The sequence below is a fragment of the Rutidosis leptorrhynchoides genome, chromosome 2, assembly GCF_046630445.1.
Source record: "Rutidosis leptorrhynchoides isolate AG116_Rl617_1_P2 chromosome 2, CSIRO_AGI_Rlap_v1, whole genome shotgun sequence".
NCBI lineage: Eukaryota > Viridiplantae > Streptophyta > Magnoliopsida > Asterales > Asteraceae > Rutidosis > Rutidosis leptorrhynchoides.
In genome coordinates, this window is record NC_092334.1 from 314,902,516 (window position 1) to 314,974,604 (window position 72,089).

Consider the following 72,089-nt stretch of genomic DNA (forward strand, 5'->3'; position numbering starts at 1 on the left):
TCAGACTTTGTTCAATAAATTTTGGAATTTATCAAACAAACCGTTCCATATATTCCTCCTCAGTTAAATATATCGTCGGGTTCTTTATATATATTTTTTTATTTTATTTTCTTCATTCTTCATGAATACCGAAACCTTTTGATCATAATTTTGATTCGATACAAATTGAAAGAAAGTGGAAATGCAGAAATCTTCTAACTAATTAATTGAAGCTTTCTTCAAAATCTCAAATCCCAAATCTTTATATCAAGTTAGAATTTCGGAGTCAAAGGTTTTTGGAATAAAAGTCAACAGGATGTTCTTCAGGTAAATTTGAATTATCTGTTATCAATTAAGTTAAATTGAGGATTTGAGAAGATTTCATAAGTGATTTCTAACTTTTTTCATGTTTTAACAATTGTGTAAAACGTCATCTAATTCGAATTCATTTTTTTTGTTACACAGCGACGGGTTCATTTATCAATATATATATACATTTTTTTTATTTCTCTTTTAAACACTAAAATCACAACTAGATAAATCTTGTTTCGTTTACATGTTAAATTCAAAATTTGTAAATGGTTAATTGATCGAGCTGTAAGTTGGGTCGAGTTCCAAAATTGATGGGGAAGGAGATGATAAACTATCACAGTTTATATCTTTGGGTTTGGGATATTAATCAAGAAAAAGCACGCTTGGAACCATGGTCTTGGGTGTTTGGGTGTAACCGAGAGGTCTCGGGTTCAATCCCCACTCGGAGCATTCTTTTTATTTAAGGCTTTTAAAGGTAGTTCAATTATTAACTTACTTTTATTATTATTACTATTATTATTATTATTATTGTTATTATTATTGTTAATATTATGATTATAATTGTAATTGTTATAATTAGTATTATAAGTGATATCAATGTTATTGTTATTGTAGTTTATCAATTAAGTATTATTATCATTATTATGGTTATTATGATTATTATTATTATTATTATGATTATTATTATTACTAGTATTACGAAAATAATATAAATTAGTATTATTTCCATAAACATTAGTATTAGTAACATTCTATAATTATTAGTATTATTATTACGTAGTATTATTATTACGTAGTATTATTATTATTATCATTTTTTTATAATGTTAACAAATCATTAAAAGTATTGTTATTAATATTATCATGAGTATCGTTATTAGATAATTATTAAAAATTTTATCACAAACATCTTTAATAGTAAAATCAGTATTTTTTTCAGTTATTATTATAAATATCATTACATTTATCACTAAAAGGATTTTTTTAACATTTTTATTTCTATTAGAAATAATAAGAATCATCAATATTATCATTTTATCATTATAAATATCATTTTAGTATTAGTACAATTATTAATTTTAACAAACAAACGATATATATATTTTATACATTAAACATAACAAAATTAACATTTTCACATACAAAATAAATACATGAAACATATATATATATATATATATTTGATATAAAAATGATATAATTAATAAATATAAATATATAAATATATATATTATTCAATTTCGATTATGTGTATTAATAAATAAACAAATGATATAGGTTCGTGAATTCGAGGCCAACCCAGCATTGTTCAGTTGTTCATTACTCCCTTTTTAAATGCTTTTGCAATATATATTTTTGGGACTGAGAATACATGCGCTGTTTTTATAACTGTTTTACGAAATAGACACAAGTAATTGAAACTACATTATATGGTTGAATGATCGAAATCGAATATGCCCCCTTTTAGTCTGGTAATCTAAGAATTAGGGAACAGACACCCTAATTGACGCGAATCCAAAAGATAGATCTATCGGGTCCAACAAACCCCATCCAAAGTACCGGATGTTTTAGTACTTCGAAATTTATATCATGTCTGAAGGAGGATCCCGGAATGATGGGGATATTCTTATATGTATATTGTGAATGTCGGTTACCAGGTGTTCAATCCATATGAATGATATTTTTGTCTCTATGCATGGGACGTATGTTTATGAGAAATGGAAATATGAAATCTTGTGGTCTATTAAAATTATGAATTGATTATTTATGTTAAACTAATGAACTCACCAACCTTTTGGTTGACACTTTAAAGCATGTTTATTCTCAGGTATGAAATAAATCTTCCGCTGTGCATTTACTCACTTTAAAGATATTACTTGGAGTCATTCATGACATATTTCAAAAGACGTTGCATTCGAGTCGTTGAGTTCATCAAGATTATTATTAAGTCATTTATAGTTTAGTTATAGTATGAAATGGTATGCATGTCGTCTGCTTTCAATGTAAATGAAAGTTTGTCTTTTAAAAACGAATGCAATGTTTGTAAAATGTATCATATAGAGGTCAAGAACCTCGCGATGAAATCAACTGTTGTGAATCGTTTATAATCGATGTGGACTTCATCCGGATGGATTAGGACGGGTCTTCACAGTTGGTATCAGAGCGGTGGTCTTAGCGAACCAGGTCTTGCATTAGTGTGACAAACTAATAGTTGTTTAGATGCATTAGTGAGTCTGGACTTCGATCGTGTCTGCATGTCAAAAGTTTTGCTTATCATTTCGTGTCAAAATTACTTGCTTATCATTCTTAGTCTAGACACGTCTTAATGCCTCTATTGCATAGACTGTGTATAGATAAATTCATATCTTAGCGTATCTATTATTGTTACCTTTGCCTGACAGCTTCCGTAGATTCCTCCGTAAATTATGAGATTTTAGTATTATATATGCATATATAAACTATGTATTGCAGGGTACTAATTAAATCCTATAATCTATTTTCTTACCGAAAATCCTTCATCTGATCATACGAGATGAATACCTCAACCAGTTCGAGTCCCTCAGATTCCAATAGCTATTTCGATAGTTATTCCCACAGCTATTCCGATATGGAGTTTCACCTAAGCTCCGAAAGCAGTGTCACTAGAATGAATCAACCAATCATCCATCACCAATTCATCTGATGAAATCGTAGCCTACTTAGTCAATGGAGACGAGAAGAAGGCAATCCTTTCCACCAACCGAATTCACCTCTTGGCGAAGAATCTGAAGCACTTACCGGCGAAGCTATCCGAAACACCATTTCCAGTCTCATTTCCAGAGTATCTCGTCACGACTATATACTATCTCAAATCCTAGGTCTTATTCATTCGCTTGTTCTGATCGGCAATCATTCCGGAGTAATACAAGAAGTCAACGAACTTCGCGCTCAAGTAAACAATTGGTAGAATATGGTGCAAAATTTACCATCTTCATCAACATCACCGGCACCAACAGTACCATCAGTAACAACACCAGTACTATCAACAATCCATGCCTCAACATCTCATTCTGTACCTCGAGTATAATTATCGTTCCACGAATCGTTCTACATCATTTATCTTCGTTCGGCATGGCAATTATATAATCTCTAATGTTTTAGAGATTAGTTATTCTTATTCTAACGGTAAATCAAATGAGTCTAATATTATATTAACTCATTAAATCTGTATTACATCTGAAGAAAATATATGTGTATATATGTTTTCATAAAGATTGTAATTAAAAATTCTTTCGTACAAACTGTTAATGATGAAACTATTTTAACGGGTAGGTAATACCCGAGGAATATTTAGATTTCACATTAATAAGTTACACTGTACATTCCTCGAATCTGATTCAATTGTTATTTACTATCCTACTTACAACCATAGCTATACGTATCCGTTCACCGCAGAATAACCATTTTCATTCAATTTCATATTTGGATTTTGACCTATCAGAATCCAACAAGTGGCATAACGAAGAAAACATTTGACACAATAAAATTTGTTAGAAACAAACAATTTAACTATGAGAAGAATTTTGTTAAGAATCCACGCTAACAAAATCCTAGCTAACTGTTCCTAGCTAACTGTTAATTCCGTATTACATTTTATTTATCGCAATTTAATTATCGCAATTTATTTTATCACAATTTATATTCTCGTAATTTTATTTATCGTCATTTAATTTCTGTTATTTACTTTACGCATTTAATTTATCGTCATTTAATTTCTGTTATTTATTTTACGCACTTTAAATATCGGGACACGTATACAAAGTTTTGACATATCATATCGACGCATCTATATATATTATTTGGAATCACCATAGACACTCTATATGCAGTAATGATCGAGTTCTCTATACAGGGTTGAGGTTGATTCTATAATAATATATATACTTTGAGTTGTGATCGAGTCTGAGACATGTACACGGGTCGCGATACGTATTAATTAATTCGAATATTATATAGTAAACTATATATGAATTATTATTTGTACACTGCTAACTGTGGACTATCAACATTGGACAATTAAAATGAATTAAAATATTGACTATAACATATGAAACTAAACAATTCTTCAAGTTTGCCACTTGATTTCATCTTAAACCTCATTTATATTTTGATGATTACAATCTGCATTTAAACCTTTCATGATTCTTGAAAACACCTCAATCGAGAGGATGAACCAACCACACTTCATCTACGGAAGAAAAGATTGATACATATAGTTATACACTTGAAAACACTCGGAACCTGAGTAAACGTTTAACACGTATCTGTGCTAGCTCTTTTGGCGTTGTTATTACCGAAAATAACTTTGCAATCCCTTTCCAAAATTAGTCAATTTTGTCACAGCTTCAGCAAGTCAACTTCAATTTTCATTCGGATTAACTTTATTATAATCTTGATATATATGTGTGTTCTTTTGTTGTTACCGGTGAACCTTTTATATCCCACCATATTAACAGTAGACGTACCAGCAACCTCGTTGCTCCTTGGCTTAAATCTCTCCGACAAATCACTATATTTATCTATTGAATTCTTATTATATACTCATCTGCATCTTGTAACGAGAACTGCCATATCAATTATCGGGAATCAGCAATCAGTACTTTGAAAACTCACAGCATATCTACATCAACAGTTATATGTATAACATTTATCTCTTAGAATTATGATCTTTCATTCCGAAATTCTGAAAAGCACTCAGTCTACAAATCAATACTCTGAATGTTGAAAAAGCTGAATGAAGCAGTAGAAAACCGTAGACAGCCTTAAACGACCTTAATCATCAGAAGTTTGATGATAAAGAATAGTATGTTGAAAAAGCTCAGAAAAGTTGGAACTGAAAAACGGATTGAGCTAACCACTAAGGAGACCAAGGACAAATACAAGGACCATATCCTATATTCAAAGAATCCAGGTAATTCTGGATCCGTTGAAATCTTTAGAGAATATCTTGCTCAGAAGTCACGTTAAAATCATGCGGAAAATATTTCTTCATCAACCTTCAAACTTTGAAATTCCAAAATATCATCATCAATATCTTCGATATTTCTGAGGATATTTTCAAAAATATTCTCGTCCGAAATTATAAACCTCTTCGTGCTTCCTGTGTATCATTATATTGGAAACATTCAAGAGGAAATTTAGTACCGAAAAGCAGATTATGCGACACTATGAAGAAAGCTGTGGAAAAATCACAAAGAATAAGTTTAACTTCAAAGAATCTAAATGATTCAATGTCTGCTGAAGTCTTTAGAGAATATCTTGCTCATTACTCTAAACCCTTGCAGACAATAGTCTCCATCATTCTCTGATCTTAGATATTCAAAAATATTATCGTATATTTCATTATAAATATCCTCCATATTTCTGAAGATATTTTTATAATTATTCTTATCTGAAATCATTAATCTCTTCGTGCTATCAGTGTTACATCATATAGAAACTGTTAGTTTCTATATTCTGTAAAATTTCGAGCTTAAAATATGAATGTCATTGAAGTAATGTTGGGAACTGATGCATGAGTTAGTATAATATAATGACACTTGATCAACGTGATTATATTACAGTAAGTCATGCTGAGTTTCTAAATGGAACATGATGATTCATGGATTATAACGTCAACATGTGTCATGTTACATAACTCTTTCATTCTGATTAACTTCTGAACATATCAAGAAAATATATTCTTGATGGTTCTATTCTCAGTGATTCTGGTAATTTGACAAATCAAATCGTGCTAATACGTTCTTTCTTGTTTAGAACATTAAGCTCATTTGAAACTCTACACCTATAAATTCTGGACCGTTACTTGCAAAAAGAAAACAAAAGCATGAAGCTCTGAGATAGAAAGGGGTATAAATCGCAGCAAATCAGAGAGAGCATTATTCACAATAACAATGATTATAGAAGACGGAAATAGGTATTCCAAAATATAAGAGAAAATATAAAACCCAATAACAACACGGAGGTTTCAAACCGGGGATATTAATACGAATAAAAATATAAAGACACGGTAGAATTAAGAATAGTATCCCCCCAAGGTAAAATTAGAAGTAAACATATTCGCCAGGTGGAAGTTGGAAAAAGAAGAATGATTGTTACGATAGTAAGGGTGAGAATAAGGATTTGAACTGGATTAAGCATTTGTTCAATCTTTTGAATTTGAGAATTGAGTATAGGAATGGTAAAAGTAATGGAACGGGAAAAGTTAATTTATAGTAAAATGTCTGATAGAGGAAGAAAGAAAGGTCTCCGCATTTAATTAGGGAGATCCTAATTTCCTTATTCGCCGAAGAATAAAATCTTATAGATTTCGAAGATTTTCTTTTAAATCCCTGGAATTCCGGAATTCCACCAAGACAATGTCAAAAGTAAAGAAACACCTTATTTTCTAAATTCAATCATGACTACGTCAAAAGTTAAATCTCTATCTCAATCTTTTGTGATAGCTTCATTCGTACTCTTCAAATAATCAAATTGTTTTATCCATATTACTCAATAATGATAAAACTCTTTGGATCAGCTTATATTGTCAGGAAAACATATTTATTGTTAGCCATGACAACCTCACTCAAATTTCGGGACGAAATTTCTTTAACGAGTAGGTACTGTGATGACCCGGGAATTTCCGACCAAATTTAAACTTAATCTTTATATGATTTCGATACGATAAGAAAAGTCTGTAATATTGAGTCTCAAAAGTTTTGAAATTATATTCATGTAAACAATTACCCTTCGATTGTTCTCGACGATTCACGAACGACTATTTGTAAATAGATACATACATATTTTTATTTGAAATATAATTGGAGATATAATATTAGATATTATATGTTGTTGTTATTAAAATTTAAATATGTAAATATATATGGAATCCATACATAAGAAATATTGTAGTGTAAATACATAAAAATATTTAACAAATATTAAAGATTTAATAAATTATAGATATTATATTATATAATAAATGATAATGTAATAAAATTAATTACAAGATTGAATATGATTGTTATTTTAATATTATCATCATTACTAGTATTTTTAGTGAGTGGCACTATTAATAATATTGTTAAAAAGACTGTTATTATTACTAGTATATAAAAATTATATTGAAAGTGTATATAATAATTAGAAAATTATAAAATATAAACATTAGAAATAAATATGTAAAGTAAGATACAGAATAATTAAGTGTAACTTAAAATTAATCTATATAACTAAATATGACTCTAAGAATAAATAGTATTATAAGTATATTATAATAGATATATATATATATGTATATATATATTGTGTATAAATATTCAAATATATATTCTATAATTAGTAAACATTGCATAGGTAATGAAATGTAGAAATTAGATACTAAAATATAATTTCAAGTTTAATTATAGTTGTTATATTATTATGACAGTCATTATTATTACTAGTATTAACAATATATGTACTGTTAATGTTATTAATGAAAATTGACGCAATTGATTTGATATGTTATTATTATTATTAATATTATTGTTATTATTAATAATATTAGTATAATTAGTATTATTGTTAATAACAATATTACCGCTTTACATTTATGATAATTGTTATCATTATCATTAGTCATGTTATTATTACTATTATATCATTATAAATTTGTATTATTATGTATAATATTAAGAGTACTAATATTATAGTTATATTTATATTTATTAATAATATTAATTATAATCTATAAAAAAAAATATAAATAAATAAATATATAAATATAAAAGATAAATATATATAGAGATAGATAAATGCAAAAATATATACATGATATATACAGATAATTATATTATGAAATCAATAGTATTATTTATTATTATTATTTTTAATATAATTATTAATTATTATATTAATTAAATATTTAAATATAATAAATAAAAGGACATATATTACGCGATTTTTTTTGTCTGATTCATCTTTTATGTTTTCCTATTCTACTCGTGATCTGCTGTCATTTAACATCAGACTTTGTTCAATAAATTTTAGAATTTATCAAACAAACCGTTCCATATATTCCTCCTCAGTTAAATAAATCGTCGGGTTCTTTATATATATATTTTTTATTTTATTTTCTTCATTCTTCATGAATACCGAAACCTTTGATCATAATTTTGATTCGATACAAATTGAAAGAAAGTGGAAATGCAGAAATCTTCTAACTAATTACTTGAAGCTTTCTTCAAAATCTCAAATCCCAAATCTTTATATCGAGTTAGAATTTCGGAGTCAAAGGTTTTTGGAATAAAAGTCAACGGGATGTTCTTCAGGTAAATTCGAATTATCTATTATCAATTAAGTTAAATTGAGGATTTGAGAAGATTTCATAAGTGATTTCTAACTTTTTTCATGTTTTAACAATTGTGTAAAACGTCATCTAATTCGAATTCATTTTTTTTGTTACTCAACGACGGGTTCATTTATCAATATATATATACATTTTTTTTTATTTCTCTTTTAAACACTAAAATCACAACTAGATAAATCTTGTTTCGTTTACATGTTAAATTCAAAATTTGTAAATGGTTAATTGATCGAGCTGTAAGTTGGGTCGAGTTCCAAAATTGATGGGGAAGGAGATGATAAACTATCACAGTTTATATCTTTGGGTTTGGGATATTAATCAAGAAAAAGCACGCTTGGAACCATGGCCTTGGGTGTTTGGGTGTAATCGAGAGGTCTCAGGTTCAATCCTCACTCGGAGCATTCTTTTTGTTTAAGGCTTTTAAAGGTAGATCAATTATTAACTTACTTTTATTATTATTACTATTATTATTATTATTGTTATTATTATTGTTAATATTATGATTATAATTGTAATTGTTATAATTAGTATTATAAGTGATATCAATGTTATTGTTATTGTAGTTTATCAATTAAGTATTATTATCATTATTATGGTTATTGTGATTATTATTATTATTATTATTATTATTATTATTATTATTACTAGTATTACGAAAATAATATAAATTAGTATTATTTCCATAAACATTAGTATTAGTAACATTCTATAATTATTAGTATTATTATTACGTAGTATTATTATTATTATCATTTTTTTTAATTTTAACAAATCATTAAAAGTATTGTTATTAATATTATCATGAGTATCGTTATTAGATAATTATTAAAAATTTTATCACAAACATCTTTAATAGTAAAATCAGTATTTTTTCAGTTATTATTATTAATATCATTACATTTATCACTAAAAGGATTTTTTTAACATTTTTATTTCTATTAGAAATAATAAGAAACATCAATATTATCATTTTATCATTATAAATATCATTTTAGTATTAGTACAATTATTAATTTTAACAAATAAACGATATATATATTTTATACATTAAACATAACAAAATTAACATTTTCACATACAAAATAAATACATGAAACATATATATTTATTTGATATAAAAATGATATAATTAATAAATATTATTCGATTTCGATTATGTGTATTAATAAATAAACAAATGATATAGGTTCGTGAATTCGAGGCCAACCCAGCATTGTTCAGTTGTTCAATATAGTTATATGTATTTTTACTACAAAATACATTAGGTGAGTTTCATTACTCCCTTTTTAAATGCTTTTGCAATATATATTTTTGGGACTGAGAATACATGCGCTGTTTTTATAACTGTTTTACGAAATAGACACAAGTAATTGAAACTACATTATATGGTTGAATGATCGAAATCGAATATGCCCCTTTTAGTCTGGTAATCTAAGAATTAGGAAACAGACACCCTAATTGACGCAAATCCTAAAGATAGATCTATCGGGTCCAAAAAGACCCATCTAAAGTACCAGATGTTTTAGTACTTCGAAATTTATATCATGTCCGAAGGAGGATCCCGGAATGATGGGGATATTCTTATATGTATATTGTGAATGTCGGTTTCCAGGTGTTCAATCCATATGAATGATATTTTTGTCTCTATGCATGGGACGTATGTTTATGAGAAATGGAAATATGAAATCTTGTGGTCTATTAAAATTATGAATTGATTATTTATGTTAAACTAATGAACTCACCAACCTTTTGGTTGACACTTTAAAGCATGTTTATTCTCAGGTATGAAAGAAATCTTCCGCTGTGCATTTACTCACTTTAAAATATTACTTGGAGTCATTCATGACATATTTCAAAAGACGTTGCATTCGAGTCGTTGAGTTCATCAAGATTATTATTAAGTCATTTATAGTTTAGTTATAGTATGAAATGATATGCATGTCGTCAGCTTTCAATGTAAATGAAATTTTGTCTTTTAAAAATGAATGCAATGTTTGTAAAATGTATCATATAGAGGTCAAGAACCTCGCGATGAAATCAACTGTTGTGAATCGTTTATAATCGATGTGGACTTCGTCCGGATGGATTAGGACGGGTCTTCACAATATATATATATATATATATATATATATATATATATATATATATATATATATATATATATATATATATATATATATATATATATATATATATATATATATATATACTGCAAATGTATCCGTTAAACAAAAAAATAGACCGTTGCACAGTAGTCTGTACAATTTACAAATGCTCTTTCCACCAAATATATGCATTATTGAGTTGTACTGTACAATTATTTATTGCACAGTTTGTGGTGGAAGAAGTAATTTGAATATTTTTAAAGATAAATCTAAAACAAAAGTGTCATCTTTAAAATAAAAATATACGGAGTAACAAAAGTGTTTACAGTTAATATATGTATTATTTCTATTTACGTTTTTGAATTAAAATTTACTGTGTATATATAATCAAGCTAAGGTCTTTTAATTAATTAGTCAATTTATTTATTGATATTTAGTTAAATTTTGAAACATATTGAAGTCAGTCCAAATTACTTAAGATTAGTAGTAGAGATTAAATCGTGAAATTTAAATTCAAAAAATTAGCTTTGAATCTATATATGATATATTTCATAAATTGGCAAATATATCATTGAGTTTGATCTAATGGTCCTTATCCAAAGTTACTTTTAATCTAAGGGTTAATTATTTGCCATGTAATCCTTTACTTAACTGCAGAATTCAATGCTGATAATTCTATCCCAAGTAAATGTGAAAAGGGGTTTTTTGATTGTGTACTCGCATACGCTTTAGTGTTCGGTTGTTCAAGGCTCGGGGTTAGTTAGTTTATGCTCTTTGTTTAGTTTTAGCGAACGTTTTCTGCTTCCGAGCCTTGGTTTGCGTTTGGACCGATTGTATTTTTGTTCGTCTTTTTCATCGATTGATGAAAAGACTTGTTATATGTTATCGTTATTTTGCCAAAAAAAAATGTTAAAAGGGGTCATTAACTAACATCATTTAATACATCATTAACTATTGTTTGGGTGAGTTACTTTGCAATCATGTAAATTGAATATACAATGAATACGCATTGAAAGAATCACAAACATTTCTTAATTAGTTCATCTTGTTGTAACCTATTTCTACATTAATGTTGGTTTGGGAGCTCATTAAGAAACATAAAAAATTTACACATTCATTGTTTATCCTGCAAAAGAAACAATCATGTTTTTTGAGCTATGTTTTAACTATTGATCGACAACCATGTTTATTCAAGGAATTGTTAAGGGTGTATTGGATAGAAATGTTGTTGAGAAATCGATAAGAGATGTAAAGAAGTTGAAAAATGCGAGTGGAAAATGTGTAGGCAGAGGTGGATCATCTTATGCAAGGTTCGACCATCTTGTAGATGATATTAGATCGATGTAATGTTAGCTCATTGGATTGTAAACATAACTGGCTTTGTTGATCTAATGATGTTAATTGTTACCTATATTGTTTTGTATCTCATGAAGTTAATATAATAGTTTACGGTTTAAAAAATAAATCCATTTAATATGACCCAACTACAATTCCCAGCTGAAATTCCGATAATAAAAAATGAATCCATTAAATCTGGCCCAACTACAATTCCCAGCTGAAAGTCCCATAATAAAAAATGAATCCATTAAATCTGGCCCAATGAAAGTCCGATCTGTTATACATTTTTAATTTTTGAAACAAAAAAGACATGAAAAAGATTTGAACCCAGGTCAATCAGTTGAAAAAATAACACACAAGCCACTACGCTATCAATGCTTTTGAATATTTAATGGAAGTTAACTTATATAATACTTTAATCATTTGTGTAACAAAAGTGAAATAATACAACTTTAGTAAGGGTCCTAATATGTCCTATATATAGTCATATGATAGTTAGGACCTTAAATACCTAAGCGTCCTATTTTCGTGACCTTATTATCTTGTTGGTTGATCATTATGAGACACCAACAAGATAGTGTCCTATTAAGTACATTTTTATGCAACTACAAATTTAAGATTCCTAATAGCCATATGATAGTTAGGACCTCAAATACCCAAGCGTCCGATTTTTGTTACCTTATTATCTTGTTGGTTGATCATTATCAGACACCAACAAGATAGTGTCCTATTAAGTACATTTTTATGCAACTACAAATTTAAGGGTCCTAATAGTCATATAATAGTTAGGACCTCAAATACTCAAGCGTCCTATTTTTGTGACCTTATTATCTTGTTGGTTGATCATTATGAGACACCAACAAGATAGTGTCCTATTAAGTACATTTTTATGCAACCACAAATTTAAGAGTCCTATATAGTCATATGATAATTAGGACCTCAAATACCCAAGCGTCCTATTTTTGTGACCTTATTATAAAAGTGACCCAACACGTTGCATTATAATAAGACTTCACAAATAAAGTGTCCTATGAACATATCAAGTGTCCTATAAATGCCTATGATAATAGGATCAAAAAATTATGTGTCCTATCATATAGATTTTATGACACCATTGCGACTCACCTTCTAAGTGTCCTATAAAAAAATAGGACCCCAACAAATTGTGTGTCATATTAAACAGCTTTTTAGGACAAAGATTTATAAACGTATCAATAATATGACCCAAAAATTATGTGTCCTATTCTTAGGACCCCACTTTATTAGCTTAGGAAACCACTACTTTTGCATATATCTTATGGGACCCTAAGAATTACCCCGTCCCAATTTTTAGTTGCTTAGGACACTTTTTCGCAGGGGTCGCAGACGAAGGGTCCTAAGAACGCAATTTTCTTGTAGTGGTTCTAGTTGATCACAGAGCCACTTCATATTTTTACATTCGTTCTAGTTCTTTTTCTTAAATTGTTCATAGAGGTAGACAAAATGTATTTTTGAACAATGTTTGTGTTTTCTTCCTCTAATTTCTTGCTAGAGGTTTACATTTTAGGTAAAATGAGTAAGAATGAGTGTTGGTCTCGCTTCGCTGGGATAATGAAAGACATAGGAGGGAATTTTTTTTATATGTCTCGTATAAAGAAATAAATAAATTATGATATTACTTTCAGTACAGTGCCAACGACAATAACTTATCCTTAAATTTACAAAATGACAACCAAACAACTATCAATACTTAGGTAATGGAAACAAAGAAAGATCTACATCGAATTATGATGATACGTCCGATTAAAGGACAAGAATATGGTTCATGATGATCGTACTTTTTAACTTAATTATCAGTATCACTCACGGAAGGGGTAATGTCTCTTAGGTTATTATATCGGGTTGTGATGGATGGTTTATCATATCGGATTGTGATAGACAGTTTATCATATCGGGTTGTGATGGATGATTTATCATATCAGGTGGTGATTCCCTATTTGGTAACTCATATTGCACTTAGGCGGCAATTGTTTTACGTCACTTATCCTGAATAGGAATCGAATGATAGCGATTGAGAGGATTGGAATCAATGGCTTTTGGAATGTTGTATGTAAGTAATTTGGTAATATTCGTATGTTGACATACTATTTGGAAGAGCGAAGTTGTCTGTCCCTTTTTAGTCCTTGAACCTTTCTTTATATAGGCAAATAATATGTAGTTACAAAGGCTAATTGATTTCCTTAGTTACAAACTGTATGTTTGTAACATCCCAAAACTTTGTCCCAGACACGAAGTTAATTAAGGTATATATATTGGTGCGTGTGTGTATATATATATATATATATATATATATATATATATATATATATGTGTGTGTGTGTGTGTGTGTGTGTGTGTGTGTGTATGTATATGTGTGTATCGAGCATGTATATATGTTGCATGTACGTAAATAGAGTACGAGAATGATTGAGGGGTGGTTGTACCTATTCTAAGTGTTCGTATGTTTCGTAAATGATGAGAATCAAGCATGTACGAGTGGAAGGGTGTTCGTACGCGAAAAATGGCCAAAACACGTTATTCGTCGTGGCCTGGAGCTGATTAGTCGCGGTGCGACAATACACTAGTTTCAGAATCAGAAGGCTCGACAAATCGGTCCCAGACCGAGGTAAACCTCGCGGCGCAGAGGGGAAGGGTCGCGGCGCGACCATGCTGCACAACTGGTACCGAATTTCACAATTTTAAGGGTGTTTAGGGGCATTTTGGTCATTTCGCGTGTGTGCCAGATTTGAGATCTTAAATCCCATCCACCCATTTCATTTCTTTCATTTCTTTTTCTTTTTCTTTTTCTTCTTCATTTTCTCTCAAAACTCAAACACCTCAAATCATTCAAAGGGATTTTTGGAAAGGAAGAAGCGAGATTCGATCGAAAGCGTAAGAGGCAACTTTGTTCTCCTCGTTCTTAGCTACAAGGTGATACTAGTGGTAAGCTCTAACTTCGAATTTCGTTTTCGTGTTCATCATCTAAATTTGGGGCTTTTGATTGTATGTTCATAAATGGAACTCCATTAGTTGTTAATTGAAGATTAACACCAAGATTCGGGTTTATTGTTGATGTTGGCGGGTTTTGGGTTTAGTGAGCAAATGTAAGATTGTAAGACTTGCAAATGAGTGTAATCACTAGTATTTAGTGATTATTGAGGTGTTGGAAGCCTTTAGGGTTCATGTGGTTGACTAATTTTGAATAGAGTCAAAATTAGGGTTTGGTGATGATTGTGACCCGATTGTCGATTTAATAAGGTGTATAAACTTAAAATGAAGTAAGTTGAAGTATAAACCCGAGTTAATATGTTTTGGTGTCAAAACTTGTAAATGGTGAGATTTTGACTATTAAGGGTCAAAACGGGTTTTTGGGCAACGAGCGAGTTAAAATGCGTTCGATTACTAAAGTTGGTACTTTTAGGTATTTCGGGAACGCGGGAATTGGTCTTGTTGGTTTCGGAGCTTCGTGTAGCATTAAGGTGCAAAGGGGCATGAATTGCACTTGTTGTTCATTTGGGCGGGTCGAGAGTCCAAATGAGTTTCTATTGTTGTTTATGTGATAAATGGAATAAGTACGTTCCATTGGCGAGCTTCGAGATTGGATTGCACTTCATCGAGGCGTTTAAGGTGAGTGTAAATTTACTATGCACATGTGTATGTGAAAAATGTGTGCGTGTGTGTAGAGGGACCCTTGGTTGGGTTTACTCTATGTTGGTGTGGGTGAATGGACTCCTCTTGTGCTTCGGGTCTATGTAATACGCTTATGCGTTTTGGGTTTTACCCTTGGTGTGGTGATTTGGCTAGCGTTTTGGATTACCCTTTTGGCGATGGGTTGCTAGCATTTGTTATTGAGGAAATGAATCTCGGTTAGCGCGGATTCATGATGACTCGGGTAGTTCGGTCATCTTGGTCGTGAGGTGGTAAATTTTGGGTTGTGCGAATTCACTAAGACTCGGGTAGTTCGGCCAACCTCGGTTGTTTAAGTGGTGAAGGAGGTGAATCTCGGGTAGTGCGAATTCACTAAGGTCTGGATAGTTCGGCCAACCTTCATGTGATTTGGGTTAAGGGGTTAACCTTATTTGTTGTTGTTGATTATATTTATTGTATACGCGTATATACTTATCGTTGTGTTGTAGCATCTTGTGGCGTTAGCTTGGTGATTACGTAGCATGTAGCTACTTTGTGTATGTGCTCTTTTGTAGTTTGTTTACCATGTGGAGCCGGTATATGTTTATCTTGATGCTTGGTGATACGTAGCCATTTTATGCATATGTATGTGTATAGTATCTTTACATTCACTAAGCATTAGCTTACCCTCTCGTTGTTGCTATTTTATTTTTATAGGTTCGCATGATTGGCGGCTCGGGTAAGAATGGGGATTAGAGATCTTGGCTAGGTTGCTCTAGAAGATCTTGTTCTTGGACTCGATTAGGATTGGGTAGCATAGTCCCAATCACCATGCTCGGTTTTGTTGGAAATTAAAATAGTCGGGTCGTGTTTGCCCTTACGGATATTTAAACTATGTATTAAATGTTTTAAAAGTTTATTGAACTTATTATTTGTGTTAAAGATGTTTCGAAAACATAATTGGGACCTAAATATTAATGTATTAAAGAAAAATTTTATGGGCCGGTTTAAATACGGGTTGGGTTGTTTCAAGTGGTATCAGAGCATGGTCTAAGGGATTTAGGCGACTTGAGATAGGCACCTAGAGTAGACTTTTGTGTGTGCTTAATTATTGCGGGACTTGTAGGTGAACGGGTCGGACGGGAACTTGGTTAGTGCCTTGGCGTGTAGGTGAACTAACTAGGATTTTGGCTTGTGTTGTGATGAAATTTTTGGGTGTGTTTTTAAAGCGTAGAATTTTTGGTTGTGTTGGGTTATATCATCAAGCGAGGCGGTCGTTGTACTAACGAGTCGATACGGAATGTGTGCGTAATAAGGACTTGCAAACCTTATTATGGGTGCAAATCGTGTCTAAAAAGTGATGTACGACGAATGTTTAGCAAGATGGGGCGGTGTTGTATGTGTGGTTTATACGTTCGTGGACTAATCGTTTGCATTCTTTAGAATGACGACGCAAAACGAGATTGAGACGAATGATGATGATTTTAACGCTAGAGTTGCGACCGCCATTGCGGAGCAAATGGGAGCGTTTTGAGAAGAAATGGATAGGAAGTATTCCGAAATTCAAAGTAGGGGTGAAATGGAGCGTTGTCATAAGAGCTTCATGAGGACTAAACCCCCTATGTATGACGGGAAACCGGATCCTTTGGTAAGCACAACATGGATCTCGGATGTCGAAGGGTATTTTCGTACTATTGATTGCCCTCCCGAGAAGATGACAAGACTCGCTACTAGCATATTGTGGGGTAGGGCGAAGGATTGGTTGGATTGTAAGATTGATCGTGTCGGTGGTGAACCGTTTATGGCGTTATCGTGGGACGATTTTGAGAAGGAATTCTTCGAGGAATTCCAGACTGGAGCCGATTTGATGGAATTGCGTGATGAGTTGCGAAATTTGCTACAAGGATCTATGGACTTGAATAATCTCAAGACGACCTTTATGGCGAAGGCTCGTTTTTGCCCGGAGTATATGGGGAATGATCGTATGTTGATGGAAGATTTCTACCGAACCCTGAATGATGACTTGAAGAATAAAATTAGTAGGGGTCAAATGAAGTCGTTTGCAGAGTTATTCACGGTGGCTAGGGGTTTTGAATGGTATTCGCGATCAAAGATGTGTGAGCCTTCAAGTAAGAGAAGGGTTGATTTGTACGGCGCCCCAAGTAAGAAAAATAAGGGTGCGAGTACGGGTAATGTGGGTAAAGGTACGATGGATTCTCGTGCGCCTAGATGTTTCAATTGTGGTGTTAGGGGCCACAAGTTATGGGAGTGCACAATGCCGAGAAGTGATAACGGGATGTGCTACTATTGTCATAAGGAGGGACATCGCAAGCCGGATTATCCTGAGTTGGCGGTGGCGAATGCCGCAAGGAGACGTTAAGGTACGTTTCATTTTAATAAATATGTCCTTTGAATATTTATTTATGTGCTGATGCATTCGGGTTTGTTGGATGCATTGTGTTTTGCATGTATTGTTATGGGTGACGTTCCTAATGGAATTACCCTATGGTGGCGTTTGGATTGACGGGTGAAGGGCGTAAGACTTGGTGCAACCAAGCATTCCTCAGTGTTTAGAAAATGTTTCTACCAAGTCATGTGAATGGGCTTTGGTGTTCGGATGTTAGACTGTAATCGCTCTCGTGTTGAAGTTGATAAACCGTGAGGTTCATCGGGTGGATAAAACCCTGGAGATCGAGTGTCATGGATCTCGATGAATGTGGTAATGGAGTATACGGGACGCGAAGATAGGTGCCTCTTCATACCTACTAGCGTGGTGTTCGACTCTGATGGTGTTGCGGTTACATTGTACTTAGGGTACCGGAGAGAAACCCTTTAAATGCATGAGTGACTAGGTGGGAATTCGACAACTATGGCAATCGGAGGATTGCAAGAATACAGTTTGTGTGATTCGTGGTAAACTCTTCGTTCGAAGTGTTTAAGGATTGGTTAAAATCCTTCGTGTGCTCAAGATTGGAGCAAGATGTGGTGATGGGTCGTGTGAACCCAATTGTAGAAAGGTCTACCTTTTGGTAGCATTGTACGGTTGTACAAGGTGCGTGTTGTGTTGGTTTTGTGTCGTTGTTTAAAGAAAGCCAACGGGTGATGGTGTGCGTCAATTTCTAGTGTGCGAAATGGATTCATGAGAATTCGAGTGTTATGATCGATGGAGAGATTGGTCACCTATGTCGGAGAGTGGTAATTATTGCGGATGATGTTACCACGGCGATGCGGTTATGGAACGTAGTTCCAAGTGGGGGAGTTACACTCCCGCACGAGGAGGTTTTAGTGTGAGATTTCGGATAATGCTCATAGTAGATCCGGAAGTAGTGTCGAGACCTAGATTTGGTCGATTTGTGGTAGAGTACAATTTCAGTTAAATTGTACTTAAGGTTTCGGATTTGAATTATCATCGAGGTGCTAATATGGTGAATCTCGTTGGGAGATAAATGGATGTGTTTGACGAGCAAGGTGGGATTCCCGGTTAAGGGATGTGCGTGTTGGATTCTCTTCTAGAGAACTATTGTTTTGTGCCTATGTGCGATATAGGTAGTTCTTGCTCGATAGTGATAGCGATGCTCGCGTGTGGAATGATTCTAAGTATGCGTATATACTTTTGTTTGTGGTGGATAGTTAGTGTATTCCGTTAGGATTCACTATGGTGTAGCAGTGCGCGATGTTACACTACTGTTGATTGAGGCCAAAGAACGTATGTGTTTGGTGGATTATGGCCGTCGACTCGGTCTGCTAACTTCACCTTGGGAGTAGTATTGTACCGGCATGGTATAACCATTCATGTGTTGTGTTGTGGGACGTGAATATCGGGTTGTTCGTATTCACAATATTTCGGGTAGTACGATTGTCCCTGTAGGTTGGACTCATAGTTTGAGGTAGTGAATGTCGGGCAGTTCGGATTCACTAAGGCTCGGGTTGTACGGCCATCCTCGGTTATACTATGCGGTAGAGGTAGTGAATATCGGTTTGCGCGTATTCACAATGACTTGGGTTGTGCGGTCATTTCGTTGTGGTAAATATGGATTGGGTTGGTGAATTTTGGGTTGTTGCGAATTCACTAAGGTTTGGGTTGTTTCGACCATCCTCCCTATGTGTTTAGGCTCGGGTTGTTTCGGCCATGTTGGTGTGAATTGTGATGCAATAGTCGTATTTTGCTCACGTGTTTGCGGTAGTTGCGTATTTGTCGTGTTGCGCACTAAAGGGGTGTTAAGTGGTAAGTGTTATCCGTTAGGATTCGCTTTCATTTCGGTCTTCATCAGTTTGGGTGTTGACTTTATTGTGATATGTGGTTGTTACTAGCGATGTACTTGGTATGGTACGCTAGGAGTTGATATCACGGTAAAAGATTGGTTAAGTTTTCCCGATGTGAGGGATTGAGCAAGTTTTAGTGCTTGGAATTTGTGGACTTTAATAAATCGCGGGTGACGATTTAGTTGTTAAGGGTGACTCTTTGAGAAGAATTGCCAATAGGAGTTGGAAGAATACGTGGCGATTTCGCGTATTCTAAGTGATCGTTATAGACTTCGGATGTTATGTATATTGCACGTCTAGGAATGCGTGCAAGTGTATATTTAGTTAATGGATTAATCTTCGGGTTAATGATTAGCGTGGTAGAAGTCGGATTTGGACGATTGTTTGAGAACCATAGCGTGTAGGTTCGGACTGGTTAATTGATTAGGATCACGAGGACGTGATCGAATTTAAGTAGGGGAGAGTTTTACATCCCAAAACTTTGTCCCAGACACGAAGTTAATAAAGGTATATATATTGATGTGTGTGTATGTATATATATATATATATATATGTATATGTGTGTGTGTGTGTGTGTGTGTGTGTGTTTGTATCGAGCATGTATATATGTTGCATGTACGTAAATAGAGTACGAGAATGATTGAGGGGTTGTTGTACGTATTCTAAGTGTTCGTATGTTTCGTAAATGATGAGAATCAAGCGTGTACGAGTGGAAGGGTGTTCGTACGCGAAAAATGGCCAAAACACGTTATTCGTCGAGGCCTGTAGCTGATTAGTCGCGGAGCGACAATACACTAGTTTCAGAATCAGAAGGCTCGACAAATCGGTCCCAGACCGAGGCAAACCTCGCGGCGCGGAGGGGTAGGGTCGCGGTGCGACCATGATGCACAACTGGTACCGGATTTCGCAATTTTAATGGTGTTTAGGGGCATTTTGGTCATTTTGCGTGTGTGCTAGATTTGGGATCTTAAATCCCATCCACCCATTTCATTTCTTTCATTTCTTTTTCCTTTTCTTCTTCATTTTCTCTCAAAACTCAAACACCTCAAATCATTCAAAGGGATTTTTGGAAAGGAAGAAGCGGGATTCGATCGAAAGCGTAAGAGGCAACTTTCTTCTCCTCGTTCTTAGCTACAAGGTGATATTAGTGGTAAGCTCTATCTTCGAATTTCGTTTTCGCATTCATCATCTAAATTTGGGGCTTTTGATTGTATGTTCATAAATGGAACCTCATTAATTGTTAATTGAAGATTAACACTAAGATTTGCATTTATTGTTGATGTTGGCGGGTTTTGGGTTTGGTGAGCAAGTGTAAGCGTGTAAGACTTGCAAATGAGTGTAATCACTAGTATTTAGTGATTATTGAGGTGCTGGAAGCCTTTAGGGTTCATGTGGTTGACTAATTTTAAATAGAGTCAAAATTAGGGTTTGGTGATGATTGTGACCCGATTGTCGATTTAATAAGGTTTATAAACTTAAAATGAAGTAAGTTGAAGTATAAACCCGAGTTAAATATGTTTTGGTGTCAAAACTTGTAAATGGTTAGATTTTGACTATTAAGGGTCAAAACGGGGTTTTGGGCAACAAGCGAGTTAAAATGCGTTCGATTGCTAAAGTTGGTACTTTTATATATTTTGGGAACGCGGGAATTGGTCTTGTTGTTTCAGACCTTCGTGTAGCGTTAAAGTGCAAAGGGGCGTGAATTGCACTTATTAATCATTTGGGCGGGTCGAGAGTCCAAATGAGTTTGTATTGTTGTTTATGTGAAAATGGAACAGGTACGTTCCATTGGCGAGTTGCGGGATTGGATTGCACTTCATCGAGGCGTTTATGGTGAGTGTAAATTTCCTATGCACATGTGTATGTGTAAAATGGGTGCGTGTGCGTAGAGTGACCCTTGCTTGGGTTTACTCTATGTTGGTGTGGGTGAATGGACTCCTCTTGTGCTTCGGGTCCATGTGATACGCTTATGTGTTTTGGGTTTTACACTTGGTGTGTTGATTTGGCTAGCGTTTTGGATAACCCTTTTGGCAATGGGTGTGACAACCCGTAAATTTTCGGCAAAATTTAAACAAAATTCTTTATATAATTTCATTTAACCTCGAATAATTCCGACGATTTACGAACAATTATTTATAAATAATTACGCATTAATTTGATATATTAATATTATTATTATTAATATCCTTTTTAAACAAGATATCAATAATTAATATCTTTATTATCAGTATTGTTATTATGAATAAAAAAAAATATTGACAAATATTCTTGGAAAAGTAGTAAATCAATTTGTTTATTTTAAGAAAATATATATAAAAAAAATCCTTAAAATAAATGATTTTTTTAATAAAATAAATAAATAAATTACTTTTTAATTAAAAATTATAATGGAAAACTACTTTTATTATTTTATTTTGTGCATTATCACATGACCTAATATTTAATACTTTTGAATTTTAAAATCCCATTAAAAATTAAAATATTTCTTTTTCTTCTAATTATTTTATTCTTTTTACCTAATTTTTTCAAGTATAAATACCCCTCATTTCTCATTCAAACTCACACCAAAATTTCTCTCATTCTCTCTTTGAAGAATTACTACTAGTAAGTATTTTTTTCTTACTTTTTTACTTTTTACTTTTTTACTTTTTACTATTTACTTCGGTTTATTATTTTTTTACTGAAACATGTAAATAATGTTATAAATTATATGCAATTAAAATTAAAATAAATAACATGTTATAATTAGTAATATATGTTACTAAAAATTATAAAAGTATTTTTATGAATTAATATATAGGAGTTATAATTAAAATCGAATTAATGAATATATATGTATATACGCACCTAACGTGAAGGTTATAATTAAAGATAGCGTACAAAAACTACAAACATCACCGCTACTTGTGGCCTAGGGTGATCCTTGTTACCATTATGGGACGCTTGTGGATCTCGAATGCCAAGACTTAGATTCTGGTCAAGAGATCCTGGGCAGCTCGGTAACAATAGATCATTCGAGTGACTTGCATGTTAGCGACGAAGTTTGGGCGAGATTGTACAACATCTTTATTAATAATTATAACTCGAACCTTCTTAAACTAGAAGCTTACTATAAGTGGAAGTTTTTCATAAATAGTAGGTTTCCAAAAATAGAAACTTTTGAGAAATACCGTCACTGTCAATATAGTTGCTATATTAATAAACATACTTTATGTCAAGTTAGACATTAACTAATCAAACGTTATACCTCAAGGTTGATATCCAGATCACTTACTTTCTTTACTTTCCTTCTTGCGTGGAATACTTCAACTGCTATTTAATGTGAGTTTCATATGATCCCTTTTACTCTTTACATTTTTGGGCTGAGAATACATGTGCAACTTTTATAACTGTTTTACACGTATCAACTATTAAACTGTGATATGTTGGGCTATGACCAGCAAGTCCCCAACTGACAAGTATAAACGATAACTTGTTACGGGGAAAACTTGAAATTCTAGTCTAAATATCAGTACCAACTATTAAACTATGCTATACCCGGCTATGTCCGACTAAGTCCCTACAGTGATATTTTTAATTGCTGCGGCATTCTTAATTATTGGGGATAGGCCTATCGGGAGTAACGTCCCCGATACATTTGACTAAGTCTTTGTATTACTCAATAATGAAATTAAACCGACAAGGACAGATCAACTTGTCACGGGGCAAACTTGAAGGTTTAGTCTAAATATCACGCAATGGCAACACTTTTTGATCCTGCGGGAGATCAACTTGACTGGATCAGAGTGATCTACTTATGAAAACAAATCTTGTGGTCTAACACTATTACTGAAATCATTATTTATGACAAACCTATGAACTCACTCAACCTCGTGTTGACCTTTTTAAGCATGTTTATTATCGGGTACTTAAGTATTGCTTCCGCTGTATATCTACTGCTTTGATGATGATTACTTGCTATGCTTGGAGTCTTCATTACATATCATATCAATTAAAGACATATTTATCTTCTGCTGCAAAACTCAACAAAACGTCTCATGTAGAGTCGTTCTCGTTTATACAACTGTGATTTGATATAATTAGTCACAAATACCCAGGCCCTATTTGGGGGTGTGATAGATTGGTATCAGAGAAGGTTGTTATAGAGAACTAGGATTGCATTTTATGTGTGCCTTATACAATTAGGTACCTTAGCAATGTAGGACTACAACTTTCCTTGACCGTAGTACCTTTACTTGTTGCCTTTAACTGTTAAATGCTACACTATACTTTAGAAACTTTACTTATCTTAGAATGCCGAGCCAACCTAAGAACTCTGCTCACTTTCCTAAGTATTATCCAATTACGCCACCGCATTTAAATGCGACACCATGATTTCTGAAATTCTTGACATTCCTATGTCATCTATCATGGTTTTGTGTATTACATATGTATTACATGAAATATTATCCATGATTTTTGAAACTCCTATAATTGTTACTATTCATACTCAAACGTATATAACTCCCTGTTATATCACGTACCTATATGCCTTATACCTTTATGCATCGGTTTGCGAACCGAAAAATGTCATTGGTTATCACAGTATACAAATTGAAAGTCTTTAATCGAAAGATTATTAGATTACATACTTATCATTTTATAATCTCGACACGTCATACTGCCATTATTGGAGTATAGACAAATCATATCTTATCATATCTATCCCAACAGACCTTGTCTACCACTTTTCCTAAATTTCCTCCGTAAATCACGGAAATCTTTTTGCTATAAATACGTATTCAAGGAGACGAATATATCATTCAGTATTCAATACCCATTTCATATCAAACCCTATTCCAAACACATAATATGAATTTCTCGAACTCCTCGAGCTCCAACGGCAGCATAACCGGAACAAATGAACCAATCAGCCATCATCTATTCTGAATGAATTGGGGATGGGTTCGTAGCCGACTCAATCAATGGAGGCAAGAAGAAGGTGATCCCTTCCACCAACCGAATTCACCTCTTGGCGAAGAACCTGAAGCGCTTACCGGCGAACCAGTATGAAACACCATTTTCTCTCTTCTTTCCAGGGTATCCCATCACGAATATATAATATCGAAGATTCTAGATCTTATTCACCCCCTTGTTCTAACCGCCAATCATCCCGGAATAGTAGAAGAAGTCAATGAGCTTCGCGCTCGAGTGGTGGCTCTGGAGAATATGGTGCGAATTCTACAAGCATCAGCAGCACCAGCAGCATAACCAGCATCACCACCAGTACCAACAGTACCATCAACATCACCACCAACATCATCAGCTTCATCAACAACAACATCCGTATCCCACGCCTCAACATCACACTCAGTACCTCAAACATCAACATCATACGCCCATAGATACCAAGGAATATTAGTAATAATGAGTTAAGATGTATTGACTCATTCTTCGTGAAGAATTATATATGTATACCTTATATATATATATATGATTTGGAACAATAATAAATCTTGTCGTACTAAGCAATTATTTGAGAATCTCAACTAGTATGTACTACTTGGTTAATTCATATCACTAATATGCTATGATGTACACCCTTCGTTAATGACTTAACAATTGTTAATCACTGCTTCAACACAATAAACTCCATTTCATAATAAATCAAGTGTAACGATGAATGTATTGATTCATAACTTCATTGGCGAAATATTTTGCGACAATTATGAAATCTCTAAGGTTTTGGAGATTATTTACTCTCGTTCCAAACCGCAAATCAGATGAGTTTAATATATATTAACTCATTAAATCCATGATTATATCTGAAGAATACATATATGAACGTATATCTTCATAAAGATTGTAAATTCTGTTGTACAAACTGTTAATTGTGAAAATATTTTAACGGGTAGGTAATACCCGAGAAATATTTACATCTCACATTAATACACTGTATATTCTTCAATTTTGATTCATAAATCATTAATTATACGCACTACCTTCACAAATGATACACAATCATCTTCATACAAAATCAATTACACATTCTAAAATTAACATATCGGAATTCAAGTAAAGCTTTAGCAGGTGTTATCTTCCTAAAGATTACTACATTCATGAATTATATTCATTCGTATTCTGCAATGAATTATCACATCAAACCATCGAAATTATCATTCATCACTTTTAAAATCAATAACGCCTATTCGTTAACCATTAGATCCGTTGACGATTACAATCAGCGTTTAATCATCTAAAAATAAAATTTCTTGAAACCATCTCGGATTGATAACAAATGATTCATATATGGTAGCATTAAATGCAGAGGATACAGAAGAATTTTCCTCATCATTGGATCTTAGAAATTCTAAGATATCACCGTATCTTTCGTAATAAATATCCTCTATATTTCTGAAGATATCTTTATAACGATTCTTGTCCGCAATTAATTATCTCTTAGCGATAACTTTATCACATCATAAAGGAAACTGTTTTAGTTTCTATATTCAAGTTTAAATTATAAATGTTTTGAAGAAGTGTTGGGAATTGAAGCACGAGTTAGTATAATATAATGACGTCAGGCCAACGTGATTATATTACAGTAAGTCATGCTAAATTTTTAATGGAAGATGATGATTCATAGTCTTTATAATCAACATTTGCCATGTTACACGACTCTTACATTTAAACTCTAAAACATATCAAGAAAATATTTTTCTTAATGATTCGGTCTTTTCCGGATATTCTGGTAATTTGACAAATCAAATCGTGCTATTACCTTTCCTTTCTACTTTGTATATTATGATTATTCGAAACTTCATACCTACAAATTCTGGACCATTACTCGCTTTACTTAGAGTCGAGAGGAGAATAAAAAGGCAAAGAGCTTCGACATATAAGGGAAAATATAAAGCCCGATAACGATACCGAAATTACAAACCGTGTATATCAATGCGTATAGCAATATAAAGACACGGGAGAATTAAAAACACAATAAATCCTAGAGCATAATAGAAGTAAACAGACTCCTCTGGTGGGAGTTGGAAAAGAAGGAAGATTGTGGCGATAACCAATATAAGGTCAAGAACAAGAACTGGATTAAGCATATTATAATATATTTTGGAAGTATGAATTGAGGAAAGAAAGTATAGAAGTGGAGAAGATAATGAAACGGAAGAAGCTAATTTATAGCGAAATTCCAGACACAACAATCGAGGCAATTCACCGCATTTAATTAAAGAAAATCCTAATTTCCTTAATTACCGGAGAATCAAATCTTCTAAAGATTATGAAGATTTCTTTAAATCCCTTAAATTCCGGAAATCAACTTTAACTATATCAAAAGTTAAGGCGAACCTTTAATTTCCTCATTTCAATCTTTTACGATAGCTTCGTTTATACTCTTCCTATAATCAAATCGTTTTATCCATATTACCCAATGTTGATAAAACTCTATTTTCAACTCATATACCTCATTAAGATATCCTTGTTGTAAACAATGACGATCTCTATCAAATATCATGACCATGATTTTCATTAACTCCTCTCTGTTTTATCTACCCTAATATTGTGGCATAAACGCTCAAGGTTTAAATAAGCTCACTACTATTCATAACACATTTCATGCTTATATAGAACCATCATCTCTTTCTGAGAAAACCTGATCAATGACACTCTTGATTAAATCCTTTAGATAACCTCCGCATTAATAATAAAATGCACTTCGTAGAATTTATGAATCGTAAGACTTAAACTCTTAAAACAAAATAATATTCTATCCGTTGAAATTCACGCAAGGCCTCGAGTATACCTGGGAACGTGAAAATCGAATAAAATGAAAATATCCTCACCTGTTTACAAACAACGCCGACTGATGGCAACAACTAAATTTCAGGACGAAATTTCTATTAACAGGGGGATACTGTGACAACCCGTAAATTTCCGGCAAAATTTAAACAAAAATCTTTAAATGATTTCATTTAACCTCGACTAATTCCGACGATTCACGAACAATTATTTATAAATAATTACGCATTAATTTGATATATTAATATTATTATTATTAATATCCTTTTTAAACAAGATATCAATAATTAATATCTTTATTATCAGTATTGTTATTATGAATAAAAAAAATATTGACAAATATTCTTGGAAAGGTAGTAAATCAATTTGTTTATTTTTAAAAAATATATATAAAAAAAATCTTAAAATAAATGATTTTTTTAATAAAATAAATAAATAAATAAATAAATTACTTTTTAATTAAAAATTATAATGGAAAACTACTTTTATTATTTGATTTTGTCCTTTATCCCATGACCTAACATTTAATACTTTTGAATTTTAAAATCCCATTAAAAATTAAAATATTTTTTTCCTTTTAATTATTTTATTCTTTTTACCTAATTTTTTCAAGTATAAATACCCCTCATTTCTCATTCAAACTCACACCAAAATTTCTCCCATTCTCTCTTTGAAGAATTACTACTAGTAAGTATTTTTTTCTTATTTTTTACTTTTTACTTTTTATTTTTTACTATTTACTTCGGTTTATTATTTTTTTACCGAAACATGTAAATACTGTTATAAATTATATGCAATTAAAATTAAAATAAATAACATGTTATAATTAGTAATATATGTTACTAAAAATTATAAAAGTATTTTTATGAATTAATATATAGGAGTTATAATTAAAATCGAATTAATGAATATATATGTATATACGCACCTAACGTGAAGTTTATATTAAAGATAGCGTACAAAGACTACAAATATCACCGCTACTTGTGGCCTAGGGTGATCCTTGTTACCATTATGGGACGCTTGTGGATCTCGAATGCCAAGACTTAGATTCTGGTCAAGAGATCCTGGGCCGCTCGGTAACAATAGATCATTCGAGTGACTTGCATGTTAGCGACGAAGTTTGGGCGAGATTGTACAACATCTTTGTTAAGAATTATAACCCGAACATTCTTAAACTAGAAGCTTACTATAAGTGGAAGTTTTTCATAAATAGTAGGTTTCCAAAAATAGAAACTTTTGAGAAATATCGTCACTGTCAATATAGTTGCTATATTAATAAACATACTTTATGTCAAGTTAGACATTAACTAATCAAACGTTATACCTCAAGGTTGATATCCAGAACACTTACTTTCTTTACTTTCCTTCTTGCGTGGAATACTTCAACTGCTATTTAATGTGAGTTTCATATGATCCCTTTTACTCTTTACATTTTTGGGCTGAGAATACATGCACAACTTTTATAACTGTTTTACACGTATCAACTATTAAACTGTGATATGTTGGGCTATGACCAGCAAGTCCCCAACCAATAAGTATAAACGATAACTTGTTACGGGGCAAACTTGAAAGTCTAGTCTAAATATCAGTACCAACTATTAAACTATGCTATACCCGGCTATGTCCGACTAAGTCCCTACAGTGATATTTTTAATTGCTGCGGCATTCTTAATTATTGGGGATAGGCCTATCGGGAGTAACGTCCCCGATACATTTGACTAAGTCTTTGTATTACTCAATAATGAAATTAAACCGACAAGGACAGAACAACTTGTCACGGGGCAAACTTGAACGTTTAGTCTAAATATCACGCAATGGCATAACTTTTTGATCCTGCGGGAGATCAACTTGACTGGATCTGAGTGATCTACTTATGAAAACAAATCTTGTGGTCTAACACTATTACTGAAATCATTATTTATGACAAACCTATGAACTCACTCAACCTCGTGTTGACCTTTTTAAGAATGTTTATTCTCAGGTACTTAAGTATTGCTTCCGCTGTATATCTACTGCTTTGATGATGATTGCTTGCTATGTATGGAGTCTTCATTACATATCATATCAATTAAAGACATATTTATCTTCCGCTGCAAAACTCAACAAAACGTATCATGTAGAGTCGTTCTCATTTATACAACTGTGATTTGATATAATTAGTCACAAATACCCCAGGCCCTATTTTGGGGTGTGATAATGGGTTGCTAGCATTTGTTGTTGAGGAAATGAATCTCGGTTAGCGCGGATTCATGATGACTCGGGTAGTTCGGTCATCGTGGTGATGAGGTGGTGAATTTCGGGTTGTGCGATTTCACTAAGGCTCGGGTAGTTCGGCCAACCTCGGTTGTTGAAGTGGTGAAGTTGGTGAATCTCAGGTTGTAGTGACCCGAACTTTTCCATGTTTATATATATTAAATGAAATTGTTATTTACATGATTAAGTGTTTGCAACATGTTAAGAAATCAAACTTGTTAAGACTTGATTAATTGAAATAGGTTTCATATAGACAATTGACCACCCAAGTTGACCGTTGTTTCACGAACGTTAAAACTTGTAAAAACTATATGATGTCATATATATATATATATATATATATATATATATATATATATATATATATATATATATATATATATATATATATATATATATATATATATATATATATATATATATATATATATATATATATATATATATATATATATATATATATATATATATATATATATATATATATATATTTAACATGGTATTATGATAAGTAAACATATCATTAAATATATTAACAATGAACTACATATGTAAAAACAAGACTACTAACTTAAGGATTTCGAAACGAGGCATATATGTAACGATTATCGTTGTAACGACATTTAATTGTATATATATCATATTAAGATATATTAATACATCATAATATCATGATAATGTAATAATTTAACATCTCTTTAGATATAATAAACAATGGGTTAACAACATTTAACAAGATCATTAACCTAAAGGTTTCAAAACAACACTTACATGTAACGACTAACGATGACTTAACGACTCAGTTAAAATGTATATATGTAGTGTTTTAATATGTATTCATACACTTTTGAAATACTTCAAGACACTTATCAAAGTACTTCTACTTAACAAAAATGCTTACAATTACATCCTCATTCATTTTCATCAACAATTCTACTCGTATGCACTCGTATTCATACTCGTACAATACCCAGCTTCTAAATGTATTTACTATTGGTATATACACTCCAATAATCAGCTCTTAGAAGCCCTTTTGAGTCACCTAACACATGTGGGAACAATCATTTGGCAACTAGCATGAAATATCTCATAAAATTACAAAAATATTAGTAATCATTCATGCCTTATTTACAAGTAAACAAAATTACACATCCTTTATATCTAATCCATATACCAATGACCAAAATCACTTACAAACACTTTCATTCTTCAATTTTCTTCATCTAATTGATCTCTCTCAAGTTCTATCTTCAAGTTCTAAGTGTTCTTCATAAATTCTATAAGTTCTAGTTTCATAAAATCAAGAATACTTCCAAGTTTGCTAGCTTACTTCCAATCTTGTAAAGTGATCATCCAACCTCAAGAAATCTTTCTTATTTACAGTAAGATATCTTTCTAATACAAGGTAATACTCATATTCAAACTTTGATTCAATTTCTATAACTATAACAATCTTATTTCGAGTGGGAATCTTACTTGAACTTGTTTTCGTGTCATGATTCTGCTTCAAGAACTTTCAAGCCATCCAAGGATCCTTTGAAGCTAGATCTATTTTTCTCATTTCCAGTAGGTTTACCTACTAAAATTAAGGTAGTAATGATGTTCATAACATCATTCGATTCATACATATAAATCTATCTTATTCGAAGATTTAAAATTGTAATCACTAGAACATAGTTTAGTTAATTCTAAACTTGTTCGCAAATAAAGTTAATCCTTCTAACTTGAATTTTAAAATCAACTAAACACATGTTCTATATCTATATGATATGCTAACTTAACGATTTAAAACCTGGAAACACGAAAAATACCGTAAAACCGGATATACGCCGTCGTAGTAATACCGCGGGCTGTTTTGGGTTAGTTAATTAAAAACTATGATAAACTTTGATTTAAAAGTTGTTCTTCCCCAAAATAATTTTTCTTATGAACATGAAACTATATCCAAAAATCATGGTTAAACTCAAAGTGGAAGTATGTTTTCCAAAATGGTCATCTAGACGTAGTTCTTTCGATTGAAATGACTACCTTTACAAAAATGACTTGTAACCTATATTTCCAACTATAAACTTATACTTTTTCTGTTTAGATTCATAAACTTATGTAACGACCCGGAAATTTCCGACCAAATTTAAACCCTAAAATTTATATGTTTCCGACACGATAAGCAAAAATCTGTGATATTGTGTCTAGAAAGTTTGAAATCTATTTTTTTCGGATAATCAGTTACCCTTTGACCATGCCTAACGATTCACGAACAATTGTGTGTATATATTTATATATATATATATATATATATATATATATATATATATATATATATATATATATATATATATATATATATATATAGGTTAAAATAAAAATATTAATGAAATTACAAAGTTTAATAATAGTTATTATATAATTGTTACATTCATTATTTTTTATTATCAATATTACTAATATAACTAAAATTATTATACAAAAATTTATACATTGATATCCTTATCATCATTATCATTATTAATATCATTACTAGATAGCTAATAGAAAATTTTTAATTATTATTATGAAGTTATTAAAATTATTATAAATATCACTAAGAATAATTATAAATACCATTATTATTATAAATAATATAAATTAGTATTATTATCATGAATGATATTATTATTATTATTTTCAAAGATAATATCATTATTATTAATTATTAATTTTATAAACTTGATAAATATAATTATTATTATTTTTTATAAAAATAAAATTAGTATTATTATTTTAATCATTAATTATTAATAAATAAAAAACATACAGGTATATGAATACGGTTCTTTCAACATCAATTTGCTTTAAAAATTTTGTCTATGTCTCAAAAATTGAATACAAAATCAATTTCTGTATAAATCAATATCTAGTATTTTGTTTTTTTTATTTATCCCCTGTATTTGATAAATCCTGTCGGCATACAAACTGCTATAAAATCGATCATAACGAGTGTTATATGGCACGAGATACCCTACTTTAGCAAATAACAAATTCGATTATCTTTTTACAGTTTATAGATTTTGAAACCTGAATGAACACACATACACGACCCTGTTCTTCACCAATTATTTAAAAGCCCGATTTCTAAAATAAATTTTAAAAACCTTAAATGCAATTCAGTCAGAAATCTTTCTCTAAAACTATTTATAAAGTTTCAACATCCAATTTTTGGTATTGTATTCGAATTTTAAAATCAAAGTGCCGGTTATAAAAATTAAAGGATTTGAGAAATTCGATGTTGTTTTGAAGTTTTAGGATCAGTGGTTGTTTCAGAAAGTTTATACGAACGATTTATAATCTAATTCGTGTTATAAATTTTGTCCAAAACAGTTTTGAATTCGATATTGATGAGGGAGTTTTGAGGTGTTCATCGCATCTGTTTTAATTTTTTTTTTGTGTTATCTTGTTGACTGTAAAATGAAAACAACAATGCCAATTGGTTTACGTTTCACATATTTATCGTAAACTACCCTCTGAATTAGTTGTATCAGTTTCTTTGGATACCTGGTCGAATTGATTTTGAGAGGTAGGAGAAGGAAGTAAAACAGACAGTACATAGGTTATAAATAATCAAACGGGTTTTAAAACAGATAAGTGAAATGGAGTGAACGGTTTGGTGTAATGTTGGATTACCGAGAGGTCTCGGGTTCGAGACCCAATTGTTGCATTTTTATTAAAAAAGAGGAGTCTCTAAGGTAGCCTATTCCTTTTATATTATTATTATTATTATTATTATTATTATTATTATTATTATTATTATTATTATTATTATTATTATTATTATTATTATTATTATCATCATAATTTTAATTTTCACTAAAATATGTAAAATTGTTATTATTATCATTATTAAGACTAGTATAAATATTAAGCATTAGTTATATTGTTAACTTGGGTATGAACATAAGAATAGATATTAAAATTTGAACGTAGATAATAATATTGCTACCATTACTAATAACATTAATCGCAATATTATCATCAAAAATTATCATTTTCATTTGTACCATAATTATTTTTACAAAAATTATTATCTTGTGTTCATTAAAACCATTAACATTATTATCATCAGTATTATCTATATTAAGATCACCAAAACTAATTATGTTTATGAAAATAAAAGTTTTAAAGATATTATTAAGGTTGTAATTATATTTTTAATCAAATTAACAAAGTTTATATAAATATTCATATATATAACATGTTAGATATTTTTATTAAAATGCTAATAAGATATATATCAATATATTCATATCAATATTAAACTTTATGAATATATACACCAATTTAAAACATACCTAATAAATAAAATTAAAGTATAATAAATTTATATAAATATTGTTCGATTACAATTATGTATATTAATAAATATACAAATGTTATAGGTTCGTGAATCCGAGGTCAACCTTATACGTGTTCAATGATGTTATATGTATTTTTACTACAAAATACAGTATGGTGAGTATATAGTCCCACTTTTAAACTCTAAATATTTCGGGATGAGAATACATGTATTTTATGTTATACATTATGGACACAAGTAACTGAAAAATATATTCTACGTTGAGTTGTACCACTGGCATACTTCCCTGTAGCTTGGTAACTAATATTTACAGCGGTATTGTAAACGCGAATCCTGTTGATAGATCTATCGGGCCTGACAACCCCAACCGGACTGGACGACCAGTATTCAACGGTTGCACAGTACTTCGTTTCGTGACTACACTTGGTACAGTGTAGTAAGATTTCATATTAAAGGGAATATGCGACGTGATTAATAGTTAAGTATGGTTACCAAGTGCTCAACCACTTAGAATATTTTTATTAAAATGTTTATATATGAAATCTTGTGGTCCATCGTTATATCGCTGCTAGCATCAAACCTATATATCTCACCAACTTTATGTTGACGTTTTAAAGCATGTTATTCTCAGGTATGAATTAAGACTTCCGCTGTGAGTTAGCTCATATTAAGGATACTAGTTGGGACCATTTAAGCCATGATACAAGAACGTTGCATTCGAGTCATTGAAGATCATTAAAGACATTTATTAAGTAAATGACAGTTTAGGTCATTTGGATATCGAGAAATGTTTGACGAGTTTATTAATTTTTTTTATGTAAAGATAGATTGCCTTTTAAGAATAAATGCAACGTTTGTAAAATGTATCATATAGAGGTCAAGTACCTCGCGATGTTATCAACTGTTGTAATTCGTTTGTAATCAATATGGACATCGTCCGGATGATTAGTTTCGGATCCTTTCAACTTAAGTTCAATATGAAACCATAGCAACTTGAAACACTCAAAATGAAGAAGTTATGGGTAAAACAAGATTGGATAATTTTTCTTGTTGTAGCTACGTGAAAATTGGTAACAAATCTATATTAATCATATCCTAGCTAACTCATATTGTATTATACATGTATTCTAATATATTATGTAATCTTGGGATACCATAGACACGAATACAATGTTTTGACATATCATATCGACCCATCTATATATATATATATATATATATATTTCGGAACAACCATAGACACTCTATATGCAGTAATGTTGGAGTTAGCTATACAGGGTTGAGGTTGATTCCAAAATATTATATATACTTTGAGTTGTGATCTAGCCTGAGGCTTGTATACACAAGGTCGTGGATTGATTCAAGATAATATATATTGCTTTATTTTTCTGTGCATCTAACTGAGGAAAACTAGTTGTAGGTTACTAACGAGGACAGCTGACTTAATAAACTTAAAACAGCAAAACGTATTAAAAATTTTGTAAATATATTTTGAACATACTTTGATATATATGTACTTATTTGTTATAGGTTCGTGAATCGACCAGTGGCCAAGTCTTACTTCCCGACGAAGTAAAAATATGTGAAAGTGAGTTATAGTCCCACTTTTAAAATCTAATATTTTGCGATGAGAATAAATGCAGTTTTATAAATGTTTTACAAAATAGACACAAGTAAATGAAACTACATTCTATGGCTAGATTATTAAACTGAATATGCCCCTTTTTAGTCTGGTAATCTAAGAATTAGGGAACAGACACCCTAATTGACGCGAATCCTAAAGATAGATCTATTAGGCCCAACGAGCCCCATCCAAAGTACCGGATACTTTAGTACTTTGAATTCATCATGTCCGAAGGGAGTCCCGGAATGATAGGGGATATTCTATATACATCTTTTTAAGGTCGGTTACCAGGTGTTCACCATGTGAATAATTTTTATCTCTATGTATGGGATGTATATTGAAATATGAAATCTTGTGGTCTATTATTACGATTTGATAAATATAGGTTAAACCTATAACTCACCAACATTTTTGTTGACGTTTAAAGCATGTTTATTCTCAGGTGATTATTAAGAGCTTCCGCTATTGCATGCTATTATATGGACAAGATTTGGTGTCAGCATGCTTGTATAATATTGTTTAAAACTGCATTCGAGATTTATTTTGTTGTAACATATTAATATTTGTAAACCAATATGTATTGGTAGTGTGTAAGTGTGATATTTGTTAGATTATCATTTCTGGATAATCTAAGTGGTGTCTTGTTAACCTTGTCGATAAAATAAAGGTTATGGTTTGTTTTAAAAAACAAATGCAGTCTTTCAAAAACGTCTCATATAGGTGTCAAAACCTCGCAACGAAATCAATTAATATGGAACGTTTATAATCAATATGAACGGGACATTTCAGTTGGTATCCGAGCGTTGGTCTTAAAGAACCAGAATTTTTCATTAGTGTGTTTTACCGAGTTTGTTAGGATGCATTAGTGAATCTGGACTTCGACCGTGTTTTTCTTCAAAAAATAAACGATTGCTTAACTTTTTTGTTGGAAACTATATATTATTAACATGTAAATATTATGTGATATATTAATCTCTTAACGTGTTTGATATTGTGTGATAGATGTCTACCTCTAGTACAAATCCCATCGACTCACCTAATAATAATGAAGAGTCGAATATACTTTGGGAAGATTCACAAATTCCCGAAGAGGAACCGGAAGAGGAGGAACCGGAAGAGGAGGAACCGGAAGAGGAGGAACTGGAAGAAGAGGAACCGGAAGAGGAGGAACCGGAAGAGGAAGAACCAGAAGAAGAAGAGGTTCCGGAGGAAGAAATATTGTTACCTAGAGTAAATCGGTTAAATAAAAGAAAATCCTCAACCAACGGACCAAAGTCAATAATGGTCAATCGTGTTTCCGCCGAGGAAGCAAAATATTGGGAAGATTACCAATTTTCCGATGAATCAGATCCCGATGAGGACTCCGATGATGTTATAGAAATTATCTCGACCTAATTTAATAAAGCAAAAGAAAATAATAAGGGAAAAGGTATAAAAATAGAGAAACCTGATTCCAACCCCGATGAACTTTATATGTATCGGCAACGTCCGTATTTCCTAAAATGTAACAATAACCCAGGAACCTCTAAACCACCAGGTTTTTCTAAACCATTGTGGAAAATGACAGTTCGTATTAGGGGAGCATCATATATCCCTAGGAAATTAGCAAAACAAACCAAGTCCGAAGAAGAAGAAACGAATGAGTCGGATTAAAGAGTTGTAATCATGTTGTGTAATATATGTAATATAGTGTGCTTGTGCTTTTTTGATAAATGTAAAATTACTTGTATTGTTTGTTAATTATCTTTTATGAATCTAACCCTCGTCTATTTTTACAGTATAAAAACACAAAATGGACGTTAAGGGTAAACAACCGAATATTTTAGAAGACCTACCAGAGGATATGATTGATGAAATCTTGTCTAGAGTAGGTCAGAATTCATCAGCACAATTAGTTATGGCGAAATTAACTTGTCAAACATTTGAAAGACTTTCCAGAAATGCCTTAGTTTATAAAAGGCTTTCATTTGATAGGTGAGGTATATCACATTGGGGAGACCGTAAGTTACGCCGTGTTTTCTTTAAAGCGTTAAATACGGGGAACCTAAATGCAATTTTTCGCTACGGGTTAAGAACCTATTTTGACTCAACATATCCCAACATAGGATTTTGTGAATTAGAAAGAGCTTCTAACATACAACATAAAGAAGCATGTTATTCTTACGGGTTAGTGATGTTCGCTTCTCACCAAAGTGAGAAAAAGAACATCGAATTACAACTATTAAATGAAACATTCCCACAAGTGACGGACTCAGTAGTTGGGGTAAGAAACAAGGTTTTTAGATTGCTACGAGGCTGTTGGGCATTACGGAAACCTCGTCCTTTTGACGACATTACAACATGCTGCTTAGCCAATGGTCATAACGGTTACTTTCCACAAGATTAAGGATGGGAAGTCATTTTAGTAAAACCAGAATGCATGACCTGTTTCTGGACTTATGAATTACGTGTCTTTATTGCCTTTGCTGAACAACTTGCGTATTAATTAGAATTACCTTTATAGCTGCCGTGTAGCAAGTTATTATATGCTATATTTCATCCTATATGTATAATAGTGGTATTGTATGTTTGTAAAATATTATATAAAAGTTTGAACTCGAAATATTATTGTAATAATTTTTTCATATAGAATCGTAGTAGTTGAATTGTATAATAGCTACTAAGTATGAACTTGATGGGTAGGTACTACCCGAATTAAAACTATAAACTGCTAATATGAAGAAAAAGCTTTTATAAATAAGTTCATATTATGCTACGAAATACTATTGACTACTCTTAAATTCTATATAATTAACTCAATTCTTTTGGGCTATTTTTGAAGGAAATGGCACCGGCAACTCGTCAGAATTTGAACATGAGCGAGGAAGACTTCCGTGTTTTCCTTGCAGCAAACATAGCCGCAGTACAGGCTGCGATGCAAAATAACAATAACTCTGGATCTAGCAGTGGAACTAATTCCACAAGAAATCGTGTAGGATGCTCCTACAAAGAATTCACTGCCTGCAAACCTTTGGAATTTGATGGAATCGAAGGACCAATTGGATTGAAACGGTGGACCGAGAAGGTCGAATCGGTGTTTTCCAAAAGTAAGTGTACTGAAGAGGACAAAGTTAAGTACGCTACGCATACCTTCACAGGTACTGCATTAACGTGGTGGAACACCTTTCTTGAACAGGTAGGACAAAATACTGCTTACGCACTACCGTGGGCGGCATTCAAATAATTGATGAACGAGCAGTACCGTCCTAGAAACGAAGTCAATAAGCTCAAGGTAGAACTTAGAGAGTTACGAATACAAGGATTCGACATTACCACATATGAACAAAGATTCACAGAGTTGTGCCTATTGTGTCCGGGAGCATTCGAAGATGAAGAAGAGAAGATCGATGCTTTTGTAAAAGGGTTACCAGTAAGGATTCAAGAAGATGTGAGTTCACACGAGCCCACTTCCATACAGAAGGCAAGTCGAATGTCTCATAAACTCATAAATCAGATTGAGGGGAGAATTAAAGAACAGGCGGCCGAAGAAGCCAACACGAAATAACTCAAGAGGAAGTGGGAGGAAAACGGTGACAAGAGTCACCAGTACAACAACAATAACAATTACAACCACAACCGCAACAACAATCGCAACAATAACCGCAATCCTAACAATAACTACAACCAATGTCCCAACAACAACAACAACAACTACAACAACTACAACAACCGTTTCAACAACAATAACAATCCCAACAACAACCTCAATAACAACAAACAACAGAAACAACCATGCTTCAGGTGTGCATAGTACCATCTGAATGTGTTTTGCACAACAGTTTGCACCAAGTGTAAGAGAAGTGGTCATGGCACGGCAAAATGTGAGATTTATGGACCAAAGAACAACAAAAATAAAGAAACAAATAAGGTCGGAACAAATAATGCTGACGTAGTTTGTTATAAATGTGGAAAACCGAGCCACATTATTAGAAATTTCCCAAACCAAGGGAATACTAATAGGCAAGGCCGCGGAAGAGTTTTCAATATTAATGCGGCAGAAGCGCAGGAAGACCCGGAGCTTGTTACGGGTACGTTTCTTATTGGCAATACATCTGCTTATGTTTTATTTGATTCGGGTGCGGATAGAAGCTATATGAGTAGGGATTTTTGTGCTAAATTAAGTTTCCCATTGACGCCTTTGGATAGTAAATTTTTACTCGAATTAGCAAACGGTAAATTAATTTCAGCAGATAATATATGTCGGGATAGAGAAATTAAACTGGGGATGAAACGTTTAAAATTGATTTAATACCAGTCGAGTTAGGGAGTTTTGATGTAATAATTGGCATGGACTGGTTGAAAAAGGTGAGAGCAGAGGTCGTTTGTTACAAAAATGCGATTCGCATTATGCGTGAAAAGGGAAAACCTTTAATGGTGTACGGAGAAAAGAACAATGCGAAATTAAATCTTATTAGTAGTTTGAAGGCGCAAAAACTAATAAGAAAAGGTTGTTACGTTATTCTAGCACACATCAAGGAAGTTAAACCTGAAGAAAAGAACATCAGTGATGTTCCCGTCGCAAAAGAATTTCCCGATGTATTTTCGAAAGAATTACCGGGATTACTGTAGTGACCCGGAAAATTTCGACTAATTTTAAACCAAACTCTCGATACGATTTAATATCTTTGACAAGATAAGCAAAGTCTGTTAATCTGAGTCTCAAAATTTTTGAACTGTTTCATACATTCAATTGACCTTCGACTGTTCTCGACGATTCACAAACTTAATTAGTAAACGTCGGTAAAACTCGGTTGATGTTTTGTAAGTTTTAATATAGATATTGTACATGTTCATGAGGGATTGAAATAAAAGTTGGACTGTAAATTGATTACGAAGATTTTAGATTAGTTAAAAATATTTTTACCTTTTTAAGATTAAATATTAGCACTCCGTACATATAAATTGGAACAGAAAATAAATAATTATCGAACCTTTTTTATCAGTTTTCAAACAGTTAATGAGTGAAATAATTAATTATATTTAATCTAAAAGTTTAGAATTTTTAGGAACACTTTTATACGACAACTGTTTAGCAAGGGGCACGATATAGCCATCCTTGATAAACTGTCGGCAGAGTTAATTATTATGATTCATGTTTGATTAAAGTTTGATTATAAAAATCATATTGTACTGTGTTTGTTTCTTGTACCCTACCTATCTCAATTATGTACATACAAGTAACATTCAACATCACCTTTGTTCATATCTTCTTTCCTATTTCTACAGCTATCCTATCTCTACTTATATGGTGAACCAAAGACCCATTTGATACTACTCTTCAAACATTCCATATTAACCTCCTTCTAACACGATAACCATCACTTATCATAATCATCAAACCACCCTTTAAACCTATTGATTTCTCTTGTTCTTGAACGAGTACAAACCAACCCGATCACCACCTTTAAAACAAAACACCTCAATTCGAGTACTTCTATTTCTGTTCCTACGGTTAACTTACAAACATCATCAAAACATTCACAAACCTTAGATCACGACAACTGCTACAGACATGTTACTATTAAACTAAACCACTCGCTTGCTTTATACTTCTATTTTTCTATTGTGAAAACCGCCATCTTCAACCTCTAACAACCATGGCAAAATCATCACCATCACACCAAACTCCATTGATGAACACCGCCACTATCCCATTTATATATAATTATATTTTTTTTCTTTTCTCGAACCACCCATACAACCACACCATAAGCATCGAACTTAGTACTTCTGTATAACTATTTCTATTCTTTTCTATTTCCTGTTGCAACCATCGAACTACCACTATCACTACGGTCCTACTATCATACCTTCTGTTTATGTTCAAAGTAAAAACCTCAATTGAAACCATGTCAAATAGCTAGTGTTTCCTTTCATTTCTGATTAAAAATCGAACACCCAATCTTTCTGTACAACTGCTACATTGATAATTAAATTCTAAATCGAGTTATTTCTGTTGCTACTCGTATTTTATTTTACTTGTTGCTGTGTGACGTCTAAGAGGAACGATGGTGGTGATGACAATAGTGATTAATGAGGAAGATGATAGATGATGTTTTGATAATGATGATGATTACGATATTATTGGAAGAAGATGATGAACCGAAGACCACATGTATCATTGTGAATTTTCTCGGCGTTTCTGCTAACAATTTTTTTTTCTGTTGATCGAATACCAGATCCACCAAAGAAAAACAGAAACCTTGTTGTTGTTATTCGAAAACTGCAACTATTCTTATTATTGGGAGAAGATGATAAGCGATGGTGACGGTTCAGGGAGTGATAAGGGCTGCGTAATATACATTTTTTTTCTCTAATGCCGTTCGGAAATTCCTGGATCAAACCAAAGTCCACGCAAATATCTTTTGGGATCGGGCTTCATTAAGGTTAAATGATTGCTATTGGGCCACAACATTTCGTTTTTCTTTTTCTCTGGGTCGAAGTTATATTGGGCCGAGGTTTTTATATTTTCCGTTGGACTTATAAGTCAAATTGATGATGAAGAGATCATGATATGGTTTATAGATATTAGTAAGTCTTATAAATCCGAAATGAATGGGCAGAGTAGCTGGTGAGTGGTGTTGGTGATTTTCGAGAGGTCTCGGGTTCGAGCCCTGTCTGGGGCAACTCTTTTTAAAAAAAGCTTTTAAAGGGTATACACTTTTATTTTTATTTCTTGTATTCTTATTATTAGTAATTATTATAATTATTATTATTAGTAATAATATTATCATTATTGTTATTAAAATAGATTATTACTATTATTATTATGAATATAAGTATAAAGATTATAAATAAGGATATTAATATGAAAATGATAAAAATTGCAATTAAGTTACAATTTAAATGAATTATTAATATTATTATTATTATCACTATTATTATTATTATTATTATTGTCATTAAAATTATCATTCTTGTTAAAATTATTTTTTTTAAAAATTATTATTATTAAAAATATCACTTTTATTAGAATCATCATTTTATTAAAATCAACATTTTTTTTTTCATTATCATTTTTATTAAACTTATCATTTTTATTAAAAACTACTTTTATTATTATAAGTATCATTATTTTTATTATCATTATTATTTTCATTAACAATATTTTTATTATCATTATTATTATTAATAACATTATTATTACTATCGTTACTATATTATGATTATAATAACAAACAAATATTTTATATATATAAATAACTACATTTAATACATGTAACATAACTATATTAATATTTTTACTAATTATTTATATAAGGTATATAAAATAGATATATTTAATTAAATTATTAATGAAACCTATAAATTATTAAATATAACAATTATATCACTAATATTAATATAAATTTGTTCGATTATAATTATACGTTTTAATATATATAATTGATATAGGTTCGTGAATCTGAGGCCAACCTTGCACTTGTTCAGTGCTATTGATAATGCTAAAAACGAACATATATTTCATAGCATTATTCCTCAAGAAAGACAAGCTTTTAGTTGCAATTGTTCTATTTACAAGTGATATTCGTTTAAATAATAAAAGGTGAAGACAAAAGACAGATTCGACGAATTGAAGACGCAAACGACCAAAAAGCTCAAAAGTACAAAAGACAATCAAAGAGGTTCCAATTATTGATAAGAAACGTCTCGAAATTACAAGAGTACAAGATTCAAAATGCAAAGTACAAGATATTAAATTGTACGCAAGGACGTTCGAAAATCCGGAACCGGAACATGAGTCAACTCTCAATGCTCGACGCAACGGACTAAAAATTACAAGTCAACTATGTACATAAATATAATATAATATTTAAATAATTCTTATAATTATTTATATATTATATAAATAATAAAAAAACCGTCGGCAAGAAAGACTCCAAAGTTTGTGAGCTGTAATTTCAAACTCCGCGACTCGCGGAGTTTGAAGGCAAAAAATGACGCGAGTCGCGGAGCCCCAAAGTCTGAAACTCCCTATAAAGCCAACCGAATTCTGATCATTTTTCATAACATAATATCCATCTCTCTATCTATATCGTATATATTTATATTTATATTTTAATTTTAATTTTAATTTTAATTATAATTCTAATAATAAGGGTATGTTAGCGAATATTGTAAGGGTGTAAGTCGAAATTCTGTCCGTGTAACGCTACGCTATTTTTAATCATTGTAAGTTATGTTCAACCTTTTTATATTAATGTCTCGTAGCTAAGTTATTATTATGCTTATTTAATCCAAAGTAATCATGATGTTGGGCTAATTACTAAAATTGGGTAATTGGGCTTTGTACTATAATTGGGGTTTGGACAAAAGAACGACACTTGTGGAAATTAGACTATGGGCTATTAATGGGTTTTATATTAACTAAACAATACTTTGTTAATTTAATATACAAACTTATAATTCAACGTATTTATATATAACCACATACGCTTGATTGGGTACGGTGGGCGGGATATCTATAAATACCAATAATTATTCATTTTACCGGACATGGAACTGGATTAATAGTTAATAGACTTGTTGAAACAGGGGTGAATTACATTCAAGGGTAATTGGTGTAATTGTTAACAAAGTAGTAAAACCTTGGTTTACACGCAGTCGATAACCTGGTGTATTCATTAAACAAAGTATTAAAACCTTGTTACAATTCGAATCCCCAATTAGTTGGAATATTTGACTTCGGGAATAAGAATAATTTGACGAAGGCTTTCGCTCTTTATATTTATGACTGATGGACTATTATGGACAAATCCGTATGGACATATTAAATAATCCAGGACAAAGGACAATTAACCCATGGGCATAAAACTAAAATCAACACGTCAAACATCATGATTACGGAAGTTTAAATAAGCATAATTCTTTTATTTCATATTTAATTTCCTTTATTTTATATTTAATTGCACTTCTAATTATCGCATTTTTATTGTTATTTTATTTAATTGCACTTTTAATTATCGTACTTTTTAATTATCGCAAGTTTATTTTATCGCACTTTTATTATTCGCAATTTCATTATCGTTATTTACTTTACGCTTTAATTTAAGTCTTGTATTTATTTTTAATATTTTACATTTGGTTTTAACTGTGACTAAAGTTTTAAAATCGACAAACCGGTCATTAAACGGTAAAAACCCCCCTTTTATAATAATAATATTACTTATATATATATTTGTATTTTTATAAAAGTAAACTAATATAGCGTTAAGCTTTGTTTAAAAAGATTCCCTGTGGAACGAACCGGACTTACTAAAAACTACACTAATGTACGATTAGGTACACTGCCTATAAGTGTTGTAGCAAGGTTTAAGTATATCCATTCTCTAAATAAATAAATATCTTGTGTAAAATTGTATCGTATTTAATAGTATTTCCTGCTAAAATTAATAGCTATTTTATATACTACTCTGCTAAAACATCAAGTATATTTTTGGCGCCGCTGCCGGGGAGTCTCTTAAAAGCCGGAAGCGCAACGCTAATATACAAAAAAAAAAATTATTTTACTTTTATTAAAATTCGTTTTTATAAAAATACGTTTTAAATATTCGAAAATATAAAAAGAAAAAGAAAAATATAAGTATTTTTAAGATTTTGTTAAATATTTAAGTTTTATAAAGTTTCTTTATTTTTATTTTGTAAAAATATAAGTTTTATTTAATTTATTTTATAAATATAAAAACCGAAAAAAAAAAATTAATATATATAAATCTATTTTTAAGATATTTTTAAAGTTATAAAGTAGTTCTATTTTTATTTAAGTTTTTAAATATAAGTTTTTATTATATAAATATTTTATAAACAGAAAATATAAAAACGAAAAATAAAAATAAAAAACAAAACGTCAAGTTTTAAACTGTACCTGAGTTGAATTTTGGATCCCCGCGACTCGCGGAGTTTGATGCTTTGAATACCGCAAGTCGCGGAGCCGTCTGACACGGGCCACACAGAACCCTAATCAGGCATTAATTACGAATAATTATTATAATTATTATTATAAAACCCTAATTAGATTTTAATTAAATATTTATTTTAGTTTTTATTATTATTTTGTTTAAATAGGTTAATTAAAATATAAAATTAATAGTTTTAATAAATAAATAATATAAAAATAATATTTTTATAAAAATTGTAATTTTTATAACTTTTTGTATATTTTTATATTTTGTTCCTTTTTAATTGTTTTAGCATAATATTTGTATTTTTAGCTCATATTTAGTTTTAAACTTAGTTTTTGCCATAGTTATTTTTACTTCTAGATTTTTAGGCTTTGCCGTAGAATTCCTTAAGTGCTTTTTCTTTAGACTAAGATTTAAGTGCTTTAGAATTTTGCGACGCCTTTTTAAGTTTTAGTTTCTTTTTAAGTTATTTCCATTTGGGATATAGTTTTTCCTGTAAGCTTTAATATTTTTAGACAACTTTTACCTATGTATCAATTATCATTCCAATTAGTAATTTCAATTTGCGATTATAATTTTAAGTTAGTTGTAGTAATAAGGTTAGGTTAGTCAAGTGTTTTTAAGTTTTATAAGTTTCTTTTATTTTTCCGTCACCTTTTATTTTTCAACCATTTTTCTTTTTCGACCTTTTTCGACGAACTCTTTTTCTTTCTTATTTCTCGCTATTCTAGTTTTTAGGACATAGATTTTTGTTCTACTTCTTATCTAAATTTCTTAAAATTACGAAAATTTATTTTAAGTGGTTAAATTGATAGACATCAAAATTTTCTGGTTCGTAGTAATAGTTGGATTTGTACGTGGACCGGGTTATTAGAGCCAAACAGTCCTCAATTATATTGAGACCAAACGAATCCTGCCCCTCTGCTGCATCTTTTGGCTATTCAAAACGTGGGCAAAATTAGAAAAGTCTATTGATTGGATAACTTATTATAATTTTTCTTTCCTTTTAAAAACTAATAGGATATTCAGTGAATGCACCGAGCAAGACGTTCACCACCTTTTGTACGTTCACCACCTGTAACTAGATCAAGACATTTAGCAAATATTACTGCCGTTGATTTCTCTTTAGAATCGTCATCCAGTCGACCAAGTACTTCAGTTCAAATTTCCGATAATCCATTTTTTGAACCCGACCTCACAATTGAGAATTCGGAGAATATTCAGGAACGATTCATAGATCCTGAACCACTAAACTTTCCTCCGGAACCACCAATCATTCAAACAGAGATTGTTGAGGAACGAACCATTAAATCAGAATCCTCTAGTGATTCCGATTCAACAAGTTCAATTATGGAGAACCTGGAACCTTTAAGTATGGAAGACCGAATGAGAGCTAAACGCACTGGCCAAGGTCACGCAATTACTCATCCAGACATTAATGCGCCAGATTATGAAATCAAAGGACAAATTCTACACATGGTGACTAATCAATGCCAATTTAGTGGTGCGCCTAAGGAAGATCCAAATGAACATTTACGTACCTTTAATAGGATCTGCACACTATTTAAAATCCGAGAAGTGGAGGATGAACAGATATATCTCATGTTATTTCCCTGGACTTTAAAGGGAGAAGCCAAAGATTGGTTGGAATCGTTACCTGAAGGGGCGATTGATACATGGGACGTTTTAGTTGAAAATTTTCTTAAACAATTCTTTCCGGCATCTAAAGCCGTAAGACTTCAAGGAGAAATTGTTACGTTCACACAGAAGCCGAATGAAACTCTATATGAGGCGTGGACAAGATATGGAAAGTTGTTAAGAGGATGTCCGCAACATGGTTTAGACACCTGTCAAAAAGTACAAATATTCTACCAAGGATGCGACATCACTACAAGAAAAGACATAGATATAGCAGCTGGTGGTTCTATTATGAAAAAAACCGAAATTGATGCTTACAAAATTATTGATAACACTGCTTCCCACTCACATGAGTGGCACCAAGAAAAAGATATCATTAGATCATCTAAAGCAGCTAGAGCCGATTCTAGCCATGACTTAGATTCCATTTCCGCAAAGATAGATGCTGTCGAGAGACGAATGGAAAAGATGACTAAAGATATTCACTCAATACGAATTAGTTGTGAGCAGTGTGGAGGACCACATTTGACAAAAGATTGTCTCAGTATTGAATTAACAATGGAACAAAGAGAGAATATTTCATACATAAACCAAAGGCCTGGAAATAATTATCAGAATAATTATCAACCGCCAAGACCGATTTACAATCAAAACTAGAATTATAACAGAAATATTCCATACAACAACCAACAAGGTCCTAGCAATCAACAAGTATCCAATAATACTTACAATCAGCAAAGACCTAATTTTCAAAACAAACCACCACAACAAAACGATGATAAAAAGCCGAATTTAGAAGATATGATGACGAAGCTAGTTGAAACTCAAACGCAGTTTTTCACATCTCAAAAACAAACCAATGAACAAAATGCTCAAGCATTTAGAAATCAACAAGCTTCTATTCAAAATCTGGAACAAGAAGTAAGTAACCTAGCAAGGTTAATAGGTGAAAGAAAATCGGGAAGTCTACCTAGTGATACAAACGCTAACCCCCGGAATGAAACAGCTAAAGCCATTACCACAAGAAGTGGTATAACACTTAAACCACCTGAAATACCTGTAACTTCTGATGAAGCTATTCCTACTCCACAAGAACCACAACCTGATCAAGATAAGGAAAAAGAACCGGTAGTTGAAAAGGTTAATGAAGATAACACAGTTAAGGCTAAACCTTATGTTAAACCATACCAACCACCACTTCCTTACCCGAGTAAAATGAAGAAAGAGAAACTTGAAGCCGAGCAATCCAAATTCTTGAATATGTTTAAACAGATAAATGTAAATCTTCCTTTCATTAATGTGATTTCAGGAATGCATAGATATGCTAAATTCTTGAAAGATCTAATCTCAAATAGAAAGAAAATGGAAGAACTCTCGGCTGTTACCATGAATGCTAATTGTTCAGCAGTGCTGTTGAATAAGATACCAGAAAAATTATCTGATCCAGGAAGTTTCACAATTCCATGTTTTCTGGGTAGTCTTAGTTCAATAGAAGCATTGGCAGACTTAGGTGCTAGTATAAATCTAATGCCGTATTCACTATACGCTAAACTAGACCTTGGAGAATTGAAACCAACCAGAATAAGCATACAACTAGCCGATAGATCAATAAAATATCCTAGAGGGATAATGGAGAACATGCTAGTTAAAGTTGGTACTTTAGTATTTCCAGTAGATTTTGTTGTTTTGGACATGGAAGAAGATTCTCAAGTTCCTCTCATATTAGGAAGACCATTCTTAAACACGGCTAAAGCAATGATAGACGTGTTTGGTAAGAAACTGACCCTAAGTATAGAGGATGAGAGTGTTACCTTTTCAGTTGATAGAGCAATGCAACAACCACAATCTGCAGATGATACATGTTATTATATTCAAACTATAGATGCACATGCAGAATTATTAGAAGAATTTCTAGAATTACAAGGAACATGAGAATGTTCTTTAGGAGAAGGTAATGAACCAATTGATGAAGCTGAAATGTTAGCTACACTTATAGCTAATGGATATGAACCAACAACAGAAGAAATTCAAATGCTAAAAGAAGAAGACAGATATCGATACAAATCATCGATAGAAGAACCTCCGAAATTAGAGTTAAAGCTACTTCCAAACCATTTGGAATACGCTTATTTACATTGTGAATCTGAATTACCTGTAATAATATCGTCTTCTCTTACTGAAAATGAGAAATCACAACTCATTTCTGTGTTGAAAGCCCATAAACCAGCCATTGCATGGAAGATTCATGATATTAAAGGAATAAGTCCATCGTATTGCACACATAAAATCCTTATGGAAGAAGGTCATAAAACGTATGTGCAACGCCAACTAAGACTAAATCCTAATATGCAAGATGTAGTTAAGAAAGAGATTATTAAACTGCTAGATGCAGGTTTAATTTATCCAATCTCTGATAGTCCATGGGTAAGCCCAGTTCAATGCGTGCCTAAGAAGGGTGGCATGACTGTCATTACAAATGAGAAAAATGAGCTTATTCCTACTAGAACTGTAACAGGATGGCGTGTGTGTATTGATTATAGAAAATTAAATGACGCCACCAGAAAAGATCACTTTCCCTTACCTTTCATTGATCAAATGTTGGAAAGATTAGCCGGAAATAGTTACTATTGTTTTCTAGATGGATTTTCCGGATATTTTCAAATTCCAATAGCACCCGAGGACCAAGAGAAAACCACATTCACGTGCCCTTATGGTACTTTTGCTTACAAACGCATGCCATTTGGACTTTGCAACACCCCTGCAACCTTTCAAAGGTGTATGATGGCGATTTTTCACGACATGATAGAAAAATGCATGGAAGTTTTCATGGATGACTTTTCAGTCTTCGGTGATACATTTGAATCATGTCTAGTTAATCTGGAACGAATGCTTATTAGATGCGAACAATCAAATCTAGTTCTTAATTGGGAGAAATGCCATTTCATGGTTAAAGAATGCATCGTTCTTGGACATAAAATTTCAAAAGAAGGAATTGAAGTGGATAGAGCTAAAGTAGATGTAATTGCTAAACTTCCACATCCCACCAATGTTAGAGGAGTTAGGAGTTTTCTAGGGCATGCCGGTTTTTACCGACGTTTCATAAAAGATTTTTCTAAAATTGCCACTCCTATGAATAAACTCCTAAAAAAGGATGCTCCATTCATCTTTTCAGATGAGTGTATCAAATCTTTTAATATTCTTAAAGAGAAACTCACTAATGCGCCGATCATGATAACACCAAATTGGAATCTACCATTTGAACTAATGTGCGATGCAAGTGATTTTGCAATGGGAGCCGTTTTAGGACAAAGGATTGAAAAACGATTTCAACCTATATATTATGCTAGTAAGACGTTACAAGGTGCACAAACGAACTATACAACTACTGAAAAAGAACTCCTTGCTATTGTCTTTGCTTTTGACAAATTTCGATCATATCTCGTTCTAGCAAAAACGGTGGTCTATACCAACCATTCTGCTCTTAGATACCTATTTTCGAAACAAGATGCTAAACCAAGATTAATCCGTTGGATCTTACTCTTACAAGAGTTTGATATTGAAATCCGAGATAAAAGAGGAGCAGAAAATCTCGCCGCTGATCATCTTTCTCGTCTTGAAAATCCCGAATTAGAAGTTCTAAATGAATCGGCCATACAAGACAACTTTCCTGATGAATATCTATTGAAGATAGATTATAATGAAATACCATGGTTTGCAGACTATGCAAACTACTTAGTTTATGGATTCCTTGAAAAAGGATTATCGTACCAAAAACGAAAGAAATTCTTCAGTGATATAAAACACTATTTTTGGGAAGATCCACACCTGTTAAAAAGTTGTCCAGATGGAATAATACGCCGATGTGTATTTGGAGATGAAGCTAGTAAAATTTTAAACCATTGTCACACAGGACCAACAGGAGGGCATTATGGGCCTCAACTAACAGCAAGAAAAGTTTATGATGCTGGATTCTATTGGCCTACAATTTACAAAGACGCACACCTTCTTTGCAAATCCTGTGATGCATGTCAAAGGGCCGGAAAAATAAGTCAACGTGATGAAATGCCACAAAATGTCATCCAAGTATGTGAAGTATTTGACATTTGGGGTATTGACTTTATGGGTCCATTTCCAAAATCTCATAATAATCTATATATACTCGTAGCCATTGATTATGTATCTAAATGGGCGGAAGCACAAGCTCTCCCAACTAACGATGCACGAGTTGTAGTCAACTTTTTAAAATATCTTTTTGCAAGGTTTGGAACACCGAAAGCTTTAATAAGTGATCGGGGTACTCATTTCTGTAATAATCAACTTGAGAAAGTTCTTAAAAGATATGGAGTAACTCATAAAATCTCCACCGCATATCATCCACAAACAAGTGGACAAGTTGAAAATACCAACCGAGCTTTAAAACATATTCTAGAGAAAACTGTAGGATCAAATCCGAAGGAATGGTCCATTAAATTGGAGGATGCACTCTGGGCTTTTAGAACAGCCTACAAAACTCCAATTGGAACCACACCTTTTAGACTTGTTTATGGAAAAGCATGTCATCTTCCAGTAGAAATTGAACACAAAGCATTTTGGGCTTTGAAGACATGTAATCTTGATTTACATGAAGCTGGACGTCTACGATTAAATCAATTAAATGAATTAGAAGAATTAAGACATGAAGCATACGAAAAATCGTTAATCTATACAGAAAGAACGAAGAAATGGCATGATAAAAGAATCAGAAGTTCAAAAGAATTTAAGGAAGGAGACAGAGTTCTTCTTTTCAATTCACGATTCAAGCTATTTCCTGGAAAATTGAAATCAAGATGGTCTGGACCATTCATAGTCAAAAGAGTTTTTCCATACGGAACGATAGAATTAATAAATTCAAATGGGATTGAATTTAAAGTTAATGGTCACAGAGTTAAACATTACATACATGGTCCGATGGAAGTTGACAATGAAGTTAATCATAATTTCACCACCCAAGAAAACCTTCAAAATGAAAACATAAATATGTTATCAACAACATATGAAAAATCAAAACTGGAATATAGGGAGGATTCAAATTTGAGTGATGAAGAAGAATTCCTATACAAACCTCCCATTCCAAGAAACAAAGAAAAATGTGAACAAGAAATTCAAATAGAAATGAAAGAACCAAGGAAAGAACACCCGAAAAAGGTTTACAAACCAACTCGACTTACTAAAGCAGGAGACCCGGGTGAATTTATCATTTCTTGCTTACTTAATGATGGTGCTGTATATAATGGACTCGCAGATTTAGGAGCAAGTGCAAATATTATGCCTCTTTCCTTATAAAAAAGATTAGGCATGGGTAAATTAAAACCAACCAAAATAGGTGTTCAATCATTTGACCAAACCATTAAACACCCGGTTGGAATAGCAAATAATTTACTTGTTAACGTGGGAAGTTTGACCTTTGTTGCAAACTTCATAATGATTAATATGGAGGAACACCTTGATATTCCTCTAATTCTAGGTCGCCCATTTTTAGCAACCACCGAGGCATTCATTGATGTAAGAGAAGATAGAATAACACTTAGGGATGGTGATACATCGATCACCTTTGTGAACCGAAAGTTTAGATCTCCACAAACCAAAACTGTTAGACCAATAAAAACGCATAAGTGTGGGGAAGATGAAGAAACACTTAATGATGATCCAATCACAAAGAATGCCGTTGATGATACGAAATTAGATGAACCCATTTTTAACAGTTCAACGAAGAAACTTTATAAACGGATTCACGATGCTAAGATTAAAGGAAACTTTAAGTTATATAACCGATTAATATCCAATTTATCGTCAAAAGAAAAGGCAATGTTAGTTGAATTTGTGAAAGTTACGGAGGAAATCAACAAATGGATTGAAGTAAAAGTCAAAGATATACAAGTTGTTGATGATTCAATTGAAAATAATGTTAATCACAATTTCGACACCACAGCTGACTAAGTGTGGGGAGAATCAAGGGGTTTATGTATTTCTATTAGAGTTAGATTGTCTGTTTTCGTGTAGTTCTCGAAAATGGAACCCGAATGGTCTTTCCCTAGCAGACCCTAAAGAACTAGTCTTTTCCCCCCATTCTGAATTTTTATTTTTTTAGGAAATGAAGACTGCCTGTGAACTAAACCATGGTCTAATGCTACACGCTTTGATCACTAAACGTAATAATGACACACTACCGAGTGAAATAGTATCAGTAATCAGAGAAAGAATAGACGGAGTTAGAAAAGAATCCAGATGCGAAGATAATAAGTTACAATTTGGTAAAGGAAAATCAAAATCCGCAGCGAAAAGAAGAGCACGACACCTAGAAAGATGTCACAAATGCGAAAAATGGTCACATGGAGGTAAATATTCAAATAATCAAACCTATTCAAATACCGAATTTGTTACTTTATGCAGAGACGGACCGTTCATATGTTTAGAAGAAAAGACACTGAATGCTCGAGGTTACGCCTATGTAGCTATGGAAAACCAATTAAACCGACTATCTTATGAATGGGATAGATCATATAACTAAGAAATCTATTTCACAGGTAAGTTTGTACAGTTTTTATTTTATTTTTTTTTATTTTTAACCTTTTGATAATAAACGCTAATTTGTTCGCTATAAAGTATTAAATTGGTATTGAATAAAATTAGGTTTGGCGACCGAAATTATTGATATCATTCAAAAATTTATTACATCACTGAGAAATTTAACGTTTATTCTTAAGGTATAAATATCTTTAATCAATCAACCCAAAATATTTCAAAAATTTGTCATGAGTTAAATTAGGTCTTGGAACCGAAATTACTTTACCGAAAAGAGGGGCGCATATTTTTGATAATATTTGATTGATTAAAGTGGGATAAAAAGCCAAAAAGATTTTTAATTTTATTTTTACCATGTTTTTAAAATTAATATATAAATCTTAAATTAATATTGTAAACTTTATAAAATCAATATATTTAAAATTGTAAATATTTGAAAAATTAATATAAGTTTGGTGTGAATTTATAATATAAATTTTTAAATTAAGTTGGGTGTGAATTTTTAATTTTTAAAATATGAATTTTATTTTTATGCATTTCAAATTTTAAGTTTGGTGTGAATTTTTAATATTAATTTTTAATTCTATATTTAAATTGTGTGAATTTAAAAACAAAAATTTACTTTATCTCATTAAGTTAAAAATATGATTTTTAAAATTCGTCGTAAGTTGAAGACTAGGTCTTTGAACCGAAATTGCTTTACCCAAGGGAGGGACGAGAACTTTTATTATCATTATTTTTAATCTTATTGAATTAAAGAATGCCAAAAATATAAAAAAAAAAAAAACTCCAAAAATCTTAGCTTTTAAAACAATCGCTACGAAAAGACAAATTTTAAAATTTTGTCGAGGGACGGACTAGGACATCGATCCGAAACGACCTCGTCCTAAATAACAAGGGAAACAAAATTTTAAAAATTAATTACTTAATTGTTTTATAAGTTAATGATTTTATAAAAAAAAAAAAAAACTCCGTGACTCGCGGAGTTTGAAGTTTCAAACACCGCGACTCGCGGGAGGATCAAAATACAGAAAAAAAAAATATAAACGCAGAACTGATCAGTCCACACCACAAAAACAGAAAACACTGCGAAATAATAGCGAAAAAACACCCCCAAAATCACAATTTTTAACCGTTAATCATCAAATCTTTTACTAAAATCATGTTGAGAAGGATGCTATCAAGGAATTACTCAAGAAAAACGGTAAATTTCTACACCTAAATACCATTTAATCCGAAATTAGTGTTCTTGAGCAATTTTTTCCCCAATTTGATTTTGATGCTTTTTAGTGTAATTATGTTTAAATTGTTTATGTACTATGCTTGTATAACCTAGATTGATGCTATTTAACATGATTAGAAGCCTTAAACTTCAAATTTTGAGTAATCTAGGGTTTGTGTTCTTGAGTAAATTTGGGGCTTTTTGATATAAACATGTTATGGCCGATTTTTGTCATGAATTGATGCTAAATTAAGTAGTGTAACATGTTTAGGTAGTTAAATGATCCAAACTTTGAGCCTAGACATGATTTTGAGAATTAAAGTGGATTTTTTCAAGTCTAAAATTCATGAACTTGATTTTTGAGAGATAATGCCATTTGAAACTTGTTTAATTGCTAGTAATGATTATTTTGACATGTTATTTGAGTTGAATGCTTATGAACTTGGCGAACATTTTCGTATATGCTTATTTGAAAAAGTGTAGATTTGATGAAAATATGAAAATGAGTTTAAGTTTGATATAAATTGATCATGTCATTGTAATTATTTTGATTGATGATTTGCTGACACTAATGCATATTTGGATGCACAAAAATTGTGTTTGATGTGTTTTGCAGACTGAAAGGGGTGAATCTTCATCCCAAGCTCGCAATGCTCCTGCTAAGAATGCGGAACAACAGGAGGTAGATAACTACTACAAGCAAGATATACCTCATCCAGTCATGACCTTTTCTGATATGCACTTGGAAGATTTGCACCAGAACCTGAGATTTGACAGACTTTTGATAGATTATCCAAAATATCAAAGGGGTTTGCATACTCTTCATTCTAAAGTTGTTGAGGTACCTAGGGTCATAGAATGGGGACCATTAGAAGCTGTAGAATTGGCCGGGCCAATTAGGGAATTACTTGTACAGAGGTATGGTAATTCTACTTTTAATGACTGGGTACGTTTATTCACCATGCGTAGACCTGTATATAAAGTATGGTGTGAAGAATTGTTGTGTAGTCTAGAATTAAATGATCGGGTAGCTAGTTTAACCGATCGATCTTTTATTAGATTTTTGTTAGGAGGTTCGATGCGCCACATGTCTTTACTAGACATGGCTCAGGCTTTACGTATATATACGCCTGAGGAGTTAGCATCTGCCGATTGTAGAGGGTTGATACTAAATGGTAGAAAGATAGATGAAAATTTTGATACACACGGTGTATGGAGTCAAATGACAAGCCATCACCGATTCAAAGGGGGAAATTAGTCTTATTTGGATATAGATAGAGCTGAATTAAGAGTGATTCATAGGTTTTTAGCTAATTCGATTACACAAAGAGGTAAGAACAAGGAAAAGGTAAATGAACAGGATTTGTTTTACCATATGTGTATTCGAGACCCACAAAGCGCTGTAAGTATACCTTATTGTGTGGGTTATTATTTATCAGCTATGGTTAGGGGGATGAGACCGCATAGCATAATAGGAGGTGGTATTTTTATTACTTTGATTGCTGAATATCTCGGTGTGGATATAAGTCAGGGGGGATTATTAGTAGAAGAACCAGAACCCCGCGATACGATAGGTTTAAATGTATACCATGGTGCGAAAGTTTTGAAGAGGCGAAATAACGCCGCAGTACAATACCATGGTAGACATCCACAGGTTGAGAGAAACCAACAGCAAGGTAATGTAGGAGGGGGAAATGAAATGCAAGAAATGCAAAGGTTTATAGCTTCACAGGAGTACGAAAATGCTAGACAGAGAGCATTTGAAGATTGGCAAGTTCATCAAAACCAAATCATAGCTCATTGCCAACATATAGGTAGAAACTATATTCCTACGCCGAAACCCATATTCCCTCCCTGGTCTATAGAGATGCAACCACCGTATCCTACGTATAACCCTGCCGAAGCATTCTATAGCACCTATGGTTATGCTTGGAACCCCTATTGGTATCAGTATCATCCCTAGTCTACTTAGTTTTATTTATTTTGTAATTTGTAATATTGATACGTTTAATACTTATGTTAATATTGTAATAGTTTTTATAATTTTCTAACTTTTATTCTTAGATTTTAATAAATTTTGAATGTGGGGAAATATACCAAACTTCAAAAATATGTATATATGTTTGCAGTTTATCTTATGTACACAACAGGGTAAAACAACGCATTTTCAAAAACTGGCATTAAGTTCAGCAAAAGCAACTAATTTTGACGACAAGATGCAAAATATATGTGAAATAACAACAAGACGGAATGAACAAATGATGTGCACCATTTATCATTCAGCAAACAAACGCCAATATATTTGGAAACTTTGGTAAAAATTTAATCATTTTCACACAAATCACCCTCAATAATTTAAATTGTTACTGATTTCTTGCAAATGAGGGCATTGCAAGATCTTAAGTGTGGGAAGGGGTTAAATTCTTTTGGATTTTAAAATTTTTATCTTAAACACTGGGTTACCATTAAAAATACTAGTAAAGCAGTAGTTGTATTAGAATCTAGTGCTCTCTGATAATAAAGAACAGCCCTAGTCTTATATACTGACTACCCAATTCTAGTAAAATTTTAAAAAAATTTCAATTAAATGAACTCAAAATCATGTTTATACATATTTATGAACGATAAAACTAGGTTTTAACACCGAAATTATTGTAACCTCGGAAAGGACATAAATTGAGAAACAAACCAAAATGTTAAAATTCATTTAAAATGGAATAGAGGACAATAAAAAGGAAAATAAAAGCCAAGTGTGGGAAAATTTACCAAGTTATCTTAAACATATGTCACATATATCTGTAACAAATAACTGAAAATACTTTTGCTTTGGACTAAACTAAACTGTTTTACCCGATGAAAGAAAAGAAGAGATGGATCTACATGATGAATCAATTCCATCATTAAAAGGAAGTAAAGTCTTCCAAAAAAGACACGCGCTTCTTGATTTAGGTCATGAAGTTGTCGTCCAGACCAGCTGTAGGTTGACGAAAAATCTAGAAAAGTCATCACTAAAATCAGCAGGAAATCCACGGACCTCAGCGTTAAACAGGGTCGCCAAGTGGTCAGATTTATCCTAACCATGAGAAGGATTTATCTCGTACAATGGGGGGGCACCATGCAAATTAGCTGGATAAGACTAATGAATCAGATCCCCAGAAAGGATAATCTCCTTAAAGATTAAAAATCAGCTTTTAAGACTGATATTACTCAATCCTTGAGATTGACCTTAAAGGTTGAGAATTCAAACTCATGGAATTCAATGATATCTAAACTCGAGCTTGAACGAGAAAATATTTTGATCAAAATTACAAACCGATTTGTTTTCTGAAAACCCTATTTTCAATGCGTTCATTACCATTGAACGTAAAATCCTAGGAATTCACCTGGAATTCATTAGGTCACCTGAACCAAATTGGGTGTCAACCGTAAGAACGGTGGTTGCATAGTGGTCAAAGACAGGACCTTGTGCCAGACCGAAAAATCATAAGGGTGAGCTTTACTATTGCTCCTACCAAGGATAGTAATTGCGTCCGACACGTTATAGACCATAATCAAATGCATGTCATTAGACATTGCCTTAACAGTTGCTTGTTCAACGCTTTCCTTTACAACCGGACGGTAGTTTACCGAAAGGTAATATACGGGACAAGTAAACTGGACGTGTTGCTTTCCAAATACAAGGTTAGCAAGTGGGTGACACAAAACCATAAGTTTTGAGCTAAAATTTTCAAATCTGAAACCCACCAAACCCACAAAAATATTTTGCAAACACCGGTAAAGGGTTATTCCGGAAAACTTATCTAGGGTAAAAACTAGATTTAATTTTCAAAAGATCAAATGTTTTCATAAAGATCCAATTTCCTTAATGGATCTAAATTTTTATAGTCATGTGGGACTGTAAACCATATCGTTACTACCATTGTTTATACCGCCGTATAGAAATCACTGATGTACAAAGTGTGAAGAATAAAGAAGTGATTCTAGTATTTCAAGACGATATTGCTTGAGGACAAGCAACGCTCAAGTGTGGGAATATTTGATAATGCTAAAAACGAACATATATTTCATAGCATTATTCCTCAAGAAAGACAAGCTTTTAGTTGCAATTGTTCTATTTACAAGTGATATTCGTTTAAATAATAAAAGGTGAAGACAAAAGACAGATTCGACGAATTGAAGACGCAAACGACCAAAAAGCTCAAAAGTACAAAAGACAATCAAAGAGGTTCCAATTATTGATAAGAAACGTCTCGAAATTACAAGAGTACAAGATTCAAAACGCAAAGTACAAGATATTAAATTGTACGCAAGGACGTTCGAAAATCCAGAACCGGGACATGAGTCAACTCTCAACGCTCGACGCAACGGACTAAAAATTACAAGTCAACTATGCACATAAATATAATATAATATTTAAATAATTCTTATAATTATTTATATATTATATAAATAATAAAAAAACCGTCGGCAAGAAAGACTCCAAAGTTTGTGAGCTATAATTTCAAACTCCGCGACTCGCGGAGTTTGAAGGCAAAAACTGCCGCGAGTCGCGGAGCCCCAAAGTCTGAAACTCCCTATAAAGCCAACCGAATTCTGATCATTTTTCATAACATAATATCCATCTCTCTATCTATATCGTATATATTTATATTTATATTTTAATTTTAATTTTAATTATAGTTCTAATAATAAGGGTATGTTATCGAATATTGTAAGGGTGTAAGTCGAAATTCTGTCCGTGTAATGCTACGCTATTTTTAATCATTGTAAGTTATGTTCAACCTTTTTATATTAATGTCTCGTAGCTAAGTTATTATTATGCTTATTTAATCCAAAGTAATCATGATGTTGGGCTAATTACTAAAATTGGGTAATTGGGCTTTGTACCATAATTGGGGTTTGGACAAAAGAACGACACTTGTGGAAATTAGACTATGGGCTATTAATGGGTTTTATATTAACTAAACAATACCTTGTTAATTTAATATACAAACTTATAATTCGACGTATTTATATATAACCACATACGCTTGACTGGGTACGGTGGGCGGGATATCTATAAATACCAATAATTATTCATTTTACCGGACACGGAACTGGATTAATAGTTAATAGACTTGTTGAAACAGGGGTGAATTACATTCAAGAGTAATTGGTGTAATTGTTAACAAAGTAGTAAAACCTTGGTTTACACGCAGTCGTTAACCTGGTGTATTCATTAAATAAAGTATTAAAACCTTGTTACAATTCGAATCCCCAATTAGTTGGAATATTTGACTTCGGGAATAAGAATAATTTGACGAAGGCTTTCGCTCTTTATATTTATGACTGATGGACTATTATGGACAAATCCGTATGGACATATTAAATAATCCAGGACAAAGGACAATTAACCCATGGGCATAAAACTAAAATCAACACGTCAAACATCATGAAATAAGCATAATTCTTTTATTTCATATTTAATTTCCTTTATTTTATATTTAATTGCACTTCTAATTATCGCATTTTTATTGTTATTTTATTTAATTGCACTTTTAATTATCGTACTTTTTAATTATCGCAAGTTTATTTTATCGCACTTTTATTATTCGCAATTTCATTATCGTTATTTACTTTACGCTTTAATTTAAGTCTTGTATTTATTTTTAATATTTTACATTTGGTTTTAACTGTGACTAAAGTTTTAAAATCGACAAACCGGTCATTAAACGGTAAACCCCCCCCCCCCTTTTATAATAATAATATTACTTATATATATATATATTTGTATTTTTATAAAAGTAAACTAATATAGCGTTAAGCTTTGTTTAAAAAGATTCCCTGTGGAACGAACCGGACTTACTAAAAACTACACTACTGTACGATTAGGTACACTGCCTATAAGTGTTGTAGCAAGGTTTAAGTATATCCATTCTCTAAATAAATAAATATCTTGTGTAAAATTGTATCGTATTTAATAGTATTTCCTGCTAAAATTAATAGCTATTTTATATACTACTCTGCTAAAACATCAGCCATCATTGCATTATTGCTACAAATTATAGTATCGTGAGTTTCATTTGCCTTTTTACCCTTTATGTTTTTGGGCTGAGAATACATGCGCAACTTTTATGAATATTTTACGAAATAGACACAAGTAATTAAACTACATTATATGGGTGAATGATCGAAGCCGAATATGCCCCTTTTGCTTGGTAACCTAAGAATTAGTAAACTGATCTACTAATTGACGCGAATCTTAAAGATAGATCTATGGGCCCGACGAACCCCATCCGATGGAGCGGATGCTTTAGTACTTCGATGTGTTTTATATCATATCCGATGGATTTTCCGGAATGATAGGGGATATTCTTATATGCATTTAGTTAATGTCGGTTACCAGGTGTTCACCCTATAATTGAACCTTAATGCATGCATGCTGTTGATGAGAAATGGAAAAATATGAAATCTTGTGGTCTATTAAAATTATAAAAATGATCGCTTATGATAAACTAATGAACTCACCAACCTTTTGGTTGACACTTTAAAGCATGTTTATTCTCAAGTTTGAAAGAAATCTTCCGCTGTGCATTAGCTCATTTTAAGGATATTACTTGGAGTCATTCATGACAAATTTCAAAAGACGTTGCATTCGAGTCGTTGAAGTTCATTAGAGATTATTATTAAGTAAATGACAGATTAGGTCATTTATAGATTGGATATTATGAAATGGTATGCATACCTGTCAACTTTCGATGTAATGAAAGATTGTCTTTTAAAAACGAATGCAATGTTTATAAAAATGTATCATATAGAGGTCAATACCTCGCGATGTAATCATATGTTATCGTATTCGTCCTTATGGATTAGGACGGGTCGTCTCAATTATCCCCACATCGATCCGTTGAATTTCAAATAGATCTTGTACCATGAGCTACACCAATAGCTCGTGCTCCATACAGACTCGCAATCAGTGAAATGAAAGAATTACAAAGTCAGTTATAAGAACTTTTAGAGCGTGTTTTCATTCGACCAAGTATATCACTATGGGGAGCTCCTGTTTTGTTTGTCAAGAAGAAGGATGGTACATTTAGGTTGTGTATTGACTACCGAGAGTTGAACAAACTTACCATCAAGAACCGCTACCCACTACCAAGAATCGACGACTTATTTGATCAACTACAAGGCTCGTCGGTTTATTCGAAGATGGATTTACGTTCTGGGTATCATCAAATGCGGGTGAAGGAGGATGATATTCCAAAGACTGCTTTTAGGACGCGTTACGGTCATTACGAGTTTATGGTTATGCCGTTTGGGTTGACCAATGCACCAGCTGTGTTCATGGACCTCATGAACCGAGTGTGTGGACCATACCTTGACAAGTTTTTCATTATTTTCATCGATGACATACTTATTTACTCAAAGAATGATCAAGAGCATGAAGAACATTTGAGAAAAGTGCTAGAGTTGTTAAGGAAGGAAAAACTGTACGCTAAGTTTTCAAAGTGTGCATTTTGGTTGGAAGAAGTTCAATTTCTCGGTCACATAGTGAACAAAGAAGGTATTCAGGTGGATCCAGCAAAGAATGAAACCGTTGAAAAGTGGGAAACCCCGAAAACTCTGAAGCATATACGCTAATTTTTAGGACTGACTGGTTACTACAGAAGGTTCATGAAATGTCCCGTTCTTATTGATTAAAAACGTTCCATATTAATTGATTTCGTTGCGAGGTTTTGACCTCTATATGAGACGTTTTTCAAAGACTGCATTCATTTTTAAAACAAACCATAACCTTTATTTCATCAATAAAGGTTTAAAAAGCTTTACGTAGATTATCAAATAATGATAATCTAAAATATCCTGTTTACACACGACCATTACATAATGGTTTACAATACAAATATGTTACAACAAAATAAGTTTCTTGAATGCAGTTTTTACACAATATCATACAAGCATGGACTCCAAATCTCGTCCTTATTTAAGTATGCGACAGCGGAAGCTCTTAATAATCACCTGAGAATAAACATGCTTAAAACGTCAACAAAAATGTTGGTGAGTTATAGGTTTAACCTATATATATCAAATCATAATAATAGACCACAAGATTTCATATTTCAATACACATCCCATACATAGAGATAAAAATCATTCATATGGTGAACACCTGGTAACCGACATTAACAAGATGCATATATAAGAATATCCCCATCATTCCGGGACACCCTTCGGATATGATATAAATTTTGAAGTACTAAAGCATCCGGTACTTTGGATGGGGTTTGTTAGGCCCAATAGATCTATCTTTAGGATTCGCGTCAATTAGGGTGTCTGTTCCCTAATTCATAGATTACCAGACTTAATAAAAAGGGGCATATTCGATTTCGATAATTCAACCATAGAATGTAGTTTCACGTACTTGTGTCTATTTTGTAAATCATTTATAAAACCTGCATGTATTCTCATCCCAAAATATTAGATTTTAAAAGTGGGACTATAACTCACTTTCACAGATTTTTACTTCGTCAGGAAGTAAGACTTGGCCACTGGTTGATTCACGAACCTATAACAATATATACATATATATCAAAGTATGTTCAAAATATATTTACAACACTTTTAATATATTTTGATGTTTTAAGTTTATTAAGTCGGCTGTCCTCGTTAGTAACCTACAACTAGTTGTCCACAGTTAGATGTACAGAAATACATCGATAAATATTATCTTGAATCAATCCACGACCCAGTGTATACGTATCTCAGTATTGATCACAACTCAAACTATATATATTTTGGAATCAACCTAAACCCTGTATAGCTAACTCCAACATTCACATATAGAGTGTCTATGGTTGTTCCGAAATATATATAGATGTGTCGACATGATAGGTCGAAACATTGTATACGTGTCTATGGTATCTCAAGATTACATAATATACAATACAAGTTGATTAAGTTATGGTTGGAATAGATTTGTTACCAATTTTCACGTAGCTAAAATGAGAAAAATTATCCAATCTTGTTTTACCCATAACTTCTTCATTTTAAATCCGTTTTGAGTGAATCAAATTGCTATGGTTTCATATTGAACTATATTTTATGAATCTAAACAGAAAAAGTATAGGTTTATAGTCAGAAAAATAAGTTACAAGTCGTTTTTGTAAAGGTAGTCATTTCAGTCGAAAGAACGACGTCTAGATGACCATTTTAGAAAACATACTTCCACTTTGAGTTTAACCATAATTTTTGGATATAGTTTCATGTTCATAATAAAAATCATTTTCTCAGAATAACAACTTTTAAATCAAAGTTTATCATAGTTTTTAATTAACTAACCCAAAACAGCCCGCGGTGTTACTACGACGGCGTAAATCCGGTTTTACGGTGTTTTTCGTGTCTCCAGGTTTTAAATCATTAAGTTAGCATATCATATAGATATAGAACATGTGTTTAGTTGATTTTAAAAATCAAGTTAGAAGGATTAACTTTTGTTTGCGAACAAGTTTAGAATTAACTAAACTATGTTCTAGTGATTACAAGTTTAAACCTTCGAATAAGATAGCTTTATATGTATGAATCGAATGATGTTATGAACATCATTACTACCTTAAGTTCCTTGGATAAACCTACTGGAAAAGAGAAAAATGGATCTAGCTTCAATGGATCCTTGGATGGCTCGAAGTTCTTGAAGCAGAATCATGACACGAAAACAAGTTCAAGTAAGATCATCACTTGAAATAAGATTGTTATAGTTATAGAAATTGAACCAAAGTTTGAATATGATTATTACCTTGTATTAGAATGATAACCTACTGTAAGAAACAAAGATTTCTTGAGGTTGGATGATCACCTTACAAGATTGGAAGTGAGCTAGCAAACTTGAAAGTATTCTTGATTTTATGTAACTAGAACTTGTAGAATATATGAAGAACACTTAGAACTTGAAGATAGAACTTGAGAGAGATTAATTAGATGAAGAAAATTGAAGAATGAAAGTGTTTGTAGGTGTTTTTGGTCGTTGGTGTATGGATTAGATATAAAGGATATGTAATTTTGTTTTCATGTAAATAAGTCATGAATGATTACTCATATTTTTGTAATTTTATGAGATATTTCATGCTAGTTGCCAAATGATGGTTCCCACATGTGTTAGGTGACTCACATGGGCTGCTAATAGCTGATCATTAGAGTGTATATACCAATAGTACATACATCTAAAAGCTGTGTATTGTACGAGTACGAATACGGGTGCATACGAGTAGAATTGTTGATGAAACTGAACGAGGATGTAATTGTAAGCATTTTTGTTAAGTAGAAGTATTTTGATAAGTGTATTGAAGTCTTTCAAAAGTGTATAAATACATATTAAAACACTACATGTATATACATTTTAACTGAGTCGTTAAGTCATCGTTAGTCGTTACATGTAAGTGTTGTTTTGAAACCTTTAGGTTAACGATCTTGTTAAATGTTGTTAACCCAATGTTTATAATATCAAATGAGATTTTAAATTATTATATTATCATGATATTATCATGTATGAACATCTCTTAATATGATATATATACATTAAATATCTTTACAACGATAATCGTTACATATATGTCTCGTTTAAAAATCATTGAGTTAGTAGTCTTGTTTTTACATATGTAGTTCATTGTTAATATACTTAATGACATGTTTACTTATCATAGTATCATATTAACTATATATATATATCCATATATATGTCATCATATATTTTTTACAAGTTTTAACGTTCGTGAATCACCGGTCAACTTGGGTGGTCAATTGTCTATATGAAACCTATTTCAATTAATCAAGTCTTAACAAGTTTGATTGCTTAACATGTTGGAAACATTTAATCATGTAAATATCAATCTCAATTAATATATATAAACATGGAAAAGTTCGGGTCACTACAGTACCTACCCGTTAAATAAATTTCGTCCCAAAATTTTAAGCTGTTGAAGGTGTTGACGAATCTTCTGGAAATAGATGCGGGTATTTCTTCTTCATCTGATCTTCACGCTCCCAGGTGAACTCGGGTCCTCTACGAGCATTCCATCGAACCTTAACAATTGGTATCTTGTTTTGCTTAAGTCTTTTAACCTCACGATCCATTATTTCGACGGGTTCTTCGATGAATTGAAGTTTTTCGTTGATTTGGAATTCATCTAACGGAATAGTGAGATCTTCTTTAGCAAAACATTTCTTCAAATTCGAGACGTGGAAAGTGTTATGTACAGCCGCGAGTTGTTGAGGTAACTCTAGTCGGTAAGCTACTGGTCCGACACGATCAATAATCTTGAATGGTCCAATATACCTTGGATTTAATTTCCCTCGTTTACCAAATCGAACAACGCCTTTCCAAGGTGCAACTTTAAGCATGACCATCTCTCCAATTTCAAATTCTATATCTTTTCTTTTAATGTCAGCGTAGCTCTTTTGTCGACTTTGGGCGGTTTTCAACCGTTGTTGAATTTGGATGATCTTCTCGGTAGTTTCTTGTATAATCTCCGGACCCGTAATCTGTCTATCCCCCACTTCACTCCAACAAATCGGAGACCTACACTTTCTACCATAAAGTGCTTCAAACGGCGCCATCTCAATGCTTGAATGGTAGCTGTTGTTGTAGGAAAATTCTGCTAACGGTAGATGTCGATCCCAACTGTTTCCGAAATCAATAACACATGCTCGTAGCATGTCTTCAAGCGTTTGTATTGTCCTTTCACTCTGCCCATCAGTTTGTGGATGATAGGCAGTACTCATGTCTAGACGAGTTCCTAATGCTTGCTGTAATGTCTGCCAGAATCTTGAAATAAATCTGCCATCCCTATCAGAGATAATAGAGATTGGTATTCCATGTCTGGAGATGACTTCCTTCAAATACAGTCGTGCTAACTTCTCCATCTTGTCATCTTCTCTTATTGGCAAGAAATGTGCTGATTTGGTGAGACGGTCAACTATTACCCAAATAGTATCAAAACCACTTACAGTCCTTGGCAATTTAGTGATGAAATCCATGGTAATATTTTCCCATTTCCATTCCGGGATTTCGGGTTGTTGAAGTAGACCTGATGGTTTCTGATGCTCATCTTTGACCTTAGAACACGTCAAACATTCTCCTACGTATTTAGCAACATCGGCTTTCATACCCGGCCACCAAAAATGTTTCTTGAGATCCTTGTACATCTTCCCCGTTCCAGGATGTATTGAGTATCTGGTTTTATGAGCTTCTCTAAGTACCATTTCTCTCATATCTCCAAATTTTGGTACCCAAATCCTTTCAGCCCTATACCGGGTTCCGTCTTCCCGAATATTAAGATGCTTCTCCGATCCTTTAGGTATTTCATCCTTTAAATTTCCCTCTTTTAAAACTCCTTGTTGCGCCTCCTTTATTTGAGTAGTAAGGTTATTATGAATCATTATATTCATAGATTTTACTCGAATGGGTTCTCTGTCCTTCCTGCTCAAGGCATCGGCTACCACATTTGCCTTCCCCGGGTGGTAACGAATCTCAAAGTCGTAATCATTCAATAATTCAATCCACCTACGCTGCCTCATATTCAGTTGTTTCTGATTAAATATGTGTTGAAGACTTTTGTGGTCGGTATATATAATACTTTTGACCCCATATAAGTAGTGCCTCCAAGTCTTTAATGCAAAAACAACCGCGCCTAATTCCAAATCATGCGTCGTATAATTTTGTTCGTGAATCTTCAATTGTCTAGACGCATAAGCAATCACCTTCGTTCGTTGCATTAATACACAACCGAGACCTTGCTTTGATGCGTCACAATAAATCACAAAATCATCATTCCCTTCAGGCAATGACAATATAGGTGCCGTAGTTAGCTTTTTCTTCAATAACTGAAACGCTTTCTCTTGTTCATCATTCCATTCAAATTTCTTCCCTTTATGCGTTAATGCAGTCAAGGGTTTTGCTATTCTGGAAAAGTCTTGGATGAACCTTCTGTAGTAACCAGCTAGTCCTAAAAACTGGCGTATGTGTTTCGGAGTTTTCGGGGTTTCCCACTTTTCAACAGTTTCTATCTCTGCCGGATCCACCTTAATACCTTCTTTGTTCACTATGTGACCGAGGAATTGAACTTCTTCCAACTAAAATGCACACTTTGAAAACTTAGCGTACAATTCTTCCTTCCTCAATACTTCTAACACCTTTCTCAAATGTTCACCGTGTTCTTGGTCATTCTTTGAGTAAATAAGTATGTCATCAATGAAAACAATGACAAACTTGTCAAGGTATGGTCCACACACTCGGTTCATAAGGTCCATGAACACAGCTGGTGCATTAGTTAAACCAAACGGCATGACCATAAACTCATAATGACCGTAACGTGTTCTGAAAGCAGTCTTTGGAATATCATCTTCTTTCACCCGCATTTGATGATACCCGGAACGTAAGTCAATCTTTGAATAAACAGACGAGCCTTGTAGTTGATCAAATAAGTCGTCGATTCTCGGTAGTGGGTAGCGGTTCTTGATGGTAAGTTTGTTCAACTCTCGGTAGTCGATACACAACCTGAATGTACCATCTTTCTTCTTGACAAACAAAACAGGAGCTCCCCACGGTGATGTGCTTGGTCGAATGAAACCACGCTCTAAAAGTTCTTGTAATTGGCTTTGCAGTTCTTTCATCTCGCTGGGTGCGAGTCTGTAAGGAGCACGAGCTATTGGTGCAGCTCCTGGTACAAGATCTATTTGAAATTCAACGGATCGATGTGGGGGTAATCCCGGTAATTCTTTCGGAAATACATCGGGAAATTCTTTTGCAATGGGAACATCATTGATGCTCTTTTCTTCAGTTTGTACTTTCTCGACGTGTGCTAGAACAGCATAGCAACCTTTTCTTATTAGTTTTTGTGCCTTCAAATTACTAATAAGATGTAGCTTCGTGTTGCCCTTTTCTCCGTACACCATTAAGGGTTTTCCTTTTTCTCGTATAATGCGAATTGCATTTTTGTAACAAACGATCTCTGCTTTCACTTCTTTCAACCAGTCCATACCAATTATCACATCAAAACTCCCTAACTCTACTGGTATCAAATCAATCTTAAATGTTTCGCTAACCAGTTTAATTTCTCGATTCCGACATATATTATCTGCTGCAATTAATTTACCATTTGCTAATTCGAGTAAAAATTTACTATCCAAAGGCGTCAATGGACAACTTAATTTAGCACAAAAATCTCTACTCATATAGCTTCTATCCGCACCCGAATCAAATCAAAACGTAAGCAGGTTTATTGTCAATAAGAAACGTACCCGTAACAAGCTCCGGGTCTTCCTGTGCCTCTGCCGCATTAATATTGAAAACTCTTTCGCGGCCTTGTCCATTCGTGTTCTCCTGGTTCGGGCAATTTCTAATAATGTGGCCCGGTTTTCCACATTTATAACAAACTACATTGGCATAGCTTGCCCCGACACTACTTGCTCCGCCATTACTCGTTCCGACACCATTTGTTCCTTTCGTTCTATTAACCCCTGGTCCGTAGACCTCACACTTCGCCGCGCTATGACCATTTCTTTTACACTTGTTGCAAAATTTGGTGCAGAACCCCGAGTGATACTTTTCACACCTTTGGCATAGCTGCTTCTGATTGTTGTTGTTGTTGGGGTTATTGTTGTTGAGATGATTGTTGTAGTTGCTGTTGTTGTTGTTGTTGTTGTTGTTGTTGTTGTTGTTGGGCCGTTTGTTGTAGTTGCGATTGATGTTGCGATTGTTGGGATAATTGTTGCGATTGCTGTTGTTGTTGTATTGGTGATTCTTATCACCGTTTTCCTCCCACTTTCTTTTGACTTGCTTCACATTGGCCTCTTCAGCAGTCTGTTCTTTAATTCTTTCTTCAATCTGGTTCACTAGTTTGTGAGCCATTCTACATGCCTGTTGTATGGAGTTGGGCTCGTGTGAACTTATATCTTCTTGGATTCTTTCCGGTAATCCTTTCACAAATGCGTCGATCTTCTCTTCCTCATCTTCGAATGCTCCCGGACACAATAGGCACAATTCTGTGAATCGTCTTTCGTACGTGGTAATATCAAATCCTTGGGTTCGTAACCCTCTAAGTTCTGTCTTGAGCTTATTGACCTCGGTTCTGGGACGGTACTTCTCGTTCATCAAGTGCTTGAATGCTGACCACGGTAGTGCGTACGCATCGTCTTGTCCCACTTGCTCTAGATAGGTATTCCACCATGTTAACGCAGAACCTGTGAAGGTATACGTAGCGTACTTCACTTTGTCCTCTTCAGTACACTTACTTATGGCAAACACCGATTCGACCTTCTCGGTCCACCGTTTCAATCCGATCGGTCCTTCGGTTCCATCAAATTCCAAAGGTTTGCAGGCAGTGAATTCTTTGTAGGTGCATCCTACACGATTTTCTGTACTGCTAGATCCAAGGTTATTGTTGGTATGTAGCGCAGCCTGTACTGCGGCTATGTTTGAAGCTAGAAAAGTACGGAATTCCTCTTCATTCATATTCACGGCGTGTCGAGTAGTCGGTGCCATTGCCTTCAAAATAGTCAAATGGAACAAGTTAATCATACAGAATATTAAGAGTAGTTAATAGTATTTCGTAGCATAATATGAACTCATTTATAAAAGCTTTTTCTTCATATTAGCGTTTTATAAGTTTAAATTCGGGTAGTACCTACCCATTAAGTTCATACTTAGTAGCTAATATACAATTCAACTACTACAATTCTATATGAAAAACTGATTATAATAATATTTCGCGTTCAAACTTTTATACAATATTTTACAAACTTACAATACCGCTTATTTTACATAAAGCATGAAGTATAGCACACAATAACTTTGATACAAGATAGTTGTGAAGATAATTCTAGCTAGTACACAAGTCGTTCAGCAAAGGCAATAAAGACACGTAATTCATACGTCCAGAAACAAGTCATGCATTCTGGTTTTACTAGGACTACTTCCCATCCTTGGTCTTGTGCAACATAACCGTTATGGCCGTTGATAAGACAGCGTGTTGTAACGTCGTTAAAAGGACGAGGGTTACGTAATGTCCAACAGTCCCGTAACAATCTAAAAACCTCATTTCTTACCCCAATTACCGACTCCGTCACTTTTGGAAACGTTTTGTTTAATAGTTGTAGCCCGATGTTCTTGTTCTCACTTTGGTGAGAAGCGAATATTACTAATCCGTAAGCATAACATGCTTCTTTATGTTGCATGTTAGCCGCTTTTTCTAAATCACGAAGTCCAATATTCGGATATATTGAGTCAAAATAATTTCTTAACCCGTTGCGTAAAATAGCATTTGAGTTCCCCGCAATATATGCGTCAAAGTAAACACATCGTAACTTATGGGTTTCCCAATGTGATATCCCCCATCTTTCAAACGAAAGTCTCTTATAAACCAAGACATTCTTGCAACGTTCTTCGAATGTCTTACAAACTGATCTCGCCTTAAATAGTTGTGCCGAGGAATTCTTGCCGACTCTAGACAAGATTTCATCAATCATGTCTCCGGGTAGGTCTCTTAAAATATTGGGTTGTCTATCCATTTTGTGTTTTTAAACTGTAAAATAGACAAGAGTTAGATTCATAAAAAAAATACTTATTAATACAAGCAATTTTTACATATATCATAAAGCATAAGAACACTATATTACATATATTACACCACACGAATACAACTATCTTATTCCGACTCGCTCGTTTCTTCTTCTTCGGTTTTGGTTCGT